The sequence below is a fragment of the Lipotes vexillifer genome, unplaced genomic scaffold (genome assembly GCF_000442215.2).
Source record: "Lipotes vexillifer unplaced genomic scaffold, Lipotes_vexillifer_v1.1 scaffold926, whole genome shotgun sequence".
NCBI classification, from domain to species: Eukaryota; Metazoa; Chordata; class Mammalia; order Artiodactyla; family Lipotidae; genus Lipotes; species Lipotes vexillifer.
The window spans coordinates 2765230-2832777 of NW_006798085.1; the positions used below are offsets into that span (position 1 = coordinate 2765230).

General features: G+C 40.4%; 1 protein-coding gene across 2 annotated transcripts; it reads right to left on the reverse strand.

The window, feature by feature from the left end:
- Positions 1-25970: 25970 nt before the first annotated feature.
- Positions 25971-56054, reverse strand: YIPF6 (Yip1 domain family member 6). Of its 2 annotated transcripts, XM_007470146.1 has the most exons (7): positions 55977-56054; positions 35377-35505; positions 34245-34323; positions 31449-31491; positions 29095-29220; positions 28267-28424; positions 25971-26538 (listed from the first exon to the last, which is right to left on the reverse strand). In XM_007470146.1, exons 1-7 carry the CDS (start codon positions 56031-56033, stop codon positions 26420-26422), a joined length of 711 nt encoding a protein of 236 aa, XP_007470208.1. In that variant the 5' UTR covers positions 56034-56054; the 3' UTR covers positions 25971-26419. The 2 variants fall into 2 exon arrangements, with proteins under 2 accessions (XP_007470208.1, XP_007470209.1); XM_007470147.1 differs by lacking the exon at positions 35377-35505 and having other exon boundaries at positions 26420-26538; positions 55977-56033.
- Positions 56055-67548: the final 11494 nt, after the last annotated feature.

The window sequence follows — 67548 nt, forward strand, 5'->3', positions numbered from 1 at the left end:
CCCCCGATTTCAATATTCTTAAATTTACCAAGGCTAGATTTGTGACCCAAGCTATGAACTATCCTGGAGACCGTTCTGTGAGCACTTGAGAAAAATGTGTGTTCTGCTGTTTGTTTGCTTGTTTGTTATTTTACATCTTTATTGGGTATAATTGCTTTACAATGGTGTGTTACGTTCTGCTTTATAACAAACTAAATCAGTTGTACATATACATATGTTCCCATATTTCTTCCCTATAGTGTCTCTCTCCCTCCCACCCTCCCTACCCACCCCTCCAGGAGGTCACAGAGCACCAAGCTGATCTCCCTGTTCCACCAGAACACAGGCACTAGTCCCCTCCACCAGGAAGCCTACACAACCCACTGAACCAACCTTAGCCACTGGGGATAGACACCAAAAACAATGGGAACTAAGAACCTGCAGCCTGCAAAAAGGAGACCCCAAACACAGTAAGATAAGCAAAATGATAAAACAGAAAAACACACAGCAGATGAAGGAGCAAGATAAAAACCCACAAGAGCTAACAAATCAACATGAAATAGGCAGTCTACCTGAACAAGAATTCAGAATAATGATAGTAAAGATGATCCAAAATCTTAGAAATCGAATAGAGAAAATGCATGAAACATTTAACAAGGACCTAAAAGAAATAAAGATGAAACAAGCAACAATGAACAACACAATAAATGAAATTTAAAGTACTATAGAAGGAATCAATAGCAGAATAACTGAGGCAGAAGAACGGGTAAGTGACCTGGAAGATAAAATAGTGGAAATAACAACTGCAGAGCAGCATAAAGAAAAAAGAATGAAAAGAATTGAGGACAGTCTCAGAGACCTCTGGGACAACAATAGCACACCAACATTCAAATTATAGGGGTCCCAGAAGAAGAAGAGAAAAAGAAAGGGACTGAGAAAATATTTGAAGAGATTATAGTTGAAAACTTCCCTAATATGGGAAAGGAAATATTTAATCAAGTCCAGAAAGCACAGAGAGTCCCATACAAGATAAATCGAAGGAGAAACAGGCCAGGACACATATTAATCAAACTGTCACAAATTTAATACAAAAAAAACATATTAAAAGCAGCAAGGGAAAAACAACAAATAACACACAAGGGAATCCCCATAAGGTTAACAGCTGATCTTTCAGCAGAAACTCTGCAAGCTAGAAGGGACTGGCAGGACATATTTAAAGTGATGAAGGAGAAAAACCTACAATCAAGATTACTCTCCCCAGCAAGGATATCATTCAGATTTGATGGAGAAATTAAAACCTTTACAGAAAAGCAAAAGCTGAGAGAGTTCAGCACCACAAACAGCTTTACAACAAATTCTAAAGGATCTTCTCTAGGAAATAAACACAAGAGAAGGAAAAGACCTATAATAAAAAACACAAAACAATTAAGAAAATGCAAATAGGAACATACATATCGATAATTACCTTAAATGTAAATGGATTAAATGCTCCCACCAAAAGACACAGACTGGCTGAATGGATACAAAAACAAGACCCATATAAACGCTGTCTACAAGAGACCCACCTCAGACCTAGAGACACAGGCAGACTAAAAGTGCGGGGATGGAAAAAGATATTCCATGCAAATGGAAACCAAAAGAAACTTGGAGTAGTAATTCTCATATAAGACAAAATAAAGTTTAAAATAAAGACTATTAGAAGAGACAAAAAGGACACTACATAATGATCAAGGGATCGATCCAAGAAGAAGATATAACAATTGTAAATATTTATGCACCCAACATAGGAGCACCACAATACATTAGGCAAATACTAACAGCCATAAAAGGGGAAATCGACAGTAACACATTCATAGTAGGGGAATGTAACACCCCACTTTCACCAATGGACAGATCATCCAAAATGAAAATAAATAAGGAAACACAAGCTTTAAATGATATATTAAACAAGATGGACTTAATTGATATTTATAGGACATTCCATCCAAAAACACCAGAATACGCATTCTTCTCAAGTGCTCATGGAACATTCTCCAGGATAGATCATATCTTGGGTCACAAATCAAGCCTTGGCAAATTTAATAAAACTGAAATTGTATCAAGTATCTTTGCGGACCACAACACTATGAGACTAGATATCAATTACAGGAAAAGATCTGTAAAAAATACAAACATACAGGTGCTAAACAATACACTACTTAATAACGAAGTGATCACTGAAGAAATCAAAGGATACATAAAGAATACCTAGAAACAAATGACAATGGAGACATGACGACCCAAAAACTATGGGATGCAGCAAAAGCAGTTCTAAGAGGGATGTTAATAGCAATACAATTGTACCTTAAGAAACAAGAAACATCTCAAAAAAACAACCTAACCTTGCACTTAAAGCAATTAGTGATAGAGGAACAAGAAAACCCCAAAGTTGGCAGATGGAAAGGAATCATAAAGATCAGATCAGAAATAAATGAAAAAGAAATGAAGGAAATGATAGCAAAGATCAATAAAACTAAAAGCTGGTTCTTTGAGAAGATAAAATTGATAAACCATTAGCCAGACTCATCAAGAAAAGAAGGGAGAAGACTCAAATCAATAGAATTAGAAATGAAAAAGGAAAAGTAACAACTGACACGCAGAAATACAAAAGATCATGAGAGCTTATTACAAGCAACTCTATGCTAATAAAATGGACAACCTGGAAGAAATAGACAAATTCTTAGAAATGCACAACAGGCCAAGACTAAATCAGGAAGAAATACAAAATATGAACAGACCAATCACAAGCACTGAAATTGAAACTGTGATTAAAAATCTTCCAACAGGGCTTCCCTGGTGGCGCATGGTTGTAAGTCCACCTGCCGCTGCAGGGGACACTCATTCATGCCCCGGTCCGGGAGGATCCCACATGCCGTGGAACGGCTCGCCCCGTGAGCCATGGCCTCTGAGCCTGCGTGCCCAGAGCCAGTGCTCCGCAACGGGAGAGGCCACAACAGTGAGATGCACGCGTACTGCAAAAAAAAAAAAAAAAAATTCCAACAAACAAAAGCTCAGGACCAGATGGCTTCACAGGCGAATTCTATCAAATATTTAGAGAAGAGCTAACACCTATCCTTCTCAAACTCGTCCAAAATACAGCAGAGGCAGGAAAACTCCCAAACTCATTCTACGAGGCCACCATCAGCCTGACACCAAAACCAGACAAGGATGACACAAAGAAAGAAAACTACAGGCCAATATCACTGATGAACATAGATGCAAAAATTCTCAACAAAAGAGTAGCAAACAGAATCCAACAGCACATTAAAAAGATCATGCACCATGATCAAGTGGGGTTTATTCCAGGAATGCAAGGATTCTTCAATATACACAAATCAATCAATGAGATACACCATATTAACAAATTGAAGGAGGAAAATCATATGGTCACCTCAATAGATGCAGAGAAAGCTTTCAACAAAATTCAACACCCATTTATGGTAAAAACCCTGCAGAGGGCTTCCCTGGTGGTGCAGTGGTTGAGAGTCCGCCTGCCGATGCAGGGGACACGGGTTCGTGCCCCGGTCCGGGAAGATCCCACATGCCGCAGAGCGGCTGGGCCCGTGAGCCATGGCCGCTGAGCCTGCGCGTCTGGAGCCTGTGCTCCGCAACGGGAGAGGCCACAACAGTGAGAGGCCCACGTACCGCAAAAAAAAAAAAAAAAAAAAAAACCCTGCAGAAAGTAGGCACAGAGGGAACTTTCCTCAACATAATAAAGGCCATATAGTACAAACCCACAGGCAACATCGTCCTCAATGGTGAAAAACTGAAAGCATTTCCACTAAGGTCAGGAACAAGACAAGGTTGCCCACTCTCACCACTCTTATTCAACATAGTTTTGGAAGTTTTAGCCACAGCAATCAGAGAAGAAAAGGAAAAACAAGGAATCCATATTGGAAAAGAAAGAGTAAAGCTGTCACTGTTTGCAGATGACATGATAGTATACACAGAGAATCCTAAAGATGCTACCAGAAAACTACTAGAGCTAATTAATGAATTTCGTAAAGTAGCAGGATACAAAATTAATGCACAGAAAACTCTGGCATTCCTATATACTAATGATGAAAAATCTGAAAGTGAAATCAAGAAAACACTGCCGGGCTTCCCTGGTGGCACAGTGGTTGGGGGTCTGCCTGCCGATGCAGGGGGTGCAGGTTCGTGCCCCAGTCCAGGAGGATCCCACATGCCATGAGACAGCTGGGCCCGTGAGCTGTGGCCCCTGGGCCTGCGTGTCCGGAGCCTGTGCTCCACGATGGGTGATGCTGCAGCAGTGAGAGGCCCGCATACCAAAAAAAAAAAGAAAAGAAAAGAAAACACTCCCATTTACCAATGCAACAAAAAGAATAAAATATCTAGGAATAAACCTACCTAAGGAGACAAAAGACCTGTATGCAGAAAATTATAACACACTGATGAAAGAAATTAAAGATGATACAAATAGATGGAGAGATATACCATGTTCTTGGATTGGAAGTATCAACATTGTGAAAATGACCGTACTACCCAAAGCAATCTACAGATTCAATGCAATCCCTATCAAACTACCACTGGCATTTTTCTCAAAACTAGAACAAAACGTGTCACAATTTGTATGGAAACACAAAAGACCCCGAATAGCCAAAGCAATGTTGAGAAAGAAAAACAGAACTGGAGGAATCAGGCTCCCTGACTTCAGACTATACTACAACACTACAGTAATCAAGACAGTATGGTACTGGCACAAAAACAGAAAGATAGATCGATGGAACAGGATAGAAAGCCCAGAGATAAACCCATGCATATATGGTCACTGTATCTTTGATAAAGTACACAGGAATGTACAGTGGAGAAAGCACAGCCTCTTCAATAAGTGGTGCTGGGAAAACTGGACAGGTACATGTAAAATTATGAGACTAGATCACTCCCTAACACCATACACAAAAATAAGCTCAAGGTGGATTAGAGACCTAAATGTAAGGCCAGAAACTATCAAACTCTTAGAGGAAAACATAGGCAGAACACTCTGTGACATAAATCCCAGCAGGATCCTTTTTGACCCACCTCCTAGAGAAATGGAAATAAAAACAAAAATAAACAAATGAGACCTAATGAAACTTCAAAGCTTTTGCATAGCAAAGGAAACCATAAACAAGACCAAAAGACAGCCCTCAGAATGGGAGAAAATATTTGCAAATGAATCAACTGACAAAGGATTAATCTCTAAAATTTACAGGCAGCTCATGCAGCTCAATAACAAAAAACAAACTAACAACCCAATCCAAAAATGGGCAGAAGACCTAAATAGACATTTCTCCAAAGAAGATATACAGGTTGCCAACAAACACATGAAAGAATGCTCAACATCATTAATCATTAGGGAAATGCAAATCAAAATTACAATGAGATATCATCTCACACCAGTTAGAATGGCCATCATCAAAAATCTAGAAACAATAAATGCTGGAGAGGGTGTGCAGAAAAGGGACCACTCTTGCACTGCTTGTGGGATTGTGAATTGGTACAGCCACTATGGAGAACAGTATGGAGGTTCCTTAAAAAACTACAAATAGAACTACCATATGACCCAGCAATCCCACTGCTGGGCATATACCCTGATAAAACCATAATTCAAAAAGAGTCATGTACCAAAATGTTCATTGCAGCCCTATTTACAATAGCCAGGACATGGAAGCAACCTAAGTGTCCATCATCAGATGAATGGATAAAGAAGATGCGGCATATATATATACAATGGAATATTACTCAGCCATAAAAAGAAATGAAACTGAGCTATTTGTAATGAGGTGGATGGGCCTAGAATCTGTCATACAGAGTGAAGTAAGTCAGAAAGAGAAAGACAAGTACCATATGCTGACACATATATATGGAATCTAAGAAAAAAAAATAATGTCATGAAGAACCTAGGGGTAAGACCGGAATAAAGCACAGACCTACTAGAGAATGGACTTGAGGATATGGGGAGGGGGAAGGGTAAGCTGTGACAAAGTGAGAGAGTGGCATGGACATATATACACTACCAAACTTAAAATAGATAGCTAGGGGAAAGCAGCCCCATAGCACAGGGAGATCAGCTCGGTGCTTTGTCACCACTTAGAGGGGTGGGATAGGGAGGGTGGGAGGGAGAGGCAAGAGGGAAGAGATATGGGAACATATGTATATGTATAACTGATTCACTTTGTTATAAAGCAGAAACTATCATACCATTGTAAAGCAATTATACTCCAATAAAGATGTAAGAAACAAAATTTTAAAAAAAGAACCACGATGTATTTCAACTATTATGTGTGGCAGGGGTGTACGGAATTTTGTATCTCCATGTAGATTGTAAACTGAGAATGGGAACAGGTAGTCCTTCCAGGGTCACGGGGCCCTCCATCCCCCTAACTACAGTCATGGTGCCTCCACCTCAGCTGCCATATCCACCCCTGCACCCAGCCCCACTGCCCGCTGGCCAGAGCATGTGTGGGAAGGGGTGAGGGTGAGAATGGCACCAAGGCCCCAGGGGTGCCACCCACAAAAGGAAGGGTAAAGAGAGGGTTTTTTTTTCTTTTTCACAAACCATCTCCCTTAATGGCCAGTGCCTGTTTTCTGAAACTTACCACCTTTTTAGAGAAAAAGGCTGGGACTTAGATAGGTCCTAGAACCATGAAGATGTCCATTCCAGGGGAACATATCCTGGAACACAGGGATTAATCTATAGAGAAACCTTCAGGAAGGTCACTCATCCTGGATACCACGGATGCCAGGATAGGACATAGGCCCCACGATGCTGGAGCCAACAGGACTGCCACATGGGGGAGCAGCTAACCCCCATTGTGGATAAAGTTGACAGGGCTAGGTGGACCGGGATGCCTGGAACCAGTCCTGTCTTAGCCCCCACGGGACCTCTTAATGCTAGTGCTCCTCTCTGTTACAGGAGCATCCTCTCCCTGAAGGAATGATGGGAAACACCTTCTTCATCCCCAAGGACTCACCCCTTGGGTATATTTTGAGTCACTGGGAAAAGTTTTCTCTAGATTCTTTAAAACGAAAAAAGCTCATTTTCTTTTGTAACGAAGCCTGGCCCCAGGATAAACTTGAGGACAATGAGGCCTGGACAGAAAATGGGAGCTTCAACTATAGTTAGACATCTTTTGCAAAAGGCAGGGGAAATGGACAGAATTTCCTTATGTACAGGCTTTTACGGTCCTAAGAGAAAACTTGGAGCTATGCAAGTCATATGTTAGGGAACCTTGCTGGCTGGGACCCATTCGGGCTGCACAAAAGCCCCTCTCTAGTGCCACCCCTGGAAGAACAGGAGCCCCAGACAGAAGACACAAGCCCCAACACTCTTCCACCATCTTCAGCCTCTCCCCCGCCCTATAAGCCTCTTTACCCTTCCTTAACAGAAATGCAGCCAGAGCCTCTTTGCCCACTTCAGGAAGTAGTAGGTGGGCCTTAGGGAATTACCAGAGTCCACATCCCTTTTTCCTTGTCTGACAATGCTGCACCTGCTTAGGCAGATTCTCGGAGGACCCTAGCCAGTTCACCAAAGAATTCTAGGTACTGACTCTTTCCTTTGACCTTACCTGGAAGGATGTAAATATTGTCATTTCTCACTGCTGCACCAGTGAGGAAAAGCCCCATATTTGAGCACAGGCTCAAACATATGCTGATGGATTACATGTTGCCCAAACACATTGATACCTTGTGGGCCTGACAGAAGTGCCTCTAATGGATCCCAGTTAGGACTATCAACCAGGCCAGCCTGGTATCACTAGTAAGGATCACATGATCATTTGCCTCATTGAATGGATAAAACGATGCATGATTAAACCTGCTAACTATGATAGGTTAAAGAGATCACCCAAGGCCTAGATGAGAATCCAGCCCTATTTCAGGCCTGATTGGTAGATGCCCTCAGAAAATATACGAACATAGACCCAAATACTTTCAAGGGACACATTGTATTTGCAACCCACTGTATTTGCCAATCAGCCCCTGACATTCATTGGAAGCTTCAAAAGCATGCCAAGGGGCCCCAAACCCCTCTCAACCTTCTCACTGACACAGCCTTCAGTGTTTTTAACAGTAGAGACCAGGCTGAGGAGGAAAAGAAGGAACAGCATGACTTAAGGAAGGAATGATGGCAAGCCAGGCTTTTGGCAGCTGTCATAAGACCTAACCCACCTCCTCGTCACTCCAAAAGTACTCCCAGACCTCCACCAAGGAAAGGAGCCTGTTTCAGGTGTGGGAGTCCCAAACACTGGAGCAAAGAATACTAAGGAAACAGGTCCCAGCCTATACCCAAAACACCATGCCCACTCTGCAAGAAGATGGGTCACTGGAAGAAGTAATGCCCCCAGCTCTGAAGGGAGCAAGGAAATTCCCCTATGCCAGTCATGGAAGTGGCTGACTGACAGGACCTGGGGCCTCCCAAGGCTCCTGAGAAGACAGTCATCATCACACAGGAGGAACCGCAGGTGACCATTGACATGGCAGGTAAGCTTGTCCAATTTCTAGTGGACACGGGAGCCACTTACTTTGTCCTGACTTCTCATGCTGGGCCCCTTGCCCCTGAAACCTGCTCTATTGTCGGGCTCAAAGGAAAGCCAAAACACAAACATTTCACCACCCTTCTAAATTGCACCTGGGGAAAGACTCACAAGTTTCTTGTCATGCCTGAATGCCCCAGCCCATTATTCAGAAGGGGTTTCTCTCAGCCTTGGGGGCAACTCTTACTCTCCCTGAAGACCAAAGCCAAGGAGTGTTTTTGGCTGAACTATGTATTATACAAGACATGGACAGTCCAACCCAAAATATTCCCCCAGAAATTGAAAAACTTATAGATCCGCATGTCTGGGGTCAAGGAATCCCAGGGAAGGCAAAGTTTGTCACACTTATAAAATCACCTTAAAGGAAACTAATAACTTCCCTTCCAGGTGCCAATATCCCATAAAACCAGAGGCTCGATGAGGTCTCCAACCCCTAATCTCAAAATTCATTAAATAAGCGCTTTTGGTGCCATGTCAATCTCCCTGTAATACTCCAATCCTACCTGTCCTGAAACCAAGTGTGGAATATTGAATGGTCCAAGATCTTCAAATCATAAATAAGGCTGTAATTCTCCTTCATCCAATTGTTCCCAATCCTTACAATCCTTACACAATCCTTACTCAGGTTCCTGAGGACACAAACTGGTTTACAGTCCTTGATCTTAAAGATGATTTCTTCTGTATAAGTGTTCACTTTGATTCTCAATTCATTTTTGCTTTTGAATGGACTGACCCAGACACTAATGAAACCAAATAATATACTTGGACTGTCCTTCCTCAGGCATTCCGGGACAGCCCACACCTGTATGGCAATGCCCTAGCTAAGGAACTAAGGGAACTAAAATTAGAGACAGGGGCATTATTACAATATGTAGATGACTTCCTTATCTGCAGCCCCTCATAGGAAGCCTCAGACCAAAACACTGTACAGATCCTTAACTTCCTGGGCTCAAGGGGATAGAAAGTATCCCCATGGAAAGCCCAAATTTCCTCCCAGAGAGTCACTTACGTGGGACACGTTCTAAGCCCAGGGAAGTGCAACCTTGCAACCCAGCATAAGCAAGCAATCCCCCATTTACAACCACCACGTACAAAGAAACAGCTCAGAACCTTCTTAGGAATGGCTGGGTTTTGCAGGATTTGGATCCCCGCATTTGGTCTCATGGCAAAACCATTGTATGAGGCTTTGAAGGGACCAGACATGGAACCTCTAGGTTGGACAGGAAATTTACAAAGAGCATTTGATCAGATTAAGACTGCCCTGACTAGCACCCCAGCCTTAGGGATCCCAGATCTTAACAAGCCCTTTACTTTATTCACCTCAGGAAAACAGGGAATAGCCCTGGGAGTTCTCACCCAAAAAGTAGGGCCAATTCCATGGCCACTGGCATGTCTCTCAAAGCAACTGAACTCAGTGGCCTCAGGATGGCCAGACGGTCTGAGAGCTGTGGCAGCCACAGCCCTGCTAGTTGAAGAGGCCACAAAACTCACCATGGGTCAATACCTGGAAGTATTAACCCCACACCAGGTACAGGGGTTATTAGAAATTAAAGGACATCAATGGCTGACTGGAAGCCACCTCACAAAATATCAGGCCCTCCTTCTCAACTCTCCTGAAGTAACCGTTAAAGTATGTCAGACCTTAAATCCAGCCACCCTTATGCCAATAGAAAACCCAGAGGTATTAGCTCATTCTTGTACTGAGACTATCGAACAGGTATACTCTAGCAGACCTGACCTTAGGGACCAGCCCCTCGAGGACCCTGATGCTGTCCGGTTTACGGACAGAAGTAGTTACATACATGACAGCATCCAAAAAGCAGGGTATGCCATAGAAGATTTACATGGGATCATACAGGCTGGTTCCCTGCCTCCCCAGACCTTGGCACAAAAAGCTGAGCTTATAGCCATAGTTCGAGTTTTAAGGCTAGGAAAAGACAAGAGGATCAATATCTATATGGATTCTAAGTATGCATTTTTGGTGTTACATGCACATGCTGCCATTTGGAAACATAGGGGACTCCTGACAGCACAGGGCTCCCCAATCCAGTGCTGCTAGGAGATCTTAGAACTCCTAGAGACAGTACAAGACCCTAAGGATGTGGCAGTTATCCACTGTAAGGAACATCAGAAAGGGAATGTGGACATAGTAAAAGGAAATAACCTGGCCAACAAAACAGCAAAGAGTGCAGCTCTTTTTTTTTTTTTTTTTTCCCGGTATGCAGGCCTCTCACTGCCGTGGCCTCTCCCATTGCGGAGCACAGGCTCCGGACGCTCAGGTTCAGCGGCCATGGCTCACGGGCCCAGCCGCTCCACAGCATGTGGGATCCTCCCGGACCGGGGCCCGAACCCGGGTACCCTGCATCGGCAGGTGGACTCTCAACCACTGCACCACCAGGGAAGCCCAAGAGTGCAGCTCTTAAAACCCCTTCAACTCAGGCTGCCTTTCTTCCCCAGGTACCAACCCCCAGCCTGCTTTCGCCACCCCAGTATACAAACAAAGAAGTAAAGTGGGCTAAAACTAAGGGATATCAAAAGGGTCCCATTGGATGGTGGATTAAGGAACAAACAGTAACGCTGCCCAGAGCATTACAATGGAAAAGTTTTTAAAAAGTCACTCCATGACTCTTCTCATCTGGGGAGGGATGCTTTGACTAGCCTGGTGGAAAAAGTTTTTTCTGGCATAGGCCTTTCTCAAACTATCTTAGAAGTCACAAATGCCTGTAATATATGCTACCATAACAACCCAGGGGGAAAACTTAGGCCCCCACCCCTCCTTCAGCCCATCCAAAAAAGAGGAACTTATCCAGGAGAAGACAGGCAAAAAGACTTTACCCAGATGCCATCCTCCCAGGGACATAAATACCTCCTGGTTTTTATAGACACTTTCACCAGGTGGGGAGAAACCTTTCCAACAAGGACTGAGAGAGCTCAGGAAGTAATAAAGGCATTATTAAAAGAAATAAACCCTCAGTTTGGGCTTCCATGTTTACAAAGTGATAATGGCCCCTCTTTTGTGGGTAAGATAACACAACAAATCTCTACTGCCCTAGGCATTTGCTACCATCTCCATGCTGCCTGGAGGTCTCGATCATCAGGAAAAGAAGAAAGGGCAAATCAAACTTTAAGAAGAATTCTGGCTAAGCTTTGTCAAGAGACATCAGAACCTTGGACAAAGCTTTAACCCATAGCCCTCCTGAGAATCAGGGTGTCACCTAAAACAGGAATAAAGCTCAGCCCCTTTGAAATGACTTATGGCAGGCCCTTTTTAACCTTTGATATTCTGGTGGACACTGAAAACAGTGAGGTTATTAAGTACCTAATTAATCTAGGACTAGTCCAAAAGGCAGTTGCAGAATATGGAAATCAGGTTTTGTGGGCCTCCAGCCAGAAAACGGGCCCCATTCAGGTTTGGCCAGATGTGTCCTCTGAAAACATGGAGGGAAGGGTCCCCCTCTGATCAATTACTGCCTAAGTGGAAGGGGCCTTACCAGGTCCTTCTCAGCACTACTACTTCAGTAAAACTACAGGGGATCACTAGTTGGGTAAAACCTTTCTAGAATTAAACCTCCCCCTCCCCCTGAGTCTTCACAGGGCACAGAGGACCTTGGACAGCCACAAGAGTCTTACCACTCAGGGTACGTGGGGACCAGCTGACCCGCCAGTGGACCAGACCTCAGCGGCCGCAACCAAGACCATTTTGTCCCTGGTCTCCTCCTGAGGAGGACGACTGGACAGAGTGCCCCGACTGGGTAAGGAACAAGAGACTTTACTGACCTCTTTCCCATTCCCTCTCTCTTTCCTGTTTTCAACCCCTCCTATCTTACCCTTTTTTCTTCTGTCCTGGTCCTGGAAACAGGAGTCTGGTTGAAGGGCCTCAGCCTGATCTGAGGGTCAGAGCCTGATCACCTCCAGTGAGCAGAGAATTCTAATTCTGCTCTGGTATCTGGTATCTGGTTTCTGGTTTCTGGTAAGGCCGAGTTCCCCTCCTCCCTGCCTGGAAGCCCAGGGAAATGTCCCCGTAGTGCCTGGGCATCTGCAGGTGGCAGGAGACATCCATAAGGCCACCCCTTTTGTCCCTCTCCTCCTTCCCCTCTTCTTTCAACCTGGCCTCGTTTCCTCCCTTTGAAAGCTTTGAAGACCTGAGATATTTCTGTTTACTCTGGTAGTACTCAGATCTGAAGTTTTGTGTCTCTGTAGGAGGTTTTCTGAGAGACTGCCATCTGGTATTTAAGGGAGTGCCTGATTAGGACAGCCAGGTCTGTGTGTGTTTTATACTTTGTGTTCTGTGTTGTGATTTGTGATGGCCATTCTGCCTTGTGAAATGGGAAATTCTGGTTAAGCTATGAGATCTCTGGTTGTGTTTGTCTGTATGTCTGTGTGCATTATATATATGTCCTTACCTTATGGTAAGGTATTATCAAATACCTTTGATAATACCTTTAGGATGGTATTATCAAAATTTGTTAGTGAGCTCTACTTAATTGGCTTAGAGGAAGTTAAGTGCTTATATAAATTCTGAAAAATATAGACTATAACTGGCCAGAATTAATTTCAGGTTCACGTGAAGTGGAAAATATTCAGCAATAAATTAATACCTGGTATTAATGTTTAAGTTTGTTGATCTAATTAATATAGACGTCTTTATAGAGTCATCAACATTAACTGTAATACCTTTATTGTGCCTAGGTTTAATATAAGCTAAATAAAATCTTGTTATATCTGTTATAAATTTGTCAGCAAGGAAAGTAACTCAATGTGATGAAACTTTTAAGGAAAGAAAATGCAAATGAGAGAAGAGCTTTGGGTGAACTTTTTAGGAATAATTATGTTTTAGGAATTGTATATCTAAAAATAATCTCTCCAGATATTTGACAACTTGAAAGTTAGAAAAGAAGTTAAGTGATGGAAGTTTTGTGGAAAGTGGACCCCAAGAAAAGAGTTTTGTGCATGGTCAGAACTGGATAAGTTTAGAATAAATTTAATTGAGTAAATGAATTTTAAAAGTAAACTGGTACAAAACTTGAATTTGGGGCTTCCCTGGGGGCGCAGTGGTTGAGAATATGCCTGCCAATGCAGGGGACACGGGTTCGAGCCCTGGTCTGGGAAGATCCCACATGCCATGGAGCAACTGGGCCTGTGAGCCACAATTACTGAGCCTGCGCGTCTGGAGCCTGTGCTCGGCAACTAGAGAGGCCGCGATAGTGAGAGGCCCGCGCACCGCAATGAAAAGTGGCCCCCACTTGCCACAACTAGAGAAAGCCCTCGCACAGAAACAAAGACCCAACACAGCCATAAATAAATAAATAAATAAATAAATTTAAATCATATGGGCTTCTAAGAAGACCTCTGCTTTAAAAAAAAAAAACAAAAACTTGAATTTGGCTTTTCTTTCTATTAAGAGGACAAGTTTTCTTAAAATGTTGAACTGCCTTTGATAACAGATTTTAAGTTTCTTTAAAGTAATCTGTTCTGCATTTGCCTTTGAAATCTCTTGTTACTTTGGCTAAGTAGAATAAATATTGTTTCACAGTGACCTATGATCTTATCAGACTGAGTGTTCTAAACCCTTTTGATATTTTTCTGACAAATTTCCCAAATATCAAATTTTAATTACAGTTCCTTTGACCTCCAGCTAACTTTGAGATGCTTTAGAAGGCCCATGCGGCATCTCAGAGAGAAATATTTAATTAGTATGTTAAATTACATGCAGAGCATTATTACATGAGTGATAATAAACCTTTTAAAAATATTGTATGGTAAATGTTATTAATATAGTCTAGAAATTATATGGAGTTCCTAAAAATCTGATATGTCCCAGTAAAATGTTACGTCATAATTTTACTTACTATCTGAAAGTGTTGTATGTCACAGCAGTAACCAAGTTACTTTGTCAATTGCATTGTAATCAGATTTAAACGTGCCTTCTTAAGTGTTTTGTCATTGTAGACAGTTATGGTTTCACTCTGATGCCTTTGCAAAAATGCTTCCTCTTCATGAAGATTTATAGAAAGGAGTTTTGGATAAATACAAGTTTCTGACTTTCACACCATAATGCTGAATTGGGTAAGAAATTAAAGAATCTTAATGAAAACCCTGATGGCTTCATAAAATGTTAACAAGAGGATTAGTTACTGAGTGAACTGGTGAATATGGTTATAACTTTTATGGTTTCTATCTGAAACATTACTAGCTTTTAACCTGTGTTTTCCAGATATAAAGAATCCCTCCCCCTCAAACTAATTATGACTTACAGCAATTTGGTAAATTGCACCTTTATAAGCAGAACTGAAATATTTCTCTTTTCTCTCTACCTGACCCCTCCAGAGATTGGAAACTCTTCGATTCCCAGCAGCTTTACCAGATAAATTAGGAAGGCCCCCTCCTAACAGGTGCAGGAATCTGAAGGTATTTTGTGGACCTCAAAAAGGGAGGAAATCACTTAAATCTGTAAGGCAAAATCTGTGACAAGCCCTTGGCATGGCTTTTCTGGTCCAGGGAAGCCTTTTATGAATTAATCAGACTTACTTTGCAGACAAATTAATATTGATTTGACTTTATTTAATATAATGAGGGTAATTTTATTTTTTTATTTTTTTAAATTTAATTTTATTTATTTATTTATACAGCAGATTCTTATTAGTCATCAATTTTACACACATCAGTGTATACATGTCAATCCCAATCGCCCAATTCAGCACACCACCATCCCCACCCCCCCGTGGCTTTCCCCCCTTGGTGTCCATACATTTGTTCTCTACCTCTGTGTCAATCAGGGTAATTTTAGAAAGAAAGAGATGTTTCAGTGGACATCAAAATCTAATTCTGTCTGTATTCACTAGGACTCACTTCTCAGATAGTTCCTTGCTGTTATATTGTTGTAAAGTTTAATTGAACTATTAAAAGGACACTCTAAGTTTGTTTCTGAAGCTTATCTCAGTAATCTATCTTTCAATAAAAATCAAATGTCCCATGACCTGCAACCAGGAGAATGTGCATACTGGAAAAGACAAAATTTAAAGGACTATCTCCAACCTAGAGAGAAGGACCCTTTTCAGGTACTCTTAACTAGCTCATGCACAGTGAAACTGAAGGGAATTGACTCTTAGATTAATTTCCACTCACAAAGGGCCCCTGTACTGGACTGGCCTATGGAGAGGGTGGCTGACCTCAAAATCACCTTAAAACAATGCTCAAACAAAGGAGAAACTACACTCATACCAGGATGAGAAGAAGACAACAGCAGTAGCAGCTTGCCCAAGATCTTGGACCTGACTCATATGATCATTTATAATGTTTTCTTGACTTCTTGGACCCTTGCATATGAATCAAATATTTTCCCATCATGGGCATGATCCTATGCTTGTTTTAAAAAATCAAGCCAATTGTTGGGTTTGTGGCCAATTACCGGTGTCTAGTACTTCTGTGTTACCTTGGTGTATTTCTCCACTTGAAGGCTCTAATTGGTTGGCTCTTAGAAAATTTATTCTAGAAGAAAGAAATTATAGTCCTGTTTAGGCCACTAGTGATATTACTAGGTGGGATCCCGTCACCTAGCCAATTAATAATACCTGCTCCGACTCTGGCCATAAACATGAATTTTCCTCTATTACTCAGGCTCAATCAGAGCAACAACCAAAATTTCAGCCAAGGAATAATACCTCCCACAATTATGGGATGGATTTATGTAGTTAACACCAGGCTATGGTAATTTAAGTTTAAAGGCTCCTCTATACTGGGGACAATTAAATCCATACTAGGGATAACCAGTCTAGTAACACTAGGAAACTGGGCTGGGTGCCTTATGGACAATGCCAATATATAATTTCCCTTAAATATAAGGGTCGGTACAGAACAGAGTAAGTCAGATGACCTGGGATATACTGGGTTGCACCTAATGGAAGTTCTTGACATATATTCTTACTTATGACCTTACTAATCTGCTAGCTATATTGTTTTTTATATTGCCTGTTTTACAAAATTGTTGTTTCTTACATTACCAAATGTGTGACTGAGCCTCTGATAAAATGATGATACACACTTTCATGTAATATCAATGATGGTAATGATGTAACTCTAGATATGGGAAGAAGCAACAACAGCAAATATTTTCCCGGACCATAAGAGACTAGTAAGACAGGTGGTCCAGAGACTTGGCTACTGTGAATAAGGCTTAGTCCAGTAATAGCGCATTGAGTGACCCAGCAGTGAAATCTTCACCAGACCTGGGAATGAGCATTCCTGGCACCATGGGATGAAATGGTCATGAAATGCCCCCCAAACCATGATCAAATTTATGACCCTGAAGGGGCCCTGCCAACTGAAAACTGACACTTGCCATCTGCCTCTGCAAGGATTAGGTCAATGGGCACGGCAGCCACTGACCTTCAACACCCCCTGAAAGGAGCTCAGGGTGGAGATCAGGAATGAGGCACTCTGTGCTCTGGGAAAAACTGGCAGAACAGGTCTTCAGATAGTTAGATACTTTCAGGAGAAGCTTTTATGACCCCAAGTTCTTGCATCTTCTCATATCTAAAAAAGCACTAAAATCATTAACGGTGACATCTGCTTTGGCCATTAAGGAGAGAAATGCAACTGAAAGTCAAAATAGAGTAGCTGTGGTTCAGACAGCCAAGGAAATAACCAGGTGACACTATGGGTGTGATTTCAGACAAGTCAAGTCCTTGTATTGCTAAGAACTTGAGTTTTCTGAGCTGTGTCAGACTTGGATGACACCAGCCAATCTCAAAACAATGTCTGCTGGCAGTTGGTAACTGCAACCTTACTTTTTAAAGGTGTCCTCTTGTAACTATTACATTTTTTGACAATGAAATTGCTTTAGATCATACATTAACAAAAAGAAGAAACATGTATGATGACCAATAGCACTTGTTATCTATGTGTAATTACCACATTAAAAGTTAAAACCTACTTAGATAAAACTAGACAACTGGCCACCTGGCTACAAGGCTCCCCAAAGCACCAGGTCCAGACTGGGTTTCAGGCTTATTCTCCTGAAAATAAATGAGATTTATTTTGTCTATTAAAATTCCAGTTGTCACTCCTCCAACTACTTTTAATTTGGTCTGTCACACCAAAATGGCAGACCAAGGGATTGAGATTTTAATCATACGAGACTAAGATCCAGGACTTGGAACTCAGAAATATTTCCAATTCAGTGTCTATTCTCCAAACTGAGGCAGCACTATGCCCCATTTTAACAGGAAGATGCCAGAGCCGTCGTTGCCCAGTTCCCTGAATTAAAACCGAGCAGGACTTTGTAGGGCTCCAGAGTACAAACCCTTTCTGCGTCCCGTTTCCTGTTTGTAGGATATAGACTTCATTCAGCCTCCTAGACCCTCCCTGAGTTCCAAAGGGCAGATTCAAACAGTTTCTAATCAGGGAAGGGAAGGGATGCAGAAACGGGAGGAGCAGTCAAATGGTGGTGCAGCCTTGGGGCAGGGTCCTGGTTCCTCCTCAAGGAATATGCATAACAGTATCTTTGAGTTCTTCTGCAGAACTGGGGTCCCCACTCAGGTGGAGGATGGTAACTTCAGGCTGAGCACAAGATTCCTGGAGCACCACCCTGTTACCATGCCACAAACCAATCAAAAGAAAGTCACACACCCTGCAGTCCACATCCCAAATTTTGCCTTTTCTGGGCCTGGTGATGACCATCCTGTTAGGCCTCTTGTTTGGCCCCTGTCTGTTTCAACTGCTTACAAGGTTCATCTCCAACAGGGTCCAACAGTTTGAAGCTGAATTGTTACTACAAGGGTGAATGCTGGTTTCGGGCACAGAATACCTCGATTTAGATCAGGTGGAGAAAGACTTCTACTCTACTAGGCAGGACTATGCCCACTCTCAGCAGGAAGTAGTTACAGAAGAAGGAGACCTCCACCCCAATTCCCAAGAAGTATCTTGAGTCAGTCTCAGGCGGGAGTTGTTAGAGGAAACAATGACTGAAACCGCCCACCCTGGCCAGCACTACAATAACCATTTGCATGAGTTATTTTATGACAGGAGGTCCTGGTAAGGAACATGGAACTAACAAGCCACCACCAACAGGAAGAATTCGGGAAACGTCAAAAGGAGACACCAGTCCATATGTCCTACCAACCTCCCAGAACCCTCCTCGCTGGAATTCAGCTTTGCTGACTGATGCGTGAGCCACCAGGAAGGACCCTGAGTCAGAATGACTGGCCAGAGACAACCTGAAAACTAACCCCACCATCATAAAACCTGAGACTGTGAGCCACGTGGAAGAGCAGTCCTCCTGGGTTCCCTTACCTTCCTGGTCTCCACCCAAGTGCCCCTTCCCAATAAAGTCTCCTGCTTTGTCAGCACAGTGTCTCCTTGGACAATTCACTTCCGAGTGTTAGACGAGCCCACTCTCAGGCCATGGAAGGGGTCCCCCTTCCTGCAACAAGTCCAGATGGATGATCAAGCCTCTTCAGGACCTGAAGCTTTTATTCAAAAAGGACAAAGAAACATCACAGATCCAAGAATGCAACAACTCCAGCTTCAAATGATGCTATGCCAGGGATTTCAACCCATCCCACCTGACGAAGGGGACCATCAACACCTGCTGGACAAAGTTGTTGCTTCCTTTTACTCCCCACTCTCTACCTCTGTCAACAATCCCAAGACCCCTATCTCTGACAGACAGTAGGAGATCTGGACCCAGAGGTAGGGACAACACCCATGCTCAGCTTGAAGCAGTTACATAAGACGGACTGTTGGTCCCTCTGCCTCTTAAAAGATTTTAAGGGTCCCAGACTCCTTGAGAGGGGAATGTTACATCAGGCAGTAGCTAGATATGAGCAGAGAAATGGAGGCAGGAGCCTGATGGCAGGAAATCACACATCTTGTAAACAGTGAGGATCCATGGGCAGATACCACAAGAATATACAATGGCAAAAAGACAGCCTCTTCAATAAGCTGTGCTGGGAAAACTGGACAGCTACATGTAAAAGAATGAAATTAGAACACTCCCTAACACCATACACAAAAATAAACTCAAAATGGATTAAAGACTTAAGTTCAAGGCCAGACACTATAAAACTCTTAGAGGAAAACATAGGCAGAACGCTCTATGACATAAATCACAGCAAGATCCTTTTTGACCCATCTCCTAGAGAAATGGAAATAAAAATAAAATTAAACAAATGGGCCCTAATGAAACTTAAAAGGTTTTGCACAGCAAAGGAAACCATAAACAAGACCAAAAGACAACCCTCAGAATGGAAGAAAATATTTGCAAATGAAGCAACTGACAAAGGACTAAACTCCAAAATTTACAAGCAGCTCATGCAGCTCAATATTAAAAAAACAACCCAATCCAAAAATGGGCAAAGACCTACACAGACATTTCTCCAAAGAAGATATACAGATTGCCAACAAACACATGAAAGAATGCTCAACGTCACTAATCATTAGAGAAATGCAAATCAAAACTACAATGAGGTATCACCTCACACCACTCAGAATGGCTACCATCAAAAAATTTACAAACAAATGCTGGAGAGGGTGTGGAGAAAAGGGTACCTTCTTGCACTGTTGGTGGGAATGTAAATTGATACAGCCATTATGGAGAACAGTATGGAGGTTCCTTAAAAAACTAAAAATAGAAATACCATATGACCCAGCAATCCCACTACTGGGCATATACCCTGAGAAAACCATAATTCAAAGAGTCATGTACCACAATGTTCATTGCAGCTCTATTTATAATAGCCAGGACATGGAAGCAACCTAAGTGTTCATCAACAGATGAATGGATAAAGAAGATGTAGCACATATATACAATGGAATATTACTCAGCCATAAAAAGAAACGAAATTGAGCTATTTGTAATGAGGTGGATAGACCTAGAGTCTGTCATACAGAGTGAAGTAAGTCAGAAAGAGAAAAACAAATACCGTATGCTAACACAAATATATGGAGTCAAAAAAAAAAATAGTTCCGAAGAATCTAGGGGCAGGACAGGAATAAAGACGCAGACGTAGAGAATGGACTTGACACGGGGAGGGGGAAGGGTAAGCTGGGACGAAGTGAGAGAGTGGCATGGACTTATAAATACTACCAAGCGTAAAATAGCTAGCTACTGGGAAGTAGCCGCATAGCAGAGGGAGATCAGCTCGGTGCTTTGTGACCACCTAGAGGGGTGGGATAGGGAGGGTGGGAGGGAGACGCAAGAGGGAGGAGATATGTGGATATATGTATATGTATAGCTGATTCACTCTGTTGTACAGCAGAAACTAACACACCAATGTGGAGCAATTATACTCCAATAAAGATGTTAAGAAAGCAGGAACCTCCAGACTGACGTAAACCACACGTTTTGGGTGATAAGTGTCCTGGAAGCAGACAAAGAAAGGTGGGGAAAGACAGGAATCTTCTATGTCCAAATGTGACCTGTTGCTCATTATGCTCTCATTACAATAAAATTAGCCTTACAGATGAGAAGTACCCATCATGCACTGACACCATGATACTTCTGATCTAAGCCAAATAAGAACAGAAATCCCTCCTCCTCTCAGGAAGATGGAGCTGGGATGAAAATCAGGGAATACGACCCCCAAACCCCTCCTTCCTCCGTGAATATTCTGCCCCTTCATTTGTATGCCCCTCATAACCGGCTTGCCAGAGAAACCCAGGGCAGCAGCTCCTCACCTGTCTGTCTGCTCTCCCTCTGAGAGCGTATTCTTGCTTAAATAAATCCTTACTTTACTTTCTTAACTCCCTGCTTGTCTCCGAATTCTTTCGCGACAAGGCAAGAACCTTAAATTCACTGGGAGCAGTATAGTTTATAAAACAGCTATTATAGCATCTGGTAAATATTTGCTCAGTAAATGTGACTTCCTAACTTGCTACCTGTGCAATCCTACACAGCATTCAATATTTTCTGATGACAATATATCTGAAAACAGTATGCAGGAAATATCCCCATGCCTTTCAGCACAAGAACAGGCACGTGCAAATTCTCCTTTTCCAGTGTTTTTTATTTGCACATTTAATATTCACAAATCATTTTACAGATTTATTCTTTTCACAGGTTCTTTATTTATAGGAAAGATCAGGATTAAAACAGAGCATCGAAGAGGACCAAGAAATTACCAGCAGAGATGGTGCAGAATACAAAGGTTCTAAAACAGAACAGAGTGAACAAGAGCAGCGTGTAGCCACTTCCTACCAGGCTGGAACACTGACTTCATTAAGGCAAAGCCTTTATTTACTGTGTTATTTCTTCATCCCACCTAGTTTAACCCAAATAGAAAGGCATTCTATTTTCACACTACTGCTCTCTGAGGTCTTAGGAATATAGCTGGTACTACATGTGACCAGAGGCATCCCTTGACTATAAACACCTGAATAGACACGTTAAATTTTGATGTGTTAACCACCCCTCTGGGAGAATTAAAACGAAAGGGGCAGAAGCTGCTTGATTCTTAAGACTTTGAGAAAAAGGGGAGGGGTGTATGTGTCTGGTGGTGGGAGGAGGGGAAAGAAAAGGGGCTCAAGGAGGAGTGAGGGCAACAAACCTAACTCTTCCCAATGTATAAGCGCTCTGTGTCTTTCTCAGATGCTAATATAGTATTCTAGTACTCAGAAAAAAACGAGTTATTGACCTCCAGTGAGCTGTACATTGTAATGGCTAGTAACAGGGAACATACCCTGGGGAGGAGGTGTATTCATTTCATGCGTATAACAATGCAATTCAAAACTGTGTCCTACTATGATCTCAGCTAATGTGTTTTCCTATTTTAAATCAATTCACTGTGTAACCTTGGACAATTTACCTAACCTTTCTGTGCCTCTATTTTCTACCAGTGAAATGAGGATTGTACCACTTTATGTTGAAGATTGGAGGAGATGGATGAAAAGCACTTTAGAATAGTGCCTGGCCAAATCCATAGAGACAGAAAGCAGACTGATGGTTGCCAGGGGCTGGGGAAAAGGGAAAAAGGGGATGGCTGCTAATGGCTTTGAGGTTTCTTTGTGAAGTGATGAGTGTTCTAAAATGAGACAGTGGTGATAGTTGCACAATTATGTGAATATACTGAAAAATCACTGAATTGTATATTACTTTAAAAGGGTGAATTTTATGGTAAAGTGTATCCCAATAAAGCTGTTACAAAAAATTCTTAAAAAAATAGAGTAGTGTCTGGCACACAGTAAGTGCCCAATAAATGTTAGCTATTATTTTTAGTAATATTATTGTCACATTATTATTTAGCCATCTTATGACCTAAGTAAATCCCTAGAAATTCTTTATTTTTAATAAAAGCCCACAAATCTAAAAAAGTATTTCTAATTTACATATATGCATTAACATTCACACATTTATTTCTATCCAAATTGTCTCAGAAATGAACAGTTTAATTAAGAAGCACAATTTCAGTATTTTACTCTGGAATAAAACAACTGCATGCAATGGATGTCTGATCATATCATGATAGGCTTTAGATAAATTTCAATGACTTGATGTTATCCAAGAATTGGAAATGATGGGAGATTTTCATTTTCATCTCCAGGAATAAACAGGAAGTTCAAATACAGTAAGTACTTAGATTATATAACGTACACAATTAAACCTTCAAATATAGGCTTGTTAGCCTTCTAATCACATTTTGGGGGACACTTTATAAAAAGACAAATACAGTAAACAGTAAAATGCTTACTAGCCCCATGCCCTGTGACCCCCTCACCTTGCCCAAAAGAAAATCCCCACAATGAAAAGATATAACTCAACTCATGTAATAAACCACTTAAGAGGCAAAAGACTTGACGATTAATGATTGACTTTTAAGACTACACTGCAAAAAAGATGTTCACATCAATTGAGTATTTATAATCTGAACAGCAATTAAATCCAGTCTTCACCTTTCCTATTGCTAAAGAATATGACAACGGAGTCTCAATCTCAGAAGCAGGAGCAGCAAGTGATAAGCCACGATGGCAGTAATGCACATCACATGCTTGAATTTCATCTAAAGCGTGAAACCTTCCAATTCCCGGAACAGGGTTTCCTTTGTTGGAGTCCCCTTCCCTTCTAGTCTTCCTTTCTATAATTAGCCACGTGCCTCTGCAGCAAATCAGGGAAAGCTGTGTTGAGGGTTACAACTTCCAGATACTCAGGTCTTCTGTGACAGAAAGCAATGCACTTTTTTGAATATATTAAGAAAATATTTATTTATACCCTCAAATTGACCACTCATTTTCAGAAAGATAATTAAATCTCCATTTTACCCGCCTTCATTTAAATCAAATAAAACCATTCCCTAAGTCACCCAAAAGCAACAGATTAAAACACAGAACAAGTTGCCTTAACACCCAATATGTATAATACCCCCCTCACACACACACAAACCCCACCAAAGTTGTGGCCTTAGGAATTTCTGACCAAATATTTAGCCTGAGTAAAATTCAGTGAAGATTTAATTCCCTTTTGAGAAGCATGATTATTTCTTTAATTTTACATTATAATCATTGGGATAGATTACAAAACAACTTTGGAAGAGAGATGTTTTTAGTGGGAAGTTAGAAAATTTCAGACAATGGAAATGGATGATAATTTAGGACCAATTTTAAAATCAGAACCAGTTTCAAAATATTTTCTTTATCAAGACTGAAACACTGGCTTTGTCCTAACAGGGTTTATTTTGAAATTTCAAAGGGAAATTGAAACAAATACAAATACATAACCAAAATATCTAGACAACGCTGGGACAGAGGGGACCAATTTTGTAATGCTCTGTAATTGAATATCATTCCAAGTACTCATTTGTCCTAGTATTGTACATTTGGTTAATCTGGGGATGGAGAAAGTATATTTTAAAAATTATATATCTATGCATAGGTCATCTTTAAATACCAGTGAATAAATATTTAAACTCCATGATAAAGAAAAAATGTGGAATAAGAAATTCCTATCTTTATAACTATATTTACAATGAATGTTTTCTGCCTGACTCCTAATCTTTGTCTATTAAGAGCTTTTCACTGTGCAATTTATAGAAGGCAGCAGCTCATATTACCTTAAAAGAACCCTGATTAGCTCAGAATCAGCCTGTCCCAGACACTCTGCTCCCTGAAAAGCCTTCACACTTGTGTGCATAAATAGCTGAGAATACAAGTAGGTGCACATGTGCAAAAAAGTACTTCTCTAAAGGAGAGCTAATTGGCTTTACAAATAAAGTCTAAAACCAAGAAAATAAACTGCTATCCCCAACCCGAAAAACACACCTAATGAAAAAACTGCTAAGCCCACTATGAAAAGGCGGCAGCTGTAAACTCAACTCATCCTACCTCATGCTCTTAAGCATCTAGTTGTTCTGTGAAATCAGCCATTAGAACACTAAATCCCTCCATGTTTACATGGTTAAATGCAGCCTTTGATTTAGCTTTACTTTTTAGTTAGAGGCCAGACTACACAGAATAGCAAGAAATTCCTTACAGCTATGCTGTATCCAAACTGCCTCATTCTATCCTTAAGAGAAGGTGCCCACATGATAATATGCATTAGGGACCTACCAATCTAAATTTCTGAGGTCTTCTACTTGGGTAAGTTCAAGCATTGGTCCACTGAGAGCTTCAGTCAAAGGAAAATTACAAGTTGACTGCTAACACCTTAGCTTGCATATGCAGAACTGGAGAGTAAGATTAAAAATTAAGAGTGTCCAGGCATAGAAAGAAACGAAATTGAGTTATTTGTAGTGAGGTGGATGGACCTAGAGTCTGTCATACAGAGTGAAGTAAGTCAGAAAGAGAAAAACAAATACTGTATGCTAACACATATATATGGAATCCAAGAAAAAAAAAAGGTCATGAAGAACCTAGGGGTAAGACGGGAATAAAGACACAGACCTACTAGAGAATGGACTTGAGGATATGGGGAGGGGGAAGGGTAAGCTGTGACAAAGTGAGAGTGGCATGGACATATATACACTACCAAACGTAAAATAGATAGCTAGTGGGAAGCAGCCGCATAGCACAGGGAGATCAGCTCGGTGGTTTGTGACCACCTAGAGGGATGGGATAGGGAGGGTGGGAGGGAGGGAGACGCAAGAGGGAAGAGCTATGGGAACATATGTATATGTATAACTGATTCACTTTGTCATAAAGCAGAAACTAACACACCATTGTAAAGCAATTATACTCCAATAAAGATGTTGAAAAAAAATTAAGAGTGTCACTGAGCTGCTATTAAGCATGGCAGAAAGGTGACTATACAGAAAGACTAAAAAAGCCTATGTTTTAGATGTCCTTTGCTTTTTTTAAAGCAACAAGTGCAGAATTTTCTCTAATCAAACTCTGAATTTTGCTTAGATGTTTTCTCCTCCCACATCTATGTACCCCTTTCCCAACCTCTGTCATTGTCTTTTTAAGCTTAAGAGAAGTAAAATAAACTATCCCTTATTATTTATGAAAAGAGAGGCATATTCTAATAGTCATAAGGCAATATGTTTAAGAGCTGCACCTGAACTGGTATTCTCAAAACTGAAAATATAGTTACCAACTCTATATTCAACTTGCAGGATGTATCCATGTGCTTCCCAAGTCATTGGTTGTCACCCAGACGGACCACAGTGACCCCATCATGCCTTAAGGAGGCATTATACTGTGTGTACTATGCACACATATTTTAAAGAAATAACATTAAGAAGGAAAGGACGGCCTTTCAAACATCAGTTCCTTACATAAATGGTGACGGTGCTTTATGGTTCCCTTTTAATCTCCTCATATACCCAGTTACCAAATACCTCCAAAATTAGACAAAACAGGGCCAAAGGCAAAACTCCACGGTAAATTGCATCTTTGAAATGAGCTTTGAATTCCCTGGTTTTTAATTTCCATTTCCTGATTTACTGAGGAGTGAAGGTGAGAATCATCCAACTGATGACAAAGTAAAACAAGAAAACAGGATAAACAGCAAGGGCTTTGCGGTTTGGAGGCTGGCTATCAGCAAGGAAAGCTGTAGAGGCTAAACAAAGCAAAACAAGACAACAAAAAGGAATATTTAATACAATAAGACTGTTACAACTACTAACATTTACTAAACTTGAAGGGGCCTGACATAGTCTGGGACACAGAATTATATACTATAAGTTCAGTTACATTTGTGATCCTCAGAGAAAAAGGCATTTGGCAGCATAGTTTTCTGGACAGCTGAGGGCTACCTGTTTCAAGTATGAAAGCTTTGAAAGGTTTCAACCATTTAAGATGGAAACCTTTCTAAAAGGGGTTTCTTACCCTTTTCTGAGAAGTTACTGAACTGTGCTACATAGGCTTACAAAACTCCTATGGCAAATGGCCTCACACTGCTGTTTTTTTTGAGTACTTGTTCTTAATAAGTTATCAGCTCTTTTAGATGCCAATCCTCTTGTCCATCCAGGAAACATATACTCATCTTTTCACTCATCAATAATCACCCTTCAAGGAAATCTTTCCTGAACAACCATCTGGTATCCTGCCACCCCAGGTAGAACTGCCCACTTACCTCTTCTGTGTCCCCACTATACACTGCAGAGACTTCCATTGCCCACCTGGAAAACTTTTATGCCTAAATTGTGAACTCGGAGGATAGAGACCATGCCTAGCACAATGCCTGACACACAGTCTGTGCTTAATACCTATTTGCTGAATTACAGGAACTTCTCTCTCATCTAAGATTCTACTTGCTGAACCACTGTGGGCCTGGACACTTGATAACTAAGCTATTCAGAACTACATGTATGGTAAATTATCAGACTCTAAGTGAGGGAATGAGGGGCTCTTCCATGGGTAGTTAAAGCACCCAAGCTTAATACAATCCTTGGAATATCAATTCTGGCATTCTCAGATCTTACTTTTGGATTACTTCTTGGCTTTTAACCATGTCCCAGAGCAAAGAAATGTTACTGCACATAAAAATATTAGGCAGTCTGTCTATCCCATTAAAAAGAAGCTAGTGAACACTTCCAGTTTAAGGTGGAATTTTAAGAGAATTTTAGGAAAGTACAAACAATGAGCAAATAGCATTCATTGCCACTGCTACAGGCTCTCACTCATCTTTAGCAGAATTTTCTACTGAAGCAGACAAGTACTATGATACTTAACAACCTATACTGGGAGGTAGTATAGTACATTTCTAAACAGGTGTGTGATCTGGTTGGGTTTGAAACCTGATTCCCCTATTCACTAGTTATGTGTCCTAGGGCAAGTTGCTTAACCTCTCTGGGTCTGCTCCTCATCTATAAAAATGGGACCAATAATAACTGTTTTTATTTATTAGGGTTGTTGTGAGGGTTAAATGAGATAATATATATGAAGTACTTATGACAGTGTCTGGCCTACAGTAAGCAATTGGTAAATGCTGGCTATTATTATGATTAATTTGTCAGGAAAAGGCTCAAGCCATTTCTCAAGTCACCTATGCCTCCTATATGCCAGGACTAAGTTAGGTCTAGTGTAATCTCCTTTTTCAACCCTATCCACTATTTAAGGATTGAAAAGAAAAAAAGACATGACTCTCCACATCTCGGAAGTCCAGATAGCCAACTCAGATAAGATGAACGTTATCCCTACTGAGAGAAGACGGTTCTATGGATGACACTGGCAAGAATCATATCACTCATATGTAACTTATAAGTTACACTGCTCCTCATCTGATCTTCATCTCTAACTCACGTTTCGGTCTGCTCTGTTACTGTAGAGATAAGTAAGTTCTTACCTACTATAGACCAGGCAAACATCACGATCACCACAAAAAGCCGGACCATGAAGTTTATTGGTCCTGGCTCGGCCAAAAGTACCAGCCGGCAAACCAGCATTGCCACCGTCAGGGGAAGTATACAGTAACCCAGCACACAGAGGCTCTGAAAAAAAGATCTAAAAAACAACAATACATCCATAAAGATCATAAATATAGCTGATCTGTATCATGATACAGTTTATTACACAGATTTCTATGTATGATGGATCGTTACCTTCCTTCAGATACATAATACCTATACCCTAATATAGGTATTAGGACAGCTGAAGGCTACCTGTTTCAAGTATGAGGATAGGCCTCTGTATTCAACATGTGCTTTAGTTTTGCTCTCCCCATCCTCTCCTCCTCTCTGCTTAAACTCCTTAAGAGTCAGCCATCTAGTATCTAGATGATCTGCTCTAATTCCTAGAGATCTCCTTCTCCCACTGAACCTCCAAGAATGGTGTTTCTTAATCTTTTCTGGTTTACAGACCTATTTCAGAATTTGTTGAAAACTATGGACCATCCATTCCCAAAGACAGACATAATCTTCTAACACAAAAAATTCTGCCTATGACTTCAGGGGCTGGAGCGAGAGCACTGAAGCTTATCAAAGGACCCCAGATAATTTAAGGTAATTTAATTCAACTAGGTTATCTCTGTTCAGTGGTTTTAAGAGAATCTTCTTTTTGGCTCTCATTTATTTTTATTTTTATTTTTAAAAAATACATAACTAGCCAGACTTCCTTAAAAATCTAAAATATGCAACCTGGCAAGGGAAAAGGGATGCATTTTAATAATACTCACATGTTTCCTCCAAGAAGTTTTGAGTTGAGGGTGATGGTAACTGCACCAAACCAGACAATGACAAACACTTCTGCAAACTGGGGCCCTCCATCTTTTTCGCTATCTACAGAGCCTCTCTGAAGCATTCTGTGACAAGGAAATGGCATGAGAATTGCCAAATCTTTTATTTAGAGCAACAAAGTTACGGCATGGGTTCTCAAACTTTGAATCAGGGAGCTGCCCTAAACCTCATCTGAAGATCTATAATATGTAGGCTGTACAAAAGGAAAATGCCTGAAGTATATCCCTTATTTCAAATTCCAAATGCCTCAGGACTACAAGAGGTGCTCCATTTGACCTCATGGGAATGCTTAAATGGATTACCAAAGACCTTTTTTGGTTAAGCAGAGGGTATAAACTGAAGGGCTAAATGTGGCTCACAGACATAAGGTTGTTGGTCCATACAATACTTAAAATGGTCTTAAATTCAAGTTGATGTTATTTTAAAATTGGGAGGTATTTCTGGATTTTCTTGAAAAATCATAAGAGTTTCTAACACTGGACCTGCATTCCTACATGGCAACAATCAGGTGCAGTTGACACAGCAGCAGATTCCTTCACAAGGGCTTCTGGTAACCAATTCGCAATGCATGCATGTACACATTTGAATTTGTAATCCTTGGGTTAAGGTTCTAGTTCTGGCATTTAAAAATGGAAGCAGTCTATAAACCTATTTAGTTGTTGATTTTTTAAAATCAAAACATACAGATTATCACAAAAAGGCTTTGCTTTGAAACTGAGTAATTGAACAGTCACTTATATCCTCTCTAAAAATTTTACAGATGTAAACTGCTTTGAATTTTGGACTCAGAACACTTGTACTCTGTGTCATTTTTTTCCAGTAACAGAATAAGTAACATCAAACTCACAACCTCCTCTTATTACGAAGTATAGGGAAGTCACACAGTAAGTCTTGTCCTGCTATGCTATGTGCCAGTACAGGCTTTTGTATTCTATGGTTCTGCATACTCTGTTCCAAGTCCTGACAATCCAGTGCAAAGAATGCTGGCCCTCATCACTTGTTGTCTGGAACTCCTATCGCTTCAGCATGGTATGACAGAAAGAACATTAACTGGCCTGGAAGGCAGGAGACTCAGATATTGATCCTAATTCTGTCACTAGATATGGAAACTGGAGCAGATCACTTGATGTTCTGGGACTCCAATTTTCTTCTCTGCAAATAAGTGGTATTAAACTCCATAATCTCTAAGGTTAATCTTTCAAAACTAAAAAAGTATATGCTCAGAGCTTCTAATATAAACCCTTTCATCAAGGCACTGGATTGTTTCCCTTGATATGATTATTAAAGGCATAAGATAGAGCACTCCACGTTTTTACCTAAATTACCATATGCTTGACTTACATTTAAAAATGGGTAAAGAAGCCAGTAAGAAACTTGAATTTAAAATCATAAAAGGTTCAGCCTGGAAAGGACCCTCAACCATCTCCTTTTATAGATATGGAAAAGGAGACCCAGAGAGGTTAGGTGGGAAGAGATGTGTAATAATTGCAGAGGTAGAGAATGGGCAGTCAAGGAAACCTGAGGTTGAATTCCAGGTCTACCACTGAATATTTGACCTTGGTTCAGTCCTCAATCTCTTTGAACCTGAGCTTGTTTGTCAAAAGAGGAAAAATATTCACTTTTTGTTATGAGGATAAGAGAAGGTATTTAAAAGTTTTCTGTAAGCTAAGAAAAATCATTATACAAATTTTGGTTATTAGTGGCTGAAAGTCACCCTGCTGATAGCAAAGTTAGGATGAGAACTCAGAACTGAATCCTAGTGCAGTATTTTTTGCACTCTACCAGTGGTTATATTCCCCTCTCCAGCGGAACTTTGCTTTCCTTCTTCTGTCCTTTCCCTTTACATACAATGCATACGGAAAACATAACACTTTGAAACATGATCTTGCTTTGAACTCTACCACTTCTACTCTAATTTATTCTCACTTACACTTTTAGTAAATTTTAAAAGAATTATGTTTGCAAATAAACAGTGCTTAAACCTACAGATACTTAATTCACTTAGCTTAATGAGGTACATGAGTGTGAATAAATGTTGAACAGAAATGGCTAAATCAGGATAAGAAGTCATTGGTAAGTGAAGGTGGGCATAATTTTCACATCTTTAAATTCCATCACTCTTTGAATTGATCTAGAAAACTACTTGACTTTTTAGATTTAAATACATAAGGAGTACAATATGTCATAGATGTCCTAAATGAAATATTCAGTCAAAATCCCCTTCAATTTTGAAACTCCATGAAAAAAATCTAATCTATCTCAAATGACAAAGAAAGGAAATATAAGTACTTACAATGCAAGCGTCACACAAAGGATCAAAGGGCCCCATAAATCCCCTACAAGAAAAGACAGAAGACTGTTTAGACACAACCATGTAGTGTTTTCTGTCTTTATTCCAATATGTACCTCTCCCACTCTTGGAATTCAGACATCAAGGCTCTCCCTGTCTGCCCAAGCCTTCCGACCTCTGCTATCCCCTCTGCTGACCCTCCCTGCTCCCTAATTCTGAATGCCCTTCTTCATATATCCTTTAAATTTTGTTCACTTCACATCCCACAAATCACCCCTCTCCCCACCTACTAAGCCACATTCCAGCATGCTACAGTTAAAGACCAACGAGCAAGGAGTCAAAAGACTTAAGTGCCCTACCCTGCACCATCAAAAAGAAGACTAAAGCCAAGTCACTTTACCTATCTGAGACTACATTAGACAAGGCAAGTATAATCAGGTTCACCTCACAAATATGAAAAACAAAGCTGGGAAGAAGTGACGTGCCCAAGTTTCCGTAAACAGTTACGTGTGGGGGTGGGACCAGAACCTAGAACCAAAACCAGAATCTTCTGATTCCTACTACAAAGTCCTTTCCACTCTGCAATACTGTTTCCCTTTCATAATTACTACATTGAACTAGCACAGAATTGCTGTTCTTATAGGTGAAAAAACAGCCCAACACTGGTAATTTCATAGGGTTAAATGTTAACAAACAACATGAAAACTTTCTGAAAACTATAAAGGCTCTGTCAACATTAGGTCTAATCACTGTGGTTCTCAATCAATAGCTGTTGGGTGATTAATAAACCAACAGTTCAGTAACATACAGCTTAAAGCACAATTATCTTCCTCAAGTAATATGAAAAAAGGTACATATACCACTTCTAACTTTAACCTCACTTGTACATAACTTTATTTGAAAGAAGTGTGCATATGTACATACTTACGTCTTTGTTTTAAATAAGTAATTTTGACACCACTGTGGAAAGTTTGTTAAAGATGTAAAAAAAGAAAAACCATAATCCTAACACTCTAATAAACTATTGTTAATTAAATAAGCAATAAATTGTTAAAATTTATCAACTGAAAAGCTGAATTCAAGTACAACTGACATTAATACGCTGTTTTTTTAATGCAGTGAAGACTGTTTTTAATTTGTAAAAGATTCATAACAGTATTTTAAAACTATTCTTTTTCTTGTGAAATACATAAAACACAAAATTTACCATTTTAGTCACTTTTAACTGTACAGGCACGAAGTATATTCACTGTTGTGCAAGCACCACACCATCCATCTCCAGAACGTTTTCATCTCCCAAACTGAAACTCCAACCCATTAAACAATAACTCCTCAATACCCCCTCAGTCCCTGACAACCATCATTTAACTTTCTGTCTCTATAAATCTGACTACTCTAGGTACCTAACATAAGTGGAATCATATATGTCCTTTTGTGTATGGCTTATTTTACTTAGCATAGTGTCTTCAAGGTTCGTCCAAGTTGTAGCATGTATCAGGAATTTCACTCCTTTTTAAGGATGAATAATAACCCATTCATATATGGCATACACCATGGTGTATATAACACACTTTGTTTACCCATCCATCCACTGATAGACATAAGAGTTGTTTTCACCTGCTGCTATGAACACAGGTGTGCAAATAACTGAGTCCGTGCTTTCAATTCTTTTGGGTATATACCCAGAAGGAGACGTGCTGAATCATGTGGTAGTTCTATACTATAAATTTTATATACTATAAAATTATGTGGTAATTTTTTGAGGAACCACCATGTTGTTTTACACAGTGGCTGTACCATTTTACATTCCCACCAGCAATGCACAAGGGTTCCAATTTCTCCACATCCTCACCAACACTTGTTATTTTCTGTTTCTTTGACAATAACCATCCTAATGGATCTGAATTGGTATCTCATTGGATAAGACAGCTTTTCTGAGGAAGAAACTTCAACCTCAGAAAAGTTAACTGTCTTATCCAAGATCACACACTATTCAAACACTGATTTGCCCATGCTCTTTCCACTATATACGAGCTGTAGCAAATCATGTGTCAGCTTCAACCCACAATGTACTATGTTGAAAAAGATTCTGACGCTGCATCCAATTGCCACACAGTGATGGCACATTTGCCACATATTTGACATCCTTATATTACAGCTGAAATGCTGCCAAAATAGAAGGTACACTCATGTACAACATCATTGTTACTACTCTCAAACAATAGATTCAATTTTTTTCTGACAAAGGGTACTAAGAAAAACCAAGAATGCTTGAAAAGAAAAGGTCTAACAATTTTAAGAATAAATTCTAAATAACAGCAAAATTTTCTGCAAACACTGTTTTGGAACTCCTAAAGAAAGCAGTCAACAGACTAAATGATCATTCTGAAAATAGAAATGTCAATAAAGTACTATTAATTTGTTAAACCTTTAATGGGTATTAGCTATTATTCTAATTTAACATTTACACATTTTGCCTTTCCCTTGGAAATCATTAGCTCTTTGGTTGAACAAAGTCCCTATGTCTTTGCCACTTCCAGAAATATTCTTTGCAGTGTCTATTATAGCAGGTGAAAATATACAGTCTATATTTATTGATGAGGACAATATATTCAGCAAAATCTTCCAATCTCTGAAATTCCATCCTAAATTTTTAACTTTTCTCAAAAACTTCATTTATGTATTTTTTCATCCTGCAAAATGACATCAGTTTTATTACCACAGAGCCTTTGCCTTATAAAATACTTATGATAAGTTATGATGAGAAACAGCAAAGCCTCAAAATCCTTATATACTTACAATCTCTCAAAAGAGTATTGCTTTTCCTTGGGTACAAAACATGCATGAATTTTTTCCCAACAGCTTTTAGATCACGCATCTGAAAGACACAAACAACTTGTACTGTGATGACCAAGGTTGCCAAGCAGCCCCCTCACTTAACTTGCTAAAATTTCTTTTATTTCAATCTCCTGGGAGCCCTTCATTGAATTTTAGAGCTATAACTCCAGTTTAATTCCTTCACTATACAACAAACCAGAGAGGTGGGGTTTGTCTATTAACTCCTTTTTCTATTAACTTTTCCTATTAACTCCTTAAGCCAACATCTAACTCTTTACCACATTCATCAGTTCTGTTTTGATTTTTTAAACTCCACAGAAGAGAAACATAGCCCTCCTAATATGTTACTTAAAGAAACGAAAATAATAGCACTAGTAAAATCTGCTCTGCAAAACACAGCACCTAACTTTGAGTTCATACATGATGAGGTCACAAGGGGCAATCAGCCTGCTCCCATGCTAACACATTCTTTACAATATGTAAAGTCAATTAATTTTCAACATTCCCATACATTCCGGCAAATGAATCCTAGAAGCCAGATTTTTAAAAATCAAGACATTTAAGGAAAAGTGCAGTCATATAACCATAACCTCTCAAATTATAGTTGAGGTAATTCTGTCCTAATTTTTTCAACCTAGAAATTTCTTCATGTCATTAATAGTTCTTTGTAAACATGACTTTTAATGGTTGTTTACCATTCTACCACACAGATGTAACATAATTTACTTAACCGATTACTCTTCTTTGCAACTTTCCCACATTATAAATATTGCTGTAACAAACATCTTTGTATAAACATTTTTCTGTATTTTTAAAAATACTTTTGTATTAAAAAATTTTTTTCCTTATACTATACCTAGAGAAGCAGAATTATCACCTCAAAAAGATTGGACATTTTAAGTTCCTTAGTATCAATTACAGCCAAACTGCTTTCCAAAAAGGCTGTACCAAATTATTCTCTAGGGGAGAACCTTAAATTTCAATAAATAAAATGCACTGAAAACCAGTGAACCAAACAAAAATATTACAAAGTGCTCTTAGCTATTTAGTCCCATGACACTGAATAGAAGTTCTCTCAACTTGTCTAACTTACAATGGTATTCTGAACAGATTCATTCAATGTGGAGCTGTCAAATTCCCGAATGCGAGATCTCATGGGAATGGTGATTTCTCCTTCCACAGGGATGTCTTGTGAGATAGATATATCTGAAAGGCCTGCAAACTGAGAAGAGTTAGGGACAAAAATTTAAAGCCTGTAATAAACTGTAGGATTCCCCCAAAGACATCATCATTTCCCAGAGAGCAGGACCATGTCTTTTTGTAGGGTTTTATACAGTTTTTAAAATAAGGTGTTAGCACACCAGACATCAAAAAATGCAGTTAGCTAAAATTCTCAAATGCTTATTTCTTTTAACTTAAAGAAGGAGATAGCAAACAATGGAAAAAATTATAAAGTAAATGGCATAGACTTTCTTGCCCTCAAATATTTTGTTTCTTTCAAGCATGAAATCTTTTCTTTATGTCTTTATTGGAGTATAATTGCTTTACAATGGTGTGTTAGTTTCTGCTGTACAACGAAGTGAATCAGCTATATGTATACATATAACCTCATATCCCCTCCCTCTTAAGCCTCTCTCCCACCCTCCTATCCCACCCCTCTAGGTCATCACAAAGCATCAAGCTGATCTCCCTGTGCTATACAGCAGCTTCCCACTAGCTATCTATTTTACATTTGGTAGTGTATATACATGGATGCTATTCTTTCACTTCGTCCCAGCTTCCCCATCCCCCACACCCGTGTCCTAAAGTCCGTTCTCTATGTCTGCATCTTTATTCCCACCCTGCCACTAGGTTCATCAGTACCGTTTTTTTAGATTCCATATATGTGTTAGCATACGGTATTCGTTTTTCTCTTTCTTACTTCACTCTGTATGACAGGATCTAGGTCCAACCACCTCATTACAAATAACTCAATTTCACTCGTTTTTATGGCTGAGTAACATTCCATTGTATATATGTGTCACATCTTCTTTATCCATTCATCTGTCGATGGACATTTAGGTTCCTTCCATGTCCTGGCTATTGTAAATAGTGCTGCAATGAACATTGGGGTGCATGTCTCTTTTTGAATTATGGTTTTCTCAGGGTATATGCCCAGTAGTGGGATTGCTGGGTCATATGGTAGTTCTATTTTTAGTTTCTTAAGGAACCTCTATACTGTTTTCCACAGTGGCTGTATCAATTTACATTCTCACCAACAGTGCAGGAGGGTTCCCTTTTCTGCACACCCTCTCCAGCATTTATTATTTCTAGATTTGTTGATGATGGCAATTCTGACCAGTATGAGATGATACCTCATTGTGGTTTTGATTTGCATTTCTCTAATGATTAGTGATGTTGAGTATCTTTTCATGTGTTTGTTGGCAATCTATATGTCTTCTTTGAAAAAATGTCTATTTAGGTCTTCTGCCCATTTTTGGATTGGGTTGTTTTTTTTGATATTGAGCTGCATGAGCTGTCAAGCATGAAATCTTAACAGGATATAAGCTAGTAAGATTGCAGAACTTTTAGTGACCTTTCAGTGATCACATCTTAGCACAGCCACAATTCTGTTGCACTTCTGCTCCTTAGTGGGCTCCAGTGGCCTCTGCTGGCTAAAAAGGAGCATTATGTGAAATCTAAAGGGAAACTGGGAAGAACATGGAAATAGCAAAACACATCATTATTTATACTCTTTTTACCAGATTACTGGCAACCACAGATTTCCAAAGTGAACTGCAAGATTGAAAACTTTTAAACTCTTACATTCATATGCCAAATTTGATTACTGTGAATGAAACTCAAGAATCTTCAAGTTCCTAAGAAAACAGAAGCAATCCCTTCTCATATGGTTTTTGGCCCAATGTTTAGTGGGCAATAGTTACAGGTAAATGAAATACAAGACAGTATACTAAAATTTTAGGAAGAATAAGGTTGTTCAAAGAACTTATGAAAAGCAGCTTCTCAATCACACTCTTAATAAGGAAATGCAAATTAAAGCTACTTGAAAATTCTTCACCTGTTAGACTGGCAAAAATCTAAGTTTGACCACACTTTCTGCAAGTGAAGCTGAGGGGTAAAAGCACTCACACACTGCTGCTGGGGAGGTAAAATGGTACTAGGCCCTATTGAAGATTAATCTGGCAATATCTAGTAAATTTATATAGGGATTGCTCACCACTTTTAGGAGTCTAAAGTGGTAAAAATACAAAAAGACGTATATATATATATACACACACACACAAGGCTCTTCATTACAACACTACCTGTAAAAGCAAAAAACCTGAGAATAGCCCAAATGCCCATCAACAGAGAACCAGTTGAATAAAGCATGGTATGTCCACATAACGGAGTGCTATGCAGCTGTAAGAAGGAATGGGTATATCTCTAAAGAACTATTATGGAGTGTTAAATTAAAAAATAATGTGGAGGAAAGTCTGTATACATGCTACCATTTATCTGAGAAAAGAGGGAGTACAAATATATATATACATATCTGAATATCTTTTAAATATAAGAAATAAGTTATGTAATGTGACCTGTCGCATGTAATATAAGAAATGTCATAGATTTTTTTTAAAAGAGGCTTCCTAATTAGGAAAGGAGGGAATAAGGTGGAGGAAACAAGTAGAGAAGTTAGTCTTCTTGGAACACACATTGTTCTGTATATATATAACTTGAAATCATATAAATACTTCACAGAATTATGAGACAAAATTAAAATTTAAAAGCAGTCCCCAAAACTGAAAGAAAAATGAAACAAATGAACCTACTGAATTAAATACACAACCACACAGAGAGCAACTATTTCATGTGACTTTACAACACTGTAATTTGACTTCCAATTAGGATGTAGAAAGCTGGAATGAGCATCCCATCCACTAGAACAATGAGAAAAAGCTAGACTAACTACAAAATCATAACTTTCCTTGAACCCATCAGAGAGCTGAGGTTGTAGGGCAACCAAGTAGCATGAATGAAATCTAAGGAAAAACAGGCACTTACTTCCAAGAAGAGATGGGACATGAGCACTGGCTCATCTGTAGCAAAGCACGAGAAGACAACAACACTGGGCATCACACATATGATTAAGAATTCAGCTAAAATTTAAAATGAATTGCTAAAGACCAAGTGTTGACTGCTGTGAGAGTACAGTGTCCCTGGAAGCATTAGACACAGGAGGCATTCACACCCAAGTACTTACAGGCTCTTCTCCACAGACTTCCATTGGTCCAGGTGTGAGGGGAGTAGCTGCCTCTTCTGAGAAAAGCACAGAGACCAGCTCAGACCCTTCTCCCCTACAGAAAAAGAGACTTAAAGCTTCTGGGGGAAGATAAGCAAACTCTGTTGTCTCCAGAGCACAGGTGAAAAGCCACTGTGGCTGGGGAAAGGGAAAAGACAAACCTCACTACTCCTGGAAGAAGGGTGGGAAATAATCCTGAGGCCAGACTATTAGAGTCTCCCTTCAGCTGGGGGAGAGACAGGATCACTGAGAAAGTCTCACCCAGGAAGACTCAGGGACACATGACCTACCTAAGGCAGAGGCTGGACCAAAACAACAAAGAATCTCCACCTCCCAGGTACCCACCACAAGGCTAGCAAGTATGCAATAACAAGCAATAGCAGTCTAGTGCTAAGGGAGGGGCTAGAGCTTGGAGAGAAACCGACTATTTTATGCAGGGGCAAAGGGAATGCAGAAAACTAAGCATGGAGGAGGAACATTAAGAAAAACACTGGGAAAACCTAGTGCCCACCCTAAGCACAAGGTAATAGGAGAGAAATTTGAAGCTGATGATGCATTGAAGGTTCCTATATCAAGTACAAAACCCAAATACAGTTCAACTCCTTACTATATTGACTTAACCCCTACAGTAACAACTTAGCAGAAAAGATGTGCCATTTCCAGGCAGTCTCTACTGTTATACGTGATGGCCAGTGATCAATAAAAAAATTACCCCTTCCCCATAAACACACACACACACACACACACACACACACACACACACACACACACACACACACACGGGGAAACAACCTTCTGTGACAAGACAAAGCAATTAAACCAGACTCTGAGGTGACCCAGATGTTAGAATTTCAGAAGAAAAATTTACCATGAACACAATTAATATGTTAAAAAGGCTCTAGTAGAAAAGATATATGCATGAATGATGATGAATTTCTGCCAAGAGATGGAAACTGTAAGATGGTAATGGTAATGCTAGAAGTAAGTGAATATAGTAACAGATGAAAAATGCCTTTGACAGCCTTATCAGCAGACTCAACAGAGCCAAATAAAAAAAATCGGTGATAGGTCAGTGAAAATTATCTAAACAAAAACAAAACAAGAAGAGTTAGAAAATAAAAAAAAATTACACACATCAAATCATTGTATTGGGGCTTCCCTGGTGGCACAGTGGTTGAGAGGCCGCCTGCCAATGCAGGGGACACGGGTTCGTGCGCCGGTCCGGGAAGATCCCACATGCCGCGGAGCAGCTAGGCCCGTGAGCCATGGCCGCTGAGCCTGCGCGTCCGGAGCCTGTGCTCCGCAGCAGGAGAGGCCACAACAGTGAGAGGCCCGCGTAACGCAAAAAAAAAAAAAAAATCATTGTACACCTTAAACTTGTACAATGTTATATGCCAATAATATCTCAATAAAACTAGAAAAAACAAAAAAAAACACCCCAAAAAAGTACAGAGCATGCAAGAACTGTGGGTTGATATTAAACAGTCTAATTTGTATATTATTGAAATCCCACAAGAGGAGAAAGATAATGGATCTGAAAAAAATATTTGAAAAGATAACAACTGAATTGTTTTCCAAAAATAACGAAGACATCAAATGACAGACCCAAGCCCAGAAAACCCCAATCAAGATAAATACCTCAGGCTTCCCTGGTGGCGCAGTAGTTGAGAATATGCCTGCCAATGCAGGGGACACGGGTTCGAGCCCTGGTCTGAGAAGATCCCACATGTCGCGGAGCAACTGGGCCAGTGAGCCACAAGTACTGAGCCTGCGCATCTGGAGCCTGTGCCCCGCAACAAGAGAGGCCACGACAGTGAGAGGCCCATGCACCGCGATGAAGAGTGGTCCCTGCTCACCACAACTAGAGAAAGCCCTCGCATAGAAACGAAGACCCAAATACAGCCAAATAAATAAATAAATAAAATTTTTAAAAATAAATATTATATAAAAAAGTTAAATACCTAAAGACAAAAGCAAAAATCCACAAACCTAGACACATTCACACTACAGAAAACCAAAGATAAAGAGGAAAACCTTAAAGTCTGCCAGAGAAAAAAGACACTGCAATCAGAGGAAACAGGTAACAGACATCTCACCCAAAACTACACAAGGCAGAAGAAAATGGACACACTTTTAGAGTGCTGAACAAATAAAACTGCCAACCCAGAATTCTAAATCCAGCAAAAATAGCTATTAAAAATGAAGGCAAAACAATGACTTTTTTCAGATGAGCAAAAGCTGAAACATGCACTATAAGAAATGTTAAAGTATGATCTTCAGAAAGGAATATGATAACAGAAGGAGATTTGGATTTACACAAGGAAATGAAGATAACCAGAAGTGGTTTAAATGAAGGTAAATATTAAAAATATTTTATTTTTAATTATTCTAAAAGATGATTGCCTAAAGCAGAGGTCACCAAACTTCTTCTGTGAAGGACCCAAATAGTAAATATTTTAGGTTTTGAGAGCCAAATGGTTTCTGTTGCAGTTGCTCAACTCTGCCACTGTACCATGAAAGCAATCAAAGACAATACATAAAAAATTATGTTTGGGGGGCTTCCCTGGTGGCGCAGTGGTTGGGGGGTCCGCCTGCCGATGCAGGGGGCACGCGTTCGTGCCCTGGTCCAGGAGGATCCCACGTGCCGCGGAGCGGCTGGGCCCTTGAGCCATGGCCGCTGGGCCTGCGCGTCCAGAGCCTGTGCTCCGCGGCGGGAGGGGCCGTGGCAGTGGGAGGCCCGTGTACCGCAAAAAAAAAAAATTATGTTTGGCTGTGTTCCAATGAAACCTTATTTACAAAAATTGGTAGTGGACCAGACTTTAAATTATAAAAATATAACATTTCGGAGATAACTAGAAATTTGAACACTGACAAGATATTTGATATTAAGGAATTGATTTTTTAGATGTACTAATGATATTGTGGTTATGTTCTTTAAAAACAGAATCCTTATCTTTTAGAGATACATATCAAATATTTACTAATGTAATGATGCTGGGGATTTGCTTCAAAATAGTATAGAGAAAAGTGGGTAGGGCTATAGAAGAAAGAAGATTGGCCATAAACTGGTAATTATTATTGAAGGTTGGGTACCTGAGGGTCCACATTACCATTCTACTTTTGTGTGTTTGAAAACTTTTCTTAATAAAAAGTTAAAAAATAAACAAAAAATTCCTAATTTTAGGGACCATCTAAGTTCTTTTTCCTTTTTGCCTCCCCTCCCCAGGCCAAAATGAATCTAAATATAATCAAGCCTCTGGACCTTAAAGTTTACAGGAAATATGTGGACAGAGGCACATACCAAAAATACCACAAGGATACAATCAGCCAAATACAGGAAGTGGAGAATTCTACAAGAGAAATGACTGAATTTAAACAAATAAATTACATTAAAAAGAGGAGAACACATATTAAAAGAGACTTATTGGGACTTTCCTGGTGGCTCAGTGGTTAAGAATCCGCCTGCCAACACAAGGGACACAGGTTTGAGCCCTGGTCTGGGAAGATCCCACATGCCGCAGAGCAACTAAGCCCATGCACCATAACTACTGAGCCTGCGCAAGCCACACCTACTGAGCCTGCGTGCCACAACTACTGAAGCCCACACACCTAGAGCCCATGCTCCACAACAAAAGAAGCCACCGCGATGAGAAGCCTGCATGCTGCAACAAAGAGTAGCTCCTGCTTGCCGCAACTAAAGCCTGCACGCAGCAACAAAAACCCAACACAGGCAAAAATAAAATAAATTTTAAAAAAACCAAAGAAACAAAGGAAAAGAAATGTTCCTTTAGAAAAAAGAGAGACTTACTAACCAAATGCAATTTGTTGACCTTGTTTGGATCCTGATTTGGACAAATTGTAAAAACACATTTTTTTTTTTAGAAAATTGGGAGGTGAACAGAGATTAGATGATATTAAGGAGTGATTATTATTATGTTATGTGTGATAACAAAACAAAAGTCCTTACCTATTAGGGAAACATACTGAAGTATTATGGGTAAAGTGATACGTCTCGGATTTGCTTTAAAACACTCACAAAAGATTAAGAAAGACAAGGAAAGACAGGAGAATGATTACAAACTGAAGGAAACTAAGGAAAAATAACAGCTAAATGCAATGTGACATCCTGGATAAGATCCTGGAACAAAAAAGGACATTCGTGGAAATCCTGATAAAATTCATATAAGATCTGTAGTTTAATAGTGTTGTACCAACGTTAACTTCCTGGTTCTGATCACGGTACTATGGTTATATACAATGTTAACACTAGAGGAAGCTGGGTGAGGGGTATACAGGAACTCCCTGCACCATTTTTGCAACTTTTCTGTATGTCTAAAATTAGTTCAAAATAAAAAGGTTAAAATAATACTCCAGAAAAAAATATGGTGGGGAAATAAATGAAATAAGAATAGCAGAATGTTGATAGGTATATGGGATTCGTTACACTACTCTTTATTTACATATTTGAAAGCTTCCTAAGTAAAATGGTAAAATATATCACTTCCTTGTTTCGGCCATTCCCTCAAACTACTCTCCTTCCTCTCATCTTCTCTGATCAAACTGCTCTTCACTCTCCCACTCTCTTTATCCTCTGCAGTCTACACTAGTCTTCCCACAACTTTACTGATAGTGCTAATAGTGACCTCATAATCAAGAAATACAAGAATCTAAGGACTTCACAGGCAGTCCAGTGGTTAAGACTCCGTGCTTCCAATGCAGGGGGTGCAGGTTCGATCCCTGGTGGGGGAACTAAGATCCCACATGCCACGGGGCATGGCCAAAAAAATAAAAAATAAATAAATGAAAGAAAACCTGCAAGTAAAATAAAGAAAAACAAAAGAAATACAGGGCTTCCGGGAAGATGGCAGAAGAGAAAGATGTGGAGATCACCTTCCTCCCCACAGATACACCAGAAATAACATCTACACGTGGAACAACTCCTACAGAACACCTACTGAACGCTGGCAGAAGACCTCAGACCTCCCAAAAGGCAAGAAATCCCCCCCCCACATAGCTGGGAAGGGCAAAAGAAAAAAGAATAAACAGAGACAAAAGGATAGGGATGGGACCTGCACCAGTGGGAGGGAGCTGTGAGGGAGGAAAGGTTTCCACACACTAGGAAGCCCCTTCGCGGGCAGAGACTGCGGGTGGCGGAGGGGGAAAGCTTCAGAGCCGCGGAGGAGAGCACAGCAACAGGGGTGCCGGAGGGCAAAGCGCAGAGACTCCGGCACAGAGGATCAGTGACGACTGGCACTCACCAGGCCGAGAGGCTTGTCTGCTCACCCGCCTGAGCAGGCAGGGCCTGGAGTAGAGGCAAGGGCTTCAGTTGGAGCACTGGGAGAGAACTAGGGTTGGCGGCGTGAAAACAGCCTGCAGGGGGTTGGTGCAGCACGGCTAGCCAGGAGGGAGTCCAGGGAAAAGTCTGGACCTGCTGAAGAGGCAAGAGACTTTTTCTTCCCTCTTTGTTTCCTGGTGCACAAGGAGAGGGGATTAAGAGCACTGCTTAAAGGAACTCCAGAGACGGGCTTGAGCCGGGGCTAAAAGCGCGGACTCCAGAGACGGGCATGAGACTCTAAGGCTGCTGCTGCCGCCACCAAAAAGCCTGTGTGCGAGCACAGATCACTATCCACACCCCCACTTCCGGGGAGCCTGTGCAGCCCGCCACTGCCAGGGTCCCGGGATCCAGGGACAACTCCCCCGTAAGTATGCATGGCGCACCTCGGGCTGGCACGACGTCACGCTGGCCTCTGCCGCCACAGGCTCGCCCCGCACTCCGTGCCACTCCCTCTGCCCGGCCTGAGTGAGCCAGAGCCCCCGAATCAGCGGCTCCTTTAACCCTGTCCTGTCTGAGCGAAGAACAGACGCCCTCCGGCGACCTACATGCAGAGGCAGGGCCAAATCCAAAGCTGAGCCCCTAGGAGATGTGGGAACAAAGAAGAGAAAGGGAAATCTCTCCCAGCAGCCCCAGAAGCAGCGGATTAAAGCTCCACAATCAACTTGATGTACCCTGCATCTGTGGAATACATGAATAGACAATGAATCATCCCAAATTAAGGAGGCAGACTTTAAGAGGAAGATTTATTATTTTTTTCCCCTTTTCCTATTTTTGTGAATGTGTATGTGTATTCTTCTGTGTGAGATTTTGTCTGTATAGCTTAGCTTCCACCATTTGTCCTAGGGTTCTATCTGTCTGCTTTTGGTTTCTTTTTAAAATTTTTTTCTTAATAATTATTTTTATTTTTATTATTTTATTTTATTTTACTTTTTATTTATTTCTTTCTTTCCTTCCTTCCCTCCTTTAGACAATGAATCATCCCAAATTGAGGAGGTGGACTTTGAGAGCAAGATTTATGATTTTTTCCTCTTTTCCTCTTTCCGTGAGTGTGTATGTGTATGCTTCTGTGTGAGATTTTGTCTGTATAGCTTGGCTTCCACCATTGGTCCTAGGGATCTAACCACCCGTTTTTTTTTTTAATTTTTTTTCTTTTCTTCTCTTAATAATTATTTTTTAATAACTTTATTATATTTTATCTTACTTTATTATATTTTATCTTCTTTCTTTCTTTTTTTCCTTCCTTCCCTCCTTCCTTACTTCCTTCCTCCTTCCCTCCCTCCCTCCTTTCTTTCTTTTTTTCTACTTCTACTAATTCTTTCTTTCTACTTTTTCTCCCTTTTATTTTGAGCACTGTGCACGAAAGGCTCTTGGTGCTGCATCCAGGAGTCAGTGCTGTGCCTCTGAGGTGAGAGAGCCAACTTCAGGACACTGGTCCACAAGAGACCTCGCAGCTCCACATAATATCAAACGGCGAAAATCTCCCAGAGATCTCCATCTCCACACCAGCATCCAGCTTCACTCAACGACCAGCAAGCTACAGTGCTGGACATCCTATGCCAAACAAATAGCAAGACAGGAACACAACCCACCCCTTAGCAGAAAGGCTGCCTAAAATCATAATGAGTCCACAGACACCCTAAAACACACCACCAGAGGTGGACCTGCCCAGCAGAAAGACAAGATCCAGCCTCATCCACCAGAACACAGCCACTAGTCCCCTTCACCAGGAAGCCTACACAACCCACTGAACCAAACTTAACCACTGGGGACAGACACCAAAAACAACGGGAAATACAAACCTGCAGCCTGCAAAAAGGAGACCCCAAACACAGTAAGATAAGCAAAATGAGAAGACAGAAAAACACACAGCAGATGAAGGAGCAAGATAAAAACCCACCAGACCTAACAAAAGAAGAGGAAATAGGCAGTCTACCTGAAAAACAATTCAGAATAATGATAGTAAAGATAATCCAAAATCTTGGAAATAGAAGAGACAAAATGCAAGAAACATTTAACAAGGACCTAGAAGAACTAAAGATGAAACAAACAATGATGAACAACACAATAAATGAAATTAAAAATACTCTAGATGGGATTAATAGCAGAATAACTGAGGCAGAAGAACGGATAAGTGACCTGGAAGATAGAATAGTGGAAATAACTACTGCAGAGCAGAATAAAGAAAAAAGAATGAAAAGAACTGAGGACAGTCTCAGAGACCTCTGGGACATTAAATAAACCAACATTCAAATTCTATGGGTTCCAGAAGAAGAGAAAAGGAAACGGACTGAGAAAATATTTGAAGAGATTATAGCTGAAAACTGAAAACTTCCCTAATATGGGAAAGGAAATAGTTAATTAAGTCCAGTAAGCACAGAGAGTCCCATACAGCATAAATCCAAGGAGAAACATGCCAAGACACATATTAATCAAACTGTCAAAAATTAAATACAAAGAAAATATATTAAAAGCAGCAAGGAAAAAACAACAATAACAAACAAGAGAATCCCCATAAGGTTAACAGCTAATCTCTCAGCAGAAACTCTACAAGCCAGAAGGGCGTGGCAGGACATACTGAAAGTGATGAAGGAGAAAAACCTGCAACCAAGATTACTCTACCCAGCAAGGATCTCATTCAGATTTGATGGAGAAATTAAAACCTTTACAGACAAGCAAAAGCTGAGAGTTCAGCACCACCAAACCAGCTTTACAACAAACGCTAAAGGAACTTCTCTAGGCAAGAAACACAAGAGAAGGAAAAGACCTACAATAACAAACCCAAAACTATTAAGAAAATGGGAAGAGGAACATACATATCGATAATTACCTTCAATGTAAATGGACTAAATGCTCCCACCAAAAGACACAGATTGGCTGAATGGATACAAAAACAAGATCCATATATTTGCAGTCTACAAGAGACCAACTTCAGACCTAGAAACACATACAGACTGAAAGTAAGGGGATGGAAAAAGATATTTCATGCAAATGGAAACCAAAAGAAAGCTAAGTAGCAATTCTCATATCAGACAAAATAGACTTTCACATAAAGACTATTAGAAGAGACAAATAACGACACTTCATAATTATCAAGGAATCGATCCAAGAAGATATAACAATTGTAAATATTCTTGCACCCAACATAGGAGCACCTCAATACATAAGGCAAATACTAACAGCCATAAAAGGGGAAATCGACAGAAACACATTCATAGTAGGGGACTTCAACACCCCACTTTCACCAATGGACAGATCATCCAAAATGAAAATAAATAAGGAAACACAAGCTTTAAATGATACATTAAACAAGATGGACTTAATTGATATTTATAGGACATTCCATCCAAAAACAACAGAATACACATTTTTCTCAAGTGCTCATGGAACATTCTCCAGGATAGATCATATCTTAGGTCACAAATCAAGCCTAGTTAAATTTAAGAAAATTGAAATTGTATCAAGTATCTTTTCAGACTACAACTCTATGAGACAAGATATCAATTAGAGGAAACAATCTGTAAAAAATATAAACACATGGAGGATGAACAATACACTACTTAATAACGAAGTGATCACTGAAATAATGAAAGAGGAAATAAAAAATTATCTAGAAACAAATGACAACGGAAACACGACGACCCAATATCTATGGAATGCAGCAAAAGCAGTTCTAAGAGGGACGTTTATAGCAATGCAATCCTAACAGAAGACATCTCCAATAAACAACCTAACCTTGCACCTAAAGCAATCAGAGAAAGAAGAACAAAGAAACCCCAAAGTTAGCAGAAAGAAAAAAATCATAAAAAGCAGATCAGAAACAAATGAAAAAGAAATGAAAGAAACGATAGCAAATTTCAAAAAAACTAAAAGCTGGTTCTTTCAGAAGATAAACAAAATTGATAAACCATTAGTCAGACTATTCAAGAAAAAAAAGGGAGAAGACTCAAATCAATAGAATTAGAAATGAAAAAGGAGAAGTAACAACTGACACTGCAGAAACACAAAGGATTATGAGAGATCACTACAAGCAAATCTATGCCAATAAAATGGACAACCGGGAAGAAACAGACAAATTCTTAGAAATGCACAACCCGCCAAGACTGAATCAGGAAGAAACAGAATATATGAACAGACCAATCACAAGCACTGAAATTGAAACTGTGATTATAAATCTTCCAACAGGGCTTCCCTGGTGGTGCAATGGTTGAGAGTCCGCCTGCCGATGCAGGGGACACGGGTTCGTGCCCCGGTCCAAGAAGATCCCACATGCCCCGGAGCGGCTGGGCCCATGAGCCATGGGCGCTGAGCCTGCGCGTCCGGAGCCTGCGCTCCGCAATGGGAGAGGCCACAACAGTGAGAGGCCCGGGTACCGCAAAAAAAAAAAAAAAATCTTCCAACAAACAAAAGCCCAGGACCAGATGGCTTCACAGGCAAATTCTATCAAGCATTTAGAGAAGAGCTAACACCTATCCTTCTCAAACTCTTTCAAAATATAGCAGAAGCAGGAACACTCCCAAACTCATTCTACGAGGCCACCATCACCCTGATACCAAAACCAGACAAGGATGTCACAAAGAAAGAAAACTACAGGCCAATATCACTGATGAACATAGATGCAAAAATCCTCAACAAAATACTAGCAAACAGATCCCAACAGCACATTAAACGGATCATACATCATGATCAAGTGGGGTTTATTCCAGGAATGCAAGGATTCTTCAATATACGCAAATCAATCAACGTGATACACCATATTAACAAACTGAAGGAGAAAAACCATATGATCATCTCAACAGATGCAGAGAAAGCTTTCGACAAAATTCAACACCCATTTATGATAAAAACCTTGCAGAAAGTACACATAGAGAGAACTTTCCTCAACATAATAAAGGCCATATATGACAAACCCACAGGCAACATCGTCCTCAATGGTGAAAAACTGAAAGCATTTCCACTAAGATCAGGAACAAGACAAGGTTGCCCACTCTCACCACTCTTATTGAACATAGTTTTGGAAGTTTTAGCCACAGCAATCAGAGAAGAAAAGGAAATAAAAGGAATACAAATCGGAAAAGTAGAAGTAAAGTTGTCACTGTTTGCAGATGACATGATACTATACATAGAGATTCCTCAAGATGCTACCAGAAAACTACTGGAGCTAATCAATGAATTTGGTAAAGTAGCAGGATACAAAATTAATGCACAGAAATCTCTGGCATTCCTATACACTAATGATGAAAAATCTGAAAGTGAAATCAAGAAAAACCTCCCATTTACCATGGCAACAAAAAGAATAAAATATCTAGGAATAAACCTACCTAATGAGACAAAAGACCTATATTCAGAAAATTATAAGACACTGATGAAAGAAATTAAAGATTATACAAATAGATGGAGAGATATACCATGTCCTTGGATTGGAAGAATCAACATTGTGAAAATGAGTCTACTACACAAAGCCATCTACAGATTCAATGCAATCCCTATCAAACTACAACTGGCATTTTTTACAGAACTAGAACAAAAAGTTTCACAATTTCTATAGAAACACAGAAGACCCAGAATAGCCAAAACAATCTTAAGAACAAAAAACAGAGCTGGAGGAATCAGGCTCTCTGACTTTAGACTATACTACAAAGCTACAGTAATCAAGACAGTATGGTACCAGCACAAAAACAGAAAGATAGATCAATGGAACAGGATAGAAAGCCCAGACATAAACCCACACACATATGGTCACCTTATCTTTGATAAAGGAGGCAGGAATATACAGTGGAGAAAGGACAGCCTCTTCAGTAAGTGGTGCTGGGAAAACTAGACAGCTACATGTAGAAGTATGAGATTAGATCACTCCCTAACACCGTACACAAAAATAAGCTCAAAATGGATTAAAGACCTAAATATAAGGCGAGAAAGTATCAAACTCGTAGAGGAAAACATAGGCAGAACACTCTATGACATAAATCACAGTAAGATCCTTTTTGACCCACCTCCTAGAGAAATGGAAATAAAACCAAAAATAAACAAATGGGACCTAATGAAATTTCAAAGCTTTTGCACAGTAAAGGAAACCATCAACAAGACCAAAAGACAACCCTCAGAATGGGAGAAAATATTTGCAAATGAAGCAACTGACAAAGGATTAATCTCCAAAATTTAAAAGCAGCTCATGCAACTCAATAACAAAAAAACAAACAACCCAATCCAAAAATGGGAAGAAGACCTAAACAGAAATTTCTCCAAAGAAGATATACAGACTGCAAACAAACACATGAAAGAATGCTCAACATCATTAATCATTAGAGAAATGCAAATCAAAACTACAATGAGATATCATCTCACACCAGTCAGAATGGCCATCATCATAAAATCTAGAAACAATAAATGCTGGAGGGGGTGTGGAGAAAAGGGAACCCTCTTACACTGTTGGTGGGAATGTAAATTGATACAGACACTGTGGAGAACAGTATAGAGGTTCCTTAAAAAACTACAAATAGAACTGCCATATGACCCAGCAATCCCACTACTGGGCATATACCCTGATAAAACCAAAATTCAAAAAGAATCATGTACCAAAATGTCCATTGCAGCTCTATTTACAATAGTCCGGAGATGGAAACAACCTAAGTGCTCATCATCAGATGAATGTTTAAAGAAGATGTGGCACATATATACAATGGAATATTACTCAGCCATAAAAAGAAACGAAATTGAGCTATTTGTAATGAGGTGGATAGACCTAGAGTCTGTCATACAGAGTGAAGTAAGTCAGAAAGAGAGAGATAAATACCATATGCTAACACATATATATGGAATATAAGCAAAAAAAATGTCATGAAGAACCTAGGGGTAAGACAGGAATAAAAACACAGACCTACTAGAGAATGGACTTGAGGATATGGGGAGGGGGGAAGGGTAAGCTGTGACAAAGCGAGAGAGAGGCATGGACATATATACACTACCAAACATAAGGTAGATAGCTAGTGGGAAGCTGCCGAATAGCACAGGGAGATCAGCTCGGTGCTTTGTGACCGCCTGGATGGGTGGGATAGGGAGGGTGGGAGGGAGGGAGAGGCGAGAGGGAACAGATATGGGAACATATGTATATGTATAACTGATTCACTTTGTTATAAATCAGAAACTAACACACCATTGTTAAGCAATTATACTCCAATAAAGATGTTAAAAAAAAATACAAGAATCCTTCCTGTTTCACCCTTTGAATATTCTTCAGCACTTAATGTGTAAACCAACCTGTTTTGAAGTCATTATTCTCCCTTTACTACTACGACACTGCCCTTTCAAGCTCCAGGATTGCTTGTTTTGAGCTTTCTTGCTGCCTGCTACTGCTAGGGTAGACAGGGCAGTGCAGAAGGAATGGGCTTTGAAGCCAAACGGGCCTTTGCCCTCCCTTGGAAACAACACTGCTACAAGAATTAGATGACACCTGCATGTCACCTAGCACATAGTCAAAGCTCAACATGTGGTATCTGGAGAGCCTTGGTTAAGAGTGCAAGCTCCTGGAGGCAGGCAGCCTGAGTTCAAATCCTAGCTCCATCATTTACTACCTGTGTGACAATGAGCAGGTTCCTTTTCCTCTCTGTGCCTCAGTTTCCTCATCTGTAAAATTGAGATGATGGTACTATCATCACAGGGTTGTCCTGAGGAAGAAATATATTAATACAAGTAAACCACTTAGGAGCAGGCTCACAGAAGGGGATAGATACATGTCAAGAGCTCAGGTTCAAGATTCCCAGGGAGTCGATTCAGGTTCTGTCACTGCTGTAGAATAAAGTATTTGGCTAGCCTTTGTCCTTTGTTCCTGGGAGGTAGCCTCTAAACTCCTGGGATTTCCTAAATGATAGCAATATTTTTGTTATTCATAGTGGGCCCTAATAGTTTAGTTAACAGGTGAGCCCTGGTAGACAGCTAGTTTATGTTAATGAGATGACAGCATGGTGGCTAACCACTGCTAAAAGACCAAACACAAGATTAGAGGATTGGGGGGTTTGAGTCCTGTGATACAAACCTGGCCTCTTGGAAGCGGAGGAGGCAATGATCCATTCAACCACACCTACATAATGAAAACTCAATAAAAACTCTAGATATGTGGGTGAACTTCCCTGGTTGGCAATATTCTGCATATTGTCACACATCAATGTATCAGGAGAGTAACAGGGTCCTGTCCTGACTCCACAGAGAGAAGACAAGGACATTTTGTATTAGGGACCATCTCAGACCTCAACCTAAGCATCTCCCCCTTCTGCTGGTTTCTTTTGTATCCTTTTGCTATAATAAAAGTGTAATTTTAAGTACAGCATTGTCCTGAGTTCTGTGAATCATTCTAGGGAATTACAGAGCCTGAGGGGATCAGGGAACTCCTGAATTTGTAGCCAGTAGGTCAGAAGTGAGGGTGGTCCTGGTCCTGCAGCTGGTATCTGAAGTGAGGACATTCTTATGGAAGACTGTGCCCTTAACTGGGGAAGTTTGGCCTAACTCCAGCTACTTGGTTTCAGAAGTCACTGCAGTCACTAACATGCCATGTGATTCCCACTCATCCCCCATCCCAACCCTTCCTCAGTATCTCTTCTCCGGAGAATCAGTGACATTGCTCAGCGAACTGAGGCAGGATCTGTGGCTCTCTAGCCCCATATATGAGACAATACCACCAGGGCCTCAGCTAGTGGACCCTGCTCTCTGACTAGCCCCTCAGTGGGGATGAAAGGTGACTTGGACCCCATGTCCCTCCCCTTCCTCTGTGCAGGCAGCCTTGTGCACATACATACACATGTGTGCACATAAACACATGTGCACACTTTGCTGCCTGGTTTGGGCCAATGAGGGGAGGATATAGAGGCAGGGCCAAAAACACACAGTAAAAGCAGGGACTGCAGCCTTAAGAAAGTGGCTGGGAGCAGATGGCTCATACTATTGACCAAAATCCTAAAGAGAGAAAGGAGTCAACAAGGTGGAGGGAGGGATGGGGTGGATCAAGCAGGAAACAGTTCAGTCCAAGAGGTGGGGGTGGGGGCTTAGTGGCATGGTCTCTAGCCAGCACCTTCACCTGGAACCAGCTTCCTTCCAGACCCCAGGCTACAGCGATTATTATGGCTCTTTTTCCTGCTCCTTAAACAGACAGGCAATAGACAGGCATTACCCAAGATGCTGTATTTTCAACTCTATGCAGATGACTCCTAAATCAACCTTTCTAGTCCTGACCTCTTGTGAGCCCTGAAGTCCAGATTTCAGTGTCCAACTACCTGTTGGATATCTATTGGATGGCCTGCCAATATCTCAAACTAAACATTTCCAAAAGTGAATTAATCAACTTTTAGGGCCCTCATTCTCCTCTTCTGTGTTTCTGTTCAGGGTGTCACTTCCTCCCATTTGTCTATAGCCTTGTTTTTCAAAATGCGATACTGGGAGGAGCAGCAGCAGCACCACCTGACAGCTTATTAGAAATGTAGAATCTTAGGCCTCATCCCAGACCTACTAAATCAGAATCTGCAATTTAACAAAATACCCCAGATGACTGCTATGCACGTTAAAGTTTGAAAAGCACTATGTAAGACACATTCTCCCTGGCATTGCAAACCCTTGAGCATTCCGCCTTACTCAAATCTTCACATCTGCCACTGCTGTAGTCCAAACAGTCATCAATTCTTCCTGGAACTACCGCAACACTTGCCCTGGTATCCTAGATTCCAGATACTCCCCATGGTAACTCCTCTGTTATGTTGTCAAATTCATGATTTAAAACGCTTCCCTCCTCAAAAATTTCCAGTGGCTCCTTGTTGCCTATTAAACCTCCCGGCATAGTAGTCAATAAGAAGAAATAACACTACATGATTATTACGTGCCAGGCACCCTACCAAGTGTTTTATGTGTTTTAACTCATTTAATCCACCGAACAACCCTGTAAGTATTACTTTATCTCCATTTTACAGACAGGGAAACTGAGGCATGGAGGGGTTTGGTAATTTCCCCAATATCCTACAGTTAGTTAAATGACAGAGCATAGAACCAAACCTAGACAACCTGACCCCAGAGCACACATCCATAACCACTGTTCCATATTGCCTCCCTAACTTAGTAGCCTCATCTTTTAAGGTTTACCTCCTAATACTTCCCTGTGCTTCAGCCAAAGTAATCTCTCTGTTGTTCTGCAAATGCATTAGCACCTCCTAACCTCTGTACCTTCACCAATGAGAGGCTCTGTAGCATTACTGGAAATAGTCTTGGTTTCAGAAGCAGACCTAAGTTCAATTTTCAGCCTAGCCACCCTAGGGAAATCATCAAATCTCTCTGAGTCTCATCTCCTCACCTGCAAGTAAAACATAGTTCAAAAACCACCTAACTGAAATAGTTGCTGTGAAGTTTAGAAAATATGCAGAGGATGTTTAGTACAATCCTGGCACATAGCAGGTGGTCAATCATTGACAGCTCTTATGCTCACCTGCAATTCAAATCCTACCCATCCTCTGAGGCCCCCTCAAATATAACTTCTACCATGTAGCTTGCTTCATCACCCCAACTAGACATGACAGCATCTTCTTTTAAATTTTGTTAATATTTTACGTGTAACTTTCTTATATAGTGTCTTATTTTAGCGTTATACATTTGTCTTATCCCTACAAATCAGACTGTAAGCATAAGGACAGGCCATTTGTATTTCCTAAAGCAACTAGCATAGTGTATTACACACTGTGGGAGTTCAATAAACATTGTTGAATAGAAGTGGACTGGATACTGAGTAATGAGTAACCAGAACCACTAAAATTAATTGGGGGAAAGCTTCATAAAAGAGGAGTGGGTCAGTTTAGATGAAAGACAGGAACTAAAAACACCTAAGCACCTGTAACTATGTAATACCAGGCACTATGCATATATTAGTTCATTTAGTACTCTAATTCTGTGGTGACTTACTACCCTCATTTTCCAAATGAGGAAACTGGGGTTCAGAGTGACTTCCTCAAGGTCTCTAGAAGTCTTCCATGAGAACTTGGACCTACTTACTCTCTTTCACTGTTGTATCTTCAGTGCCTAAAAGAGTGCCTGGAACATAGCGGATACTCAATAAATATCTGTCAAATGAATGAAGTGATGAACAAACAGAGCTAGTAAGCAGAACCAAAACTAGAATCAGTTTCACCTGACTCCCAGGTCAGTCCTCTACTATGTTACGTTGCCAATTTAAAACAGAGAAAAGGGATGTACCATTTATTGAGCAACTACTATATAACTAAACACTATTTGGTATATAACTAAACGTTTGGGAGGAGGGATTGGGGGGCAGAATGTTGTGCTGACTACACTCAGTTATGGCACTGATTGTATTAGACACTTCACATAATTTGTCATTACAACTTTGTAAAAACTCTTTGAGGCAGGTATTTTTAACTCCATTTTACAGATGAAAAAACTCTCCATGAAATGACTTGCCCAAATTCACACAAGCGGCAGAGTGGGTGATAACTTTACCTCCAAGTTAACTTTAACTCCAAAGCCTGTGTTCTTAAATACCTGTTCAGGCTTTGGAATTGTAGTATTTGCAGTAGAAATCCTATCCTCTGCAGAGACAGGAGCAAGAGAGCATCATGAAGAGGACTGCAAGGAGCTGCGACAGGGAGGGCAGGGATAAAACCAAGACGAATGGGGGGTCACTGAGCAAATCAACAGTCAAGTTATAACGTCCCATGGGAAGTAATCTCTCATTAATCCCAGAATGCTGCTACTCCAACAAGGGCTAGTGACAAGTCTCCATAAAATGAGGGGACAGCAGATGCAAAAATACTTAAATCGCCTAAAGCTCAGCATTTAACAAAATGCAGGGGACGAGGACAAAAAGGAAAGTGAATGAAAGTTTCACAAGAAGGCGTGGAAACAACGCGGGTGGGGGGAAGCGGTTAGCCCAAAGAACAGGCGCAGTGTTGGGACCTGTTCCGGCATCGGGTACAGGAAGGACCTGCCATGAGGAAGGGATTCCGGCTCTTTCACGCCACAAGCCCGTCGCCCGACTTCCTTAAGGGGCATCTGCCTCACCCTCGGACCCTTCTGTCGCAGAACCCAAGCTCACCAGGGGCCTGGGCGTTGCTGTCCCTGGGTCTCCGGGAGACTCCACCGCTTCCGCCATCTTGGCCCTCCTTCTCCCGGGTCGCTCCCACAGGCCTTTGCGGAACCTGAGACGTGGAGGCCGCGGCCCGTCAGCGCGTCTGCGCGTCGCGGCCGCGTCACCGAAGAGCGCCTAGCAGCTGCTAGTGGCCCCGGGCCTCGGCCCTCCTCCCTCGTCCTCTGGGTGGCGGGGGCAGGGGTTCGCGTCGCCTCGCTTCCCTTCTTCTGGGCCACAGGTCTCGCTGAACACGCTCCCTTTTTAACACTCCACCCCGATTCTCAGCGCACTCCCGTCGGCCACAGGGCCGCCGCTTCCTTCTCTCCCCCTCCCACCTCTTCGCGCCGCCCCGCCCCCGCCAGCGTCTGCTTCCGGCTCTCTGGAGGGGGCTCGGGGTGCCGCCTCCCACACCAGCACTGCACCTTAGGGAAAAAGCCTGCCCCTCCCCCAGCGGCCGAGAGACTTCCTTTCCCAGTTGCTGAATAAAGGGATGAAGCGCACCTTAACCACTGCTCCCTCCAATGTCGCCCTCGCCTGGATGATTACCTGCGCTTCTCATTCCGCTACTTAGCAGTTTCCCACTTACTGGACTGTTACAAGCCTTCATACGGTCTCCACACAGACCTCCGAAATTGCTTTTCTCCCTCACCCCCTTGGGGTCGGGGCGGGGAAACTTATCTGTATGCATTGGCCAACATTTTAATCCCACCACAATTTACCACAGTTTACAAAGTTGCTAAGCGATTTAGGGCAAATACTGAAGATGTTCAAGGCTGAAAGAGGGCTATTATTGTAAGAATAACTTTTTAAAGAAAACTGCATGTCCCTATCTCGTTTTCCTGTCCTATCTCGGGACTTTCTCTGTTTCAGACTCCAGTTCACCTCACCTCAGGCTAAAATGAGCTCAGGCAATACATGCATTGCTGATGCAAGCAATATGCAGGGTACTGAGTGCCCACTGGGCCAAGTAATTACCAGTTTCCCACTTTTAACAAACAGGGTGCGGGATGACGTGAACTAGCCTTATTGTTTTGGTTGGACAATCTAGGAAAGCACACTGTGACGAAAGAAACGGAAGAACAGCTTCAGGGCTAACAGCACATTTTGGCTTCTGTAAAAAACTTGCTTGCTTGCTTGGGGCGGGAAGAACCGGGTTCCTGATTGGCTGATTCAAAATTAAACAGTTACCTCCCGCCTTGGGGACTTCCCGCCCTGTGAAGGGTATAAAAGCCTCGCCCGGCTGTTAGTCGGGGTCTCACTCACTTCTCTCCGAGTGGGACCCTGTCCGGACAGTTTGTGTAAGCTTCTATACTTGTACTTGTATAAATCCTTTGCTAATCTTTCTGCTTGGTGTTGGTGATTCTCGGGTGTCCTTGGTTGGGACACGGGTCGCATTTACCGGGGAACTTGACTCCAGGCGTGTGGGTCCCGGACCGTAACAACACAAGTAGTAAACTTAACAAGAAAGAATGTGGCTGTAGTGTGAAGAAATTCCCAAACTAATGAGATGTGTGTGTGTGTTTGTTGTTCTGTTTTGTTTAAATATTCTTATAATTCTCCTTCTCAGACCAAGCACAGTTTCAGTACTTGTGCAAATATTGATGGGAATAATATGAACATTTAGGCCAGTAGATATGAAACTTTTTTTAATGTTACAAGAGATTATTATGTATTGGATACAATTCCCCAGGCCCAGCCTCAGCTTCCCACACCTGCTCCACCCCTCCCACTACCATTCCCACCCTCAATGCCACTCCTACCCCCGTGCTGACCTCAGCACTCATTATCAGATTACCAAATCCGTTCCGGCTTCCCTGAGGCCATTAATAACCTCTTCTATTTCCTTGTCAACCTCCCAAATTAGTTATCTCTCCCCAACTGAAAACCACAACTTATACCACCCAGCCTCATCTCTTGGCCTCTTTACCACTCATTTCAAGATGGCCTTGATGCTGGCTTCAGAGGAGGCCAGGCCATAAAACAATTGTTGAGGCAGTCAGTATTTGGCTTACCTAGGCATTATTTTAGTCTAAAAATGCCAGTTTTCCTTATTTAACTAATAGGGTACAGGTTGAGTGTGAGTTAATATGTTATGATGTGACAAAAGAAACAGAAGAACAACTTCAGGGCTAACAGCACATTTTGGCTTCTGTAAGAAACTTGCTTGCTTGCTTGGGGCGGGAAGAACTGGGTTCCTGATTGGCTGATTCAAAATTAAACAGCTCCCTCCCGCCTTGGGGACTTCCCGCCCTGTGAAGGGTATAAAAGCCTCGCCCGGCTGTTAGTCGGGGTCTCACTCACTTCTCTCCGAGTGGGACCCTGTCCGGACAGTTTGTGTAAGCTTCTATACTTGTACTTGTATAAATCCTTTGCTAATCTTTCTACTTGGTGTTGGTGATTCTCGGGTGTCCTTGGTTGGGACACGGGTCGCATTTACTGGGGAACTCAACTCCAGGCGTGTGGCTCCCAGACCACAACAATGAAGAGAAACTCAGGAAGGAAGGTTATAGAGGAAAGGGTGGCATAGGGCTAAGCTCCTAAAATAGTAATTATTTTATGTTTTTAGTTGCAAGTATATCTCGGAAAATTGCCAGACTCACTCATCATTCTTTAATAAACTACAATCATTACCCTCTGTTAGACTATGAACATTTACCACACAGCACAACTCACGGGACTTGCCCAAAATTGCTTAGAAAGTTTGTGTTAGAAGAGGGATTAACATTTAGACCAATAGGTATGAAGCACTTTGTTAGTTGTTCTAAATTACGAGACAATATAACGTACAACTCTGAAAACAACTGGAAAATATTGAGGAAACAGGCAGTTTCCTGGAGAAATGGTCAAAATTAACTCAAAAAGGAAGCAAGATATTTCGTTAGGACAAAATTTTGGAAGAAAACAATATATAAAAAGCAAGATGCAGAACAGTTTTTATCGTATGCTAACATCTATGTAAAAAAGTAGAAGGGAATATATATCCATATACTTGAATATTCACAGACTACGTCCCAATGACTACACAAAAAGCTGGTAACAGTGGTTGCCTCTAGGGGAGAAACTGAGGGGCTAGCAATAAGAGATGAGAGGCACTATTGACTTTCAAGGGAGGACTATTCATTGTATGACCTTTCATGCAGTTTGAAATTTTTACTATATACATGTGTTAGTTTAAAAAGGAAAAGTTGCCAAAGAGCTATCCTCCCCTCCCACCCCCAAGGTACTGGATGGTTTCCAAGGCTATCGTCAGGGAAGAGGAAATTTTCCTCTACCCATCTACATTCTTCTGGCTTGTCTAAGAATTAAATTGACATGAGAAAGATTAAGAGGAGAAAATCAAACGAGATTTAATAACGTATACATGGAAGAGACCCAGAAAAACTGAGTAACTCACCAAAATAGCCAAAGCCCTCACCTTAAATACTATCCTCAGCTAAAGACAAAAGAGGATTTTGAGGGTGGGGAGCGTCAGTTATGGGAGGTTACCAGGAAAAGCACAGTAAACAAGGGTGATTATGATGCAGATTTAAGTCATTCATATTTATGACCATGGTCAGAGCAAGTATGATTGATTGGCCAAGTGAAGGGGTCCCATCTAGCAATAACAAAAGTGGCTCGAACAAAACTATAACTTCTTCTAGAATAATTTTCCTAAGGACCATTCAATTAGAGCCTTGGAGAAATCCACCAAGAAGTACTTGACATAGATAAATGACCATAAATCCAACAATTGGATTAATTTTTAAAGTCTACATGGGACTTGTGCCAATGATAGAAAAACATTTGAGTTATGTGCAGAAGCCAAAGAAATGAAAAAACACAATAAATAATCATATGGGTCAAGTCCAGCATCTTGGGATAGCCGTCTCGTTCTGATGTCTTCTCCTGGGGTGGGAGTCGTTTCTCCTCTGAGCATTGTTTTAAGGTGAGTTTGAGGTGAGCAGTCCTCTCTATGGACCAGTCCAGTGCAGGGGCCCTTTCAAGTGGGAAATACGAATCCAAGAATCAATTCCCTTCAGTTATGCTGTGCAAGAGCTAATTAAGAGTATCTGACAAGGGTCTTGTAATCTAGGTTGGAGAGAGTCCTTTCAATGATGTCTTTTCCAGTGTACATCATCTCCTGGTTGCAGGCCATAGGTCACCTGATCTTCATCCAAAGATAAGTCGATGTGATAAGCTTCAGAAACAATCTTAGTATGTCCTTTTAATAATTCAATTAAACTTTTGTCATAATGCAACAGAGTAACAAGAAGCCATCCAGGAAGTGAGTCTTAAGCAGTAAATACAAAACCTCAAAGACAACAACACTAGAACCCAACATCTACAGAAACAATCTTTTTCTATCTAAAATTACCCTCATTGCTACAAAATATAGCCAAGTTGACTAATTTGCTTGCAAAATAAGTCTGGTTTCAATAAACTTTGCCTGATTATTTGCATAAGAGTAATTGATCACACAAGCTACTTTAAATTGGCTGTGCTGGAATGTTTCATAAGGAATCTCTGAACTTTAAAAGGCCTTTCAAGGCCAGTAAAGCCACGCCAAGGGCTTGTCATCAGATTCGCCTGTACTACCTATATATAGATTGGGTGACTTCCTCCCTTCTCAAGGTCCTCAAAATATTTCGAGGTTCTGGGGCAGCCAGGAAGTGACCTTTCTTATTTACCTGGTAAGGCTGCTGGGCTCCTTGTAAGCAAGGTACCAGATTGTTTTTCCAAGGGGTTTTATGGCTCCATAAAGTTCACCTTAGTTCATTAAAGCTATCTGATCATATCTGATTCTGTGCAATTTCTCAAATATGACATTCCAGTCAAAAACATGGTAACATAACCAATGTTTCCAATATGTCCTGTTATAAGAACAGACTCTTATTGAACTTATGCAAATAACTACATTGCCATAAAAATAAGAATACTCACTGAGTTCCCAAATTATGGAGGAATCAAGTAGTGAGAAAAGATGAATGTTACAATTCTGCTTACAAAGTTATAATTTACCAAATTGCTGTAAGTCATAATTAAGGTGAAGGGTTTCCTTATATTTGGACAACCAAGATTAAAAACTAGTAATATTTCAGACAGAAAGTTATACAAACTAACATTCAGCCCTATGTAACTAATTCTTATTGATCTTGATCTTCTGTTAACAGTTTTATGAAGTCATCAGGGTTTCCATTAGAATTCTTTATTTTTTTAAATTGGGGTATAATTGTTTTACACTGTTGTGTAGGTTTCTACTGTACAGTGAAGCAAAGTAGAGTACCCTGTCCTGTACAGCAGATTCACATTTGTTATCTATTTTATACATATTAGTGTATATATGTCAATCCCAATCTCCCAATTCATCCCATGCTTCCCTTCCCCGCTTGGCGTCCATACGTATGTTCTCTGTGTCTGTGTCTCTATCTCTGCCCTGCAAACAGGTTCATCTGTACCATTTTTCTAGATTCCACATATATGCGTTAATATACGATATTTGTTTATCTGTTTCTGACTTACTTCACTCTGTATGACAGTCTCTAGATCCATCCACATCTCTACAAATGACCAAATTTCATTCCGTTTTATGGTTGAGTAATATTCCATTGTATATATGTACCACATCTTCTTTATCCATTAATCTGACGATGGACATTTAGGTTCCTTCTATGTCCTGGCTATTGTAAATAGTGCTGCAGTGAACATTGGGGTGCATGTGCCTTTTTGAATTATGGTTTTCCCTGGGTATACGCCCAGGATTGGGATTGCTGGGTCATATGGTAATTCTATTTTTAGTTTTTTAAGGAACCTCCATACTGTTCTCCATAGTGGCTGTATCAATTTACATTCCCACAAACAGTGCAAGGGGGTTCCCTTTTCTCCACGCTAGGAAAACTGGACAGCTACATGTAAAAGAATGGAATTAGAACACTCCCTAACACCATACACAAAAATAAACTCAAAATGGGTTAAAGATCTAAATGTAAGACTGCACACTATAAAACTCTTAGAGGAAAACATAGGAAGAACACTCTGACATAAATCACAGCAAGATCTTTTTTGACCCACCTCCTAGAGAAGTGGAAATAAAAACAAAACTAAACAAATGGGACCTAATGAAACTTCAAAGCTTTTACACAGCAAAGGTAACCATAAACAAGAAGAAAAGACAACCCTCAGAATGGGAGAAAATATTTGCAAATGAATCAATGGATAAAGGATTAATCTACAAAATATACAAACAGCTCATGCAGCTCAATATCAAAAAAACAAACAACCCAATCAAAAAATGGGCGGAAGGCCTAAATAGACATTTCTCCAAAGAAGACATACAGATGGCCAAGAGGCACATGAAAAGATGCTCAACATCACTAATTATTAGAGAAATGCAAATCAAAACTACAATGAGGTATCACCTCACACCAGTCAGAATAGTCATCATCAAAAAATCTACAAACAATAAATGCTGGAGAATTCTTTAATTTCTTAACCAGTTCACTGGTATGAGCTGAAAGTTATCAGAAACGTGTATGTGTCAAAAGGTTCTTTCTATGAATCTGGAAGATGAAGCATTTTTACAGAAGCATCAGAGTACAAAAATAGCTGTCTATAAAAGACAAAAGACTTAAAAAGCAAGGTTAAAGACCTGTTTACAAAGCAATTGTCAAAGAAATTTGTTGTTTTAGTGGCATACAATATTAAAACAATAATTAGAATTATGACTGATGATACTACACGAGGACACATTTAAATTTTAGAAATTTCACATAATTTCTAGAACATTTATATTAATGACAATTATCTATACTATACAACCTAAGAAGATTTATCACCACTCATTTAACAATGCTTCCCATGTAATTTAACATATCAAATAAGCCTAATTAGTTTAATGTCTTTCTTTGATTAGGAGAGAAAACAAATCTTGAGGTGCTCCGGAGGCATTCTGGAAAACCTCAATGTTATCTACAGGTCAAAAGAACTTCATTTAGAATTTGATTTGGGGGAAGTTTGTCAAATATATTAAAAAGGGTTTAAAACACTTGGTCAAATAGGATCATAGGTCATTATGTAACAGTACTTAGTTATCCACCCAAGCAAAGTGACAAAAGATTTCAAAGGCAAAATACAGAAAGTTACAACAGTTTACTTAAAAGGTAAAAAATTGGGCTTCCCTTGTGGCGCAGTGTTTGAGAATCTGCCTGCCAATGCAGGGGACACGGGTTTAAGCCTTGATCTGGGAAGATCCCACATTAATTTAATTTAATTTAATTTAATTTAGCAAAACCCTAAAGTTTGAAGTTGCCAAAAAGATTTGGAGAAACGATTTCTAAGTAGACACACCATAAAACATGATTATTCTTAAAGAGTTCACCTAAAAACTCTTAACCCATTTACATTTAATTTACTTATAAAAATTTTATTATATCAAGTCATCTTTCTGGCTGACAAATTTTGCAACAGATATAAGATATTATTTAAGTTCTAGTAAATATAGGTACAATAAAAGTATTATATTTAATGTTGATAACTCTAAAGACATGTCTGTATTAATTAATAAACTAACTTTAATACCAAATATTAACTTAGTACTGAATATTTCCCAGTTCATGTGAACCTGAAATTCATTTTAATTTCTTCCATATTTCTGAGGATTTATCTAAGTGCTTAATTTTCTTTAAACCAACTAAATAGAATTATTTTACAAATTAAGTTTGGCTATATCACACGTCTACAGCACACACACATATATGTAGACACACACAAACAGCCCTTAGTTCCCATTTCAAATTTTCAGCCTTAATAAATCAGGTACAATAACACAAAACCCATCAGTTACAGAAAAGGCTGGGTTCAAATTGTGTTTCTGGCAGATGGAAAAAATCAAGGTCACTTATTTAGATGGCTAAACCTTTTCTTACTAATATTTATGGAGAAGACACTGAAGATTATTTATATTTGTCCTTGACACATCAAGTTCCAAATGACCTATCACCCTTTTCATTTTCTTTTGATAAGTGTTACCTTTCTTAAATTTGCATTTTAAAAAGATGGCCTAGATAAGAGTTCCTCCAGAAGACTAGGTAGAACATTTACATCTCAAAGGCTCAGGGAGAGAAATGCAAGTGCCTCCTAGGAGGACTTTTGTTCCCATAAGGCCAGAATTTTTTTTCAATGCTTACAAGCCTCTTAAGATAAATAGGGGGAGGTTTCGGGGAGTGGAAAAAAAGATTGATGGGCTTTGAATTGTTTCTGGAGCTACATCTCTGGTCCTGGAAAGAGTAGACTGCTGTTTTTAATTCCTCAAGGAATTGGGTAGCCACATAAATGATATCAAAGGATGGACATACTGATCCACCTATGTTGGAATGTTTTTCTTCCTTCTGGGTATATTTAGCTTAGGGGAGAAAGCCAAAAAAATTTCTATCAGGTTCTGAATATCAGCTATGGTCACTTGTTTAGTTAGACCAATGGCCTTCCATCTTGGTAATCTATTTACAAAAACTTTTGAGGATCCTCTCTGGGTTTAAGAAATTCTTTAACTATGGCCCTCAATTCAGCCTTTGACCTGAAGAGGATTGCCTACAGCCTCAAGTGGTCCCATTTCTAAAGGTAACTGTTTAATAGTCTCTTCAGAGTGGAAAAGCAATTCATACAGAGGATTACAAGAATGAGTACTCAAAGCAGAGTAGAGGGGAGCAGTAGGAACTAAGTCAATCTTATAGTCTTTTGTTTTAGGTACCTTTTATATCTTTAATCTTTCATTAGCCTTCTACAACAAATCCGTCAATTAAGCTATTTTGGAAATTAGAAGCCTTTGGTTGTTTTGCATACCAATTAAAATAGGTACAAGTGTTTAAGATGAACCCTTTCTAAAATTTTAACAATTTTGAAGTCTTTCCAATTCAGAGGTCTCATCATTTGTCTATTGATGAGCAGGATCTTAATAGTGACTCAAACCAATAAACCTTTTTATGGTTAAACCAAGTATGTAAGAGGCATCCTTCAAGAGACTGCAAAGGATGCAGCCCTCACAAGATGCAGAAATTTCACTCCCAAGGACATTCTAAAGAAGTAGAGACCTTCATTGTACACATGGAAACAACAAAGGTTGAGATGACCAAGGCCCCTTATGGACTGAGATCCCTTATGACAAACTCCCCTGAGAGCTGACACTCTCAGACAAAGAACACTCAGTTTATCTGATTGACTGCCAAATGTATGCCAGTATATGCACCTTCTGTATGGTGGGGACCAGAAAGAATATTCCCGTTGATCAACAAGTCAAGTTCTCAGGATACCTAACAAGACTAAAGGAAAACCTAACCAGACCAAGGAGGACTGGTTTTCCTCCTTATGACCAAAGACACAAAAGACAGAAACAACAACAACAAAAATCAGTGACCATCTCTGGGAGGAAAAGGATTAACAAATCTCGAATACTCTTCCAAATTTCAAACCGAAAGTCACTGAGTCCAAGGAGCTAGCCCTACAGAAATTTATTCCCACTAATCTAATTTTAGAAAAGAAAAAAACTCTTACCACTCTAATTTCCAGCAGACCCTGCAGGCAGAGATCAAGGAAACTGACTGACATGGTAAGAATTCTTACCTTCTGAGAGGTTTCTCTAACTGTATGCACAGAAACCAGTTTTGGAATGTCAAAAGAGGCCCATCTTGGCCATTTCAGGGCAAGAGTTCCTTTAATTCACAATTTAAAAGGACTTGCAAGTATAAGTTCCAAATATACATAAACTTAACTGGGGTGCTAAGTCAGAAGTTTTCTGACTCCCCTCATTTCTCTGTTTGGGAAACTCTTCCCCATTTTAAAGTTGGTTTGTTGGAATGAAATTGCTAATGAAATTATGTGGTGGACCCATGTGTTGTTTGTGAATTTAAGTCCTCTAGGTGTCACCCTAGAGTCATTTCAGCTCTTTTATGTGTCTCAGCTTCTCCCTCTGTCAATCTAAAATCACATGGGTGCTCAGAGTACTGCGTGGCCAACACTTATATTGTGTGTCCCTGGCCGAGCAAGTTTTTAATTAATGAGTGGATGTCCCTATTGGACCACTGCATAGTATGAGGACTTGCCTTCACCACTCCCATAAATTTCTCAGTTGTCTGAGAAAGCCATAACTGGCCAGGAGAAGTTGTGTCCCTTTTCTTTGGAGCAGAGAACTCTCATATGGTATCTACACTATTATTCTGACAAATTCTGTTAAGGTAGCCAAATTGAGAAAAGACATCAGGCCAGTCTCCTACCTAATCACCCAGTCCAAACCACTCAGTGTCTTTCAACTGAGCAAATCTTCCCAGTGTTTCTCAACCAGGCCCTTTTTCCCAGTGTCTCTCAACTGGGAAAATCCTCCTCAGTGTCTCTCAACTGAGGAGTCAGGTACCTTTTTATCCACAGCCAAATAAAACTCAGGATTGTCAACCAATAATCAGAAGATCTGAGACCAAGAGACACTTACTCAAATTCATCTGGACTTGCTAAGGAGGAGGATGGACACAGGACCAAGGCTCCAATTCCTCATAGAGTTCAGGTGAAGGAGAGAAATCTGCTCTGGGTCCCTTCGTGGTTGCCAAAACTGTCAACAACAAAAAACTCTGAACAATGTGAGAACTGTAAGTTTCAGTTTTATTTTGGGATTTACTGAGGACTATAGCCTGGGAGACAGCCTTCCAGATAACTGTAAGGAACTGCTCCAAAGAAGTAGGGGAGGAGCTAATATATATATGATTGGGGGCGGGGTGCTGAGAAATACATGTAGTCAAGCATACATCTTGGTAAAAAGTTACTGCTAGTCACGAGCATCAGATATATCAGTTAATGATTTTAGTGCTTCTCTAACGATGGGAAGATGCAAGAATCTGGGGTCATTGAAATTCTTCCTTAGATATGCATTTAACTGTCTAGGGGCCCATTCAAAACAAGGAATGCTTCATCCTGAATTCCTTTCAGTGTGTGTTGTAGGTCAGCCACTGCAACAGCTAATGACTTGATGCTTGTAGAACTCGAATGGTGGGCAATATTTTTTGTTTACAAAATAAGTATATTAATAAAGTGTGAATAGAAGTGTGCTTACTTAACATGATAAATAAATCTGTATCAAACCAGAAGCCAACTTCACGCTATACCTGGCATTCCCATTAAATCCAAGAACAGGAGAAGAATGCTTATTATCACCACTATTTGACATTCTTTTGGAAGTGCTAGGCAATGCAATTAAGACTTTCCTCCCTTTGGGGCTAAGGCCAGCCTTGCTTATTCTCTCTGAGGCCATTGGTCCCCCTGGGTATCCTCACCCATTAACCCCATCTTAACCCTCTCTCTCTAATGTACAAGCAACCTTCCAGCTGTATAAAATTCAGGCATGTTTCCCACTTTCAATATTTCCCTTTCTTGGCACTTGCCTCTCCCAAAGTATAGCATTTCTCTGTATAAACATTCCACCCTTCCTGATGTAAACATAGTTTCTCTCTTCTCCTATTGTAAAGAATTAGTGATAACCCCCTCCTTAACCTCTATTTACCTCTACCTCTTTCCCTGTTGTTGT

What these genes read in the sequence shown, in the direction of transcription:
- YIPF6 (XM_007470146.1), bottom strand. Translation starts at nt 56,033, where the DNA reads ATGGCGGAAGCGGTGGAGTCTCCCGGAGACCCAGGGACAGCAACGCCC. An exon ending in CAGCAACGCCCAGGCCCCTG is followed by an intron (nt 35,506 to 55,976) that starts GTGAGCTTGGGT and finishes AACTCTTCTCAG; the next exon opens with TTTGCAGGCCTTTCAGATAT. An exon ending in AATCTGTTCAGAATACCATT is followed by an intron (nt 34,324 to 35,376) that starts GTAAGTTAGACA and finishes TGTGTCTTTCAG; the next exon opens with ATGCGTGATCTAAAAGCTGT.